Source organism: Euleptes europaea, chromosome 2 (genome assembly GCF_029931775.1).
Source record: "Euleptes europaea isolate rEulEur1 chromosome 2, rEulEur1.hap1, whole genome shotgun sequence".
Classification (NCBI taxonomy): domain Eukaryota; kingdom Metazoa; phylum Chordata; class Lepidosauria; order Squamata; family Sphaerodactylidae; genus Euleptes; species Euleptes europaea.
The window spans coordinates 82,631,989-82,689,368 of record NC_079313.1 but is presented as its reverse complement, the minus strand read 5'-3'; the positions used below and the strand labels follow the sequence as shown (position 1 = coordinate 82,689,368).

General features: G+C 45.7%; 2 protein-coding genes across 2 annotated transcripts; one reads left to right on the top strand and one right to left on the bottom strand.

Moving 5' to 3' along the window:
* Positions 1 to 661: 661 nt before the first annotated feature.
* On the top strand, positions 662 to 12,274 carry SMPD2 (sphingomyelin phosphodiesterase 2). Its single transcript, XM_056844608.1, has 10 exons — positions 662 to 753; positions 2,817 to 2,913; positions 3,408 to 3,484; positions 6,623 to 6,716; positions 6,840 to 6,929; positions 7,670 to 7,752; positions 8,329 to 8,461; positions 9,123 to 9,227; positions 11,370 to 11,526; positions 11,842 to 12,274. The coding sequence occupies exons 1-10, from the start codon at positions 704 to 706 to the stop codon at positions 12,180 to 12,182; spliced, it is 1,227 nt and encodes a 408-aa protein (XP_056700586.1). The 5' UTR covers positions 662 to 703; the 3' UTR covers positions 12,183 to 12,274.
* A 3,797-nt stretch (positions 12,275 to 16,071) lies between these two features.
* MICAL1 (microtubule associated monooxygenase, calponin and LIM domain containing 1) lies at positions 16,072 to 44,408 on the bottom strand. The gene is made up of 23 exons (XM_056844147.1): positions 44,133 to 44,408; positions 43,164 to 43,371; positions 41,377 to 41,493; positions 40,431 to 40,532; positions 37,527 to 37,682; positions 37,117 to 37,217; positions 35,819 to 36,076; positions 34,535 to 34,650; positions 32,941 to 33,067; positions 32,483 to 32,567; positions 30,396 to 30,543; positions 29,303 to 29,490; positions 28,017 to 28,126; positions 27,755 to 27,805; positions 26,215 to 26,389; positions 25,844 to 25,929; positions 24,980 to 25,596; positions 23,955 to 24,024; positions 22,715 to 22,816; positions 20,804 to 20,897; positions 20,571 to 20,670; positions 19,500 to 19,573; positions 16,072 to 16,217 (listed from the first exon to the last, which is right to left on the bottom strand). Exons 1-23 carry the CDS (start codon positions 44,394 to 44,396, stop codon positions 16,072 to 16,074), a joined length of 3,495 nt encoding a protein of 1,164 aa, XP_056700125.1. The 5' UTR covers positions 44,397 to 44,408.
* Between the last annotated feature and the right edge of the window lie 12,972 nt (positions 44,409 to 57,380).

The window sequence follows — 57,380 nt, the reverse complement described above, 5'->3', positions numbered from 1 at the left end:
GTTCGGGCAAAGAGGCTGCAGGGTGCTGAGCCAAAGCCTATAATTTTATGTCCGGTGTAGTTTGGAATAGCAGTGTAAAAATTGCCTTAGCACCTGGCCGGGAGATGTACGAAGTGTGCTTAAAACTGAATGAGTAGGTCTGGGGAACCCCTTTTGTGTGTACGTGTGTTAAAAAAGGACACTGTTACAACAACAACAAATTAGGTCTTAACCAATTGTCTTTCCTTAATTGTACATGCACTTACTCTGTTCATCAATTGGTATACATTGGGGTGACCATGGTGGCAGTCAGCACTAAAAAATCTTAGCTTGTATGAGGGTGGGCCTACTGTGACCTGAGGATGTCCCTTTAATGCTATATAACCCTGCTAAGCTCTGGGTCTTAGCCTGGCACCTATCCCCGCGCTGTTGCCTGAGAGGTTTAGTGGAGTGAGGCACCTATGGGCCTTGGACATGCACGAGAGCACGTGATGCTGGCTGAACTCGAGACGCTGACAGGGTCCACCTCCCTCCCTCCTTCCTTGCTTATGGCTGCCCGCACACAGGGTCTTAGTTACAGTATCGCAGTCATAATCTCTTTATCTTGGCAGAGGGGAGAAGGCAAAGTCTGACTCCACCTTACTCGTCGGAGAGCTAGAGGGAAAACTTCAGCATTTGAAACCAGCAGCCCCCACCTCCCCAACACTGTCCGATTCCCAAAGTGATGGATAAGGATCCTTTGCTCCAGCTCCGAGTCTTTGACCTCAATTGTTGGTGAGTTTCCTATCTATGCTTTTAGCTGAGGTAGCTGCAAGGGTTAGATTTGTTCTGGGTGAAAGCACGGTGTGTGTGTGTTTCCATACTCTCTCCTGGATTCTACTTCTTATTTGGAGATATGGGCAGAAATAGTTCCTTTCTTTTCCAGGTTCCCGTTACAGAATGGAAATAATGAAGTTGTTTCTGGGCAGGGCCCTGGGGGCTGCCGTTCCTCGGTACTTCGGGGTTCTGCCACAGAGTGTGGCCTGTCTTCTCTGAAGTGATCTCAATAATTTTGCTTCTCTTAATCCTAAATGTGATAGCTTCGTTTGGCTCTCAGATAAGACTACCCTGTGCTGTGTTCTCAGAGTACCTCCATCCATCTGGCAGTGTGTTTAGATATGCAAAGAATGAAGGGTGGGGCCACAAGAGCTTATCTTGCATGGAAGCTACACCTTCATTATATTTCCATTAGCTGTTTCTTGTCCCTGTTTAGAGCCCCCAAGATGTCTCCCAACACAGGAGGGAGAAGTGTGAGGAGCTCACAAGGAGGGGAAATCCTTGTCTCTGCTACCATTTTGCAAAGTTTATTGGGAATGCTAGACACACGCATACCACGGCAGCCAAGATCTGGCAGCATAGCATCAAGATATCATGATTCTCCCCCCACACACCCACACCCACACACACAAGTTGTGAAGTCTGTTCAGCTGTGGGGGGGGCTAAAATCCACCTCACCTTTCCCCCCTCTGATTTCCCTGCAAAAATATCCCCCCACCCCAGTTATTGGTAGGCTCCTTCTTTGTGGACTCTTTTTGATCCACACATGTTCAGAATTCCATATACAGGTTTAGTATCCCGTATCCAGACTGCTTGGGACCATAAGTGTTCCATATGTCAGATCTTTTGTATTTTGGAATAGGCATGCTAGTGGTAGTTTACTCCTCCCCGGAAGGAACGCTGGCTTCCCTTTTTTATCTTCCCTGGCTCCCTCCCATCCTTATAGCCCCACCCTTTCCCATCCTCCCTCCTGTCTCCTCTTTTCCTAGAGTTCCGTGGCAGGAGGGGGGGGCACTTTCTCCCTCCAGCTGGCCGTCTCTCTTCGCATCTCCAGGAGGCAGGTAGGTTCCCATGGCCAAAGTCAGGAGAGGGTGGGAGGCACAGATCTGCCTGCATGTTGGCTCAAAATGTCTGATTTGGGAGTCAATCCGGTTTTTGGATGTCCGGTTAAGGGATACTCAACCTGTATAGATAAGCAGTGAAAAGGAATATGAAACCATTCAAAGGATGTGACAAAATAAGTCATGGCGCTGTCAGACAGTCATCAGTTAGCTTTATTTATTTATTTATTTATTTATTTATTTGATTTTTAGCCTGCCCTTTCCCAACCAATGTCGGGCTCAGGGTTTCTGAAACAGAGATGGCTTCAGCTTTCTCCAGAGGGCCAGTAGAAATAGTGCCAGCCTCAGCTCCTCCATAACTTGGAGGCTGCTGCTAAAAAAGTCCTCTCATCAGTCCTTGACTAGTCTTGCCTCAGATAAGGCTGATTCCTAGAGGAAGGCCTCACTCATTGGCCTTGGGGCCTGGGCAGGTTGATATGAGAGGAAGGAGTTCTTATTCTGTGGGCCCAAACCCTTTAGGGCTCAAAACCAGTCCCCTTGCATTGAGCTTGGAAGCAAACTGGAAGCCAGTGCTGCTGTAACAGGAAAGGTTTGTCTTCTGTGTGTTGTGTCCCAGTAAGAGTCCTAGGTGCTGTGTTTTGTCCTAGATTGATGCTTCTGAATCATCTTCATTCAGAGCCTCATGTAGAACACATTGCAATAGTTTGCTCTGGATATCCTCAACGCACGTGTGACTAAGATCAGGACAATTTTATATAGTACCAGTTGCAGCTAGTCTGGCAGCTAGGAAGCCAGCCTAAGCTGGAAAAGAGCATCCCTGGCCATTTTGGCCCCTCCAAAGACAGTGAAGCATCCAGGCTGCCCCTAGACTGTGCTCTTAGTGCTTCAAGGGGAGTGTAAACCCAATTCAGAAGAGGCTTTATTTCCAACCAGCAGCATTTCCATTCCTTTCCCTTCTAGGGCACTTCGGTACTTGAGCAAATTACGGCAAGAGCGCATTGCACTGATCGGAGATGTCCTCAACCAGGAGGGATTTGACCTAGCACTCTTGCAGGAGGTGAGGACTTAGTAGCAACAAATCTGCTCTGGTGGATATTGTTAGGCTTGGATCTGGGAGTTCATATCTCAGCTCAGCCATGAAACTTGTGGGGCAAAGCGACAGCCAACCTGTTGTAAAGCAAAGTGGTAGTCGCTTGTGTTTCAGAACTACTGTAACATTTTAAAGCACAGTGAATGGTTTACAGTGCTGTGTGCATATAGTTAATAAACACATGAATCAGGCCATATCAAGGCCAGTATTGTGTACTACGACTGGCAGTAGCGCCCCAGGGTCTCAGGTCTTTTACAGCATTCCTACCTGATCCTTTGCTGGGGCTTGACCCTGTGCATGAAAAGCAGATGCTCTACCACTGAGCCACAGCCCTACTCCAAGGGACAGTTACTGGGGGGACCGGGGGGGGGAGTTGAAAGTAGTCCTGGTCTCCAGGTTCACTCACCACTTTTGTTCCTTGATTCAAGATCACTGAGATCTCAGCCTTTCTGCTTTTCCAGGTGTGGAGTGAAAGAGACTATTGGGAGCTGAAAAAAAAACTTTCTGCCCGCTACCCGTCTTCCCACTATTTCAAAAGGTAAAATGAGCTAAGATAGTCCCTTGACTACAAGTTAGCTGAATGGCTGTCATTTGACCACTCATAGCAGTGGATGAGAACAGTTCTAATAAAAAAAAATTATTTACTTCATTTATAGTCTGTCAAGACAGACATGATTGGTCATAGAATCATAGAGCTGGAAGGGACCACCAGGGTGATCTAGTCAAACCCCCTACACAATGCAGGAAATTCACAACTGCCTCCCCCTCCCTCACCCCCAGTGCCCCCTACTCCATGCCCAGAAGATGGCAAAAAAAAAAAACCCTCCAGGATCCCTGACTTAGAGGAATATTGCTTCCTGACCCCAAAGTGGCAATCAGCATTACCCTGGGCATGTAAGAAGGGGCCATGAGAGCCAAGCACTGACACAACCCTTCCTGCCCTTCCTCTCATGATCTGCCTAAGTTGAACACATGAACACATGAAGCTGCCTTATCAGACCCTTGGTCCATCGAAGTCAGTATTGTCTACTCAGACTGGCAGCAGCTCTCCAGGGTCTCTGGCAGAGGTCTTTCACATCACCTACTTGCCTTGTCCCTTTAACTGGAGTTGCTGAGGATTGAACCTGGGACCTTCTGCATGCCAAGCAGATGCTCTACCTCTGAGCCACAGCCCCACCAAGTTCACAGAATCAGCATTGCTGTCAGATGGCCATCTAGTCAGGGGCCTGGAGTGTCCCCTCATGCACCTTCTTTTTCTGTTTTTCTTTTTCTGAGAGCCTGTTAACAGTTGCATTAAAGGGCACCTTGGCTTTGGAAAATGTTCAGGTGTTTCCTAATTAGGAGATGTTTCCCTAAAAGCGTCTTTTATCAACTGTGCTTACAACTTGCATATGGTGCTTGTGCAGAGGCCTTGCCTGCGTGGCAGACTGACCGTTTTTTTGCTCTTCGTCTTTGGCCGTTTATGAAGCCATGCTTCCCAGGGTGGTTTTGAATGGCTTCAAAGGGCGGGTCACTGTCCCTGCATAGATCAGAACTTTTTGTGATCACTGCCTCTGAGAATGGAGGGGGAGTGAATTTTGGTACAACTGCAGTGCAGCTGGAGTTACGCCCTTCTGAACCCATTGACTTCGATGCACTTCGAAGGGTGTAACTCTGTTTAGGACTGCAGTGCTAATTACTGAGAGCTGAGGTGCCTCACAAGCCGAGGTAAAGACGTGCTCACACCAGACCAAGAAAGGACAGCTCAGTTGCTGCTTTCACTTCTAACCCTGTTCTTCCCTCTCTAATTGGATCTCCCAGCTCTGACCCAGCAGGCAATGGTCAAGGTATACCTCGTATCTCATAAAGAAGAAAGGGTCAGGCATGCCACACCTCACTGGCAGCTCTGCCCTTGACACCATGCATGTTTGGGGACATTGGGCACAGAAGTGAGCCTTCTGGTTGATGAAACAGAGCTCACATTTTGGTTGGACGTTGGGACACAACATGTACAACTGACCTGCATCATGGTGCTGGACGCATATATGCACACTCCAGATCTACTTCTGTGAGGCAGAGCTTACAGCACATGCATTTGCAAGAACATTTCTTGAGTGGCTAGTAACTGATTGAGCCTTCTGGTTCCATAACAACATCAGCTGACCACCAATTTTATGATCACTGACAAGTATTGTCAAATTTTCTACGAAGCCGAGAATGCCATTTATTTATTTACTTGTCCTTCAAGTCCTAGTCAACCTATGTTGACCCTGTAAGCTTTTCAAGACAAGAGATGTTCAGAGGTGGTTTGCCATTGCCTTTTTCTGCATAGCAACCCTGGACTTCCTTGGTGGTCTCCCATCTGATTATTAACCAGGGCCAACCCTGCTTAGTTTCTGAGATCTGATAAGATTGGGCTAACCTGGGCCATCCAAGTCAGGGCTACTTATAAAGCTACTTCTATAGCTGGTTTTTATTTCACAACAGCATCCTTTGTTAGCAAAGTCAGGGCTGAGGGCTGCTTACCTCTAGCCCTGCAGCAGGCAAGCGAAGGCTTAACCGTATGGTAAAGCTTCTCCTGCTGGCTACCTGCTGGGTCTGTAGGCAACTCCAAACATGTTAATTTAAAAAAAATTGTAGCCACCCCTTGATCCTGGTGTTCCAGGTCAAAAGCTACAGTATTCAGTCAATTGTTCACATTTATAGACATGTTGCCTAACACACTTCTTGTTGACATTGTAAAAGTTCATTCCAATTAATGAACTCTGACCGTGAAAGCCTTCGACAATATTCATTCCAATTGTTCCACGATGAATTGTTTTTGTAACTGGCATTAAGAATTAAAGCCATTGATGATCAACACTGTTGTTTTCGTTTTAATAATGTAAGTACTTCCAAAGTACCTGACCAATATTTGACTATTTGGTGTTAACCCAATGTTTTTGGACTTGTCCAATTAAACCCAATTTCATTCTGCACATTAATTTGAAATTCCATATGCAGGCCACTGTCAAACAGAATGCAGGTTACCAAGCATCACTGCCCACATCTTTGACGCACTCACAGCATCTCTTTATAAATTATTCCTGCCCATGCCTTTTGGTGGATGTCAAGTCATTGGCTGTTTCCCCAATGCAGCAGGTCATTATAATGTTGGGTGGTATCATTAGATCTCAATGCCTCCTTAGAATAAGAAATAAATTCCAAAGGGCCCAGAATGCCAGTTGTGGTCCATAAGCTCTTGCCCACAACACTTCCTTGCTGGGATATACCTGGGTGGCACCATCCTTCACATGGTTGGATATTGTGCTATCATTGTGCTATGGTAATAATTCACTACATGAATGATGGTATAATTGCAGATAATTCAGGGGTGTCGAACTCAATTGTTACGAGGGCTGTATATGACATAGATGTCACTTGGTCGGGCCAGGCCATGCCTCGCCAGCCCAGATCGGTGGTGGGGGAGGGGCGACCTCTGCTGGCTCGCGGGCCGGATAAGAGCTCTCAAGGGGCTGGATCCAGCCGGCAGGCCTTATGTTGGACACCCCCTGAGATAATTGCTATAGCACAGCAGTAGTGCAATGTGTGGTTGTAGCCTTGGAAGGCCCAGGTGATCACTTGAAGTAGCCAGTATGCATTGGCTGGTGGCATAGCAAGAGCTCATGGTGCTGACTGTGGGGTCTGTCTGTCTTAGCGGGGTGATTGGCAGTGGGCTCTGCATCTTCTCCAAACACCAGATCTTGGACACCTTCCTGTACCAGTACTCCGTGAATGGCTACCCGTACATGGTGAGTGGATCATTCTTTGGTTCGGGGAGGGAGCAAGGAGCATTCTTTGCAGTGACGTGCTCTTGGGGACCAGTCTGTCTGGTGTGTGTGTCTCATTCTGTCTCCTGCTTCACCCCTCTGCAGCTTCAGCATGGGGACTGGTTTTGTGGGAAGTCTGTGGGGCTTGTGGAGCTAAAGATCCAGGGTATAGTCTTCAACATCTATGTGACACATGTGAGTAATTTTATTTTAATTTGTTAAGTGTAACTGACCTTTCCAGCCCCAGAATTGGGTGCGCAACATGAGGTACAAAGATTGGAGGGAGGGGAGAAGGCTTCATTTGAGGAGGTGTGAAAACGCTTTCCATCATCTTAGACTGCTGTATTACCAAATGTTGGCATTTTCCTAGTAGACTGCACAGAACCCCTTACAAGTTGTGCCATCTTGGTTCAAAATTGGCAATCTGTTTTACAACAAACTTGCCAACAGGGGGTATGCATGAATAATCCTAGACTCTTGCAACTTCCTTAAGGATGTCTTTTCAAGAGGGAAAAAAACAATTCTAGCTTGATCTAGTTAAATTGTGGAACTTCCTGCCCCAGGATGTGGTGTTGGCTGCCAGCTTGGAAGGCTTTAAGAGGGGAGTGGACATGTTCATGGAGGAGAGGGGTATCCATGGCTACTAGTAAAAATGGATATTAGTCATGATACATACCTGTTCCTTCCAGGATCAGAGGAGCATGCCAAATATATTAGGTGCTGTGGAACACAGGCAGGACAATGCTGCTGCAATCATCTTGTTTGTGGGCTTCCTAGAGGCAACAGGTTGGCCACTGTGTGAACAGACTGCTGGACTTGATGGGCCTTGGTCTGATCCAGCACAGCCTTTCTTATGTTCTTATGATCTCCTAGCTTTGTTCTCGGAGAGTACCTAATGTGTTGTGCCATTGTAACATTCACTTTTTCTTCCTAAGCTTCATGCTGAGTATTGTCGGGAGAAAGATGCTTACCTGCCTCATCGAGTAGTCCAGGCCTGGGAACTTGGCCAGTTTATACAGTGAGTGTATAAAGAGGAAGAATTGGGGGTCTCCCACCCCCCTCAAAATATTGTTATGGGATCTGTACTCTGTGGAATGCAGTTATCCTTGTGGACCATGTCCAATCTTGGTCTTTTCCTTGGGTAGATCCCTCCTTGGCCGTGGTTCAGAGTTTTTTTTTTTTTAATTTTTCTTTACTCCATTTATACCCTGTCTTCCCCCCACCCCCGGGGACCCAAAGCAGCTTACATAATTCTCTTCCCCTCCATTGTATCTTCACAACAACCCTGTGAGGTAGGTTAGGCCGAGAGTGTATGAGTGGCCCAAGCTTACCCTGCAAGCGCCCAGGGCCGAGTGGGGATTCGAACCTGGGTTTCCTAGATCCTAGTCTAACACTCTAACCACTATGCCATGCTGACTCTCCAGTTCTAGCTTGTAAGAGGCTCAGCTTATCTAATGGCAGCCCTTTCCAGTGAGGGAGGGATGGGTAGAGGAATTTGCGTCTAATGCAGTCTGCATCCCGGCCAATGGAAAGCGTGCTTGGAAGGGCTGGGGGCTTCCTTTCCTCCCATCCTGAGACTGCTCCCTCTTCCCAGGCATACTTCCAAAGGGGCTGACATTGTGCTGCTTGGTGGAGACCTGAATATGCATCCAGAGGATGTTGGCATTAGGCTGTTGCGAGGCTGGGCAGGCCTGCAGGACTCCTTCACTGCTGCAGAGAAGTTTGAGGTGAGTGTTTGTGTATGGGCCATGAAATATTCAGGAAGGAAGGAAGTAAAGTAAAGGTCCCCTGTGCAAGCACCAGGTCATTCCTGACCCATGGGGTGACATCACATCCGGAGGTTTACTAGGCAGACTTTGTTTATGGGGTGGTTTGCCAGTGTCTTCCCCAGTCATCTTCCCTTTACCCCCAGCAAGCTGGGTACTCATTTGACCGACCTCGGAAGGATGGAAGGCTGAGTCAACCTTGAGCCGGCTGCCTGAAACCAACTTCCGTCAGGATTGAACTCAGGTCGTGAGCAGAGCTTGGACTGCAGTACTGCAGCTTACCACTCTGCACCACGGGGCTCCTTCAGGAAGGAAGGGTGGTTTTTATTCCTCTTGACTCATCATAAGAAATTTCACAGCTTCTTCATTGTAGAGAAGGTAGTGCTTGGGGCCTAGAAACAACAGCACAGCCCTTTATTTAGGTAAGAAATCCCATGTAGGCATCCTTGCCTTGGTTAGCATGCCCTGCTTCATCCACACTGTGGAATCCCTTTTCCTTCCTAAAACTTCCAAGCCCTGCAGCGTCCATCTGTCCCTCCTTGCTTACTTCTGCTGCAAGCCAGGCTGCCACAGGTGCCCCGATTAAAACAGAAGAGACTTCAGACTCTGGTCTTCCTCGCAGGGCTGTGAGGATGGCTCTACTCTGGTTCCAGCCAACTGTTTCACAAACCAGAAGGAATTGCGGTTTTATCCTCAGGGGATTCGAATCGACTACGTTCTTTATAAGGTACGTGCAAGATTTGGAGGCACAGAAAGGGGAGACTTGGCCAAGGCAGCACACAGAGCTGAGGACGTGGCCTGGGCAGCCGTCTTTGCTATCCAAGTCTGTATCCACTAGGATACTGAGACAGAACGGCTTGCATTGCTTTTGGCTGCTTTTTGTACATGAGTATCCAAAACGATGTCTTATCTGGTTGAGCATAACTTAAGCAAGCAACCCATTCTTTGGCAAGAGGTTGAACTCAGTTGCTTGATTCGGACATGTTTTCTCTGACAGCTTGCTTTCAGGTGAACAGCTTTTCAAGCTGGATGGGGTTTGTGGCTTTAGAGCTGAAATGTACGAAGCAGTAAGCAATTCCTGGAAAAGAACTTGCTGCGTTGCATTTTGAGTTAGATCAGCTCTGGACACTGAGATGCTTCCTGTATTTTGAATTTCTGAGAACATGGACAGTTCTTTCAGCAAGAACTGAGGTCAGACAAAATGGCTTGTAAAATGGGGAGGGGGGGACGGACTGCCTGACTAATCCAGTCCTTCTTGGAGAAGGTGTGTGAGTTCCTTAATTTGAATGTGGACGTTTGTGGCTTTGTGTGTTCTAGTAGCTTAAGAGCTTGCTTTGCACACCAGGATTGTGATTTGAGAATTAAGTTCGCACAAGAGTTTCTGTTTTAGAACAGAAACACTTTACTATAGCAGAACTCCATATTAAACAGGGAAGGATAGAGGCAGCATCCAAACTACCTGTCTGTGCTCGGTTGAAGAGAGATCATATCATGCCTTCACAGAGGCTAGACAAAGAAAGGGGAAAGAGCAGGTCAGAAGGAAGAGAACAGCATTCTGGGTGTCAAAGGGACAGCAGCAGAGAAAAGGAAGGATACAGAGAGTGCTGACTTGTCTGTCTTTCTAGCTCTCTTGCCCCCGAGGAAGTCTTGGGCCATTGCACAGTCCATTCCTTTGAACATGTTCAAAATGGGGTGGAATTCAGAAGCGGGCAACAAAGTGGCCAAAGGTCATGTCCTGGAAGAAAATGGGGATGAAGGGGGCTTTTTTCCTCAGCCTTGAGAAAATAAGGTTAATGGGGAGCATGGCAATAACCTTTAAATGTATAATACCATGCTGCAAAGATGATGCAGGCCAAGAGCAGTGGGTTTTACAGTTTAGATTTCTATGAAACCTGGTGAAAAAGGCTGCAAAGAATCACAGAGGGAAAAATGGGAAACGACCCTTCTAGTCAGATCTCCCTCTTCAGTAAACAATTAAAGGCTGGTTAAGGTCCATTTCTTTCTTCCTCTCCCACCCTGCCCTCTCCTTTAATTGATTCTCAACAATGTTCTGTATTCCATGCCACCTAGAAGCAATGGGCATGCAGGCCATTTGTGTGTGTTGAGTGGGGGGGGGGTACGTTCTTTTTAAAAAATGTATAATCTGTTTTTTCGGCCTATTTGGTTGGTTTCCTCCAAATATAAAGGGAAGTCCTGTCTTGCCTGTTTCACTACATTGCCGGAAGCGTAGGACTATCTAGTTTTTGTTACAGGGAATAATATTGGAGAAATGTCTATTTGATAAAATAACTTGGTAGGTGTTGAAGGAGGTGGTAAGAAAATAGGTGGCCGGATAAGCAAAAAACAAACAAAAAACAAAGTCATCCTTAGTACAGGGCAGCTAGTCCTTGAAGACCCTTCCAACTGCTGCTATTCTTCAGAGGGGCCCTTTGTGGAAGGCAGCCCTGCTCCTCCCTCCCTTCTTCCCTTCACCTGTAGATCACAATCTAGCTATAGAATTTTACAGACAAGAGATAACATGCAACGCCCGGCTGTTCTCGACCAGGGCCCTGAGATGTTCCACCAGGCCTACGGTTGACAGGTACAGTATCCATCTTAGCTGGCTTCCCTTCCCCCTCCCCCTCTATAAGTTCAATCTATATGTTACAGTTAGGGATCCAGATTTCCCGGGCTTGCCATCGACTCCTGTGATGAATGATAGTGCTATCGGATTTAATCATGTATTGTTATCTAACCTAGCATTTTAATTTATATGTATTATGTTTTAAATGTGTGAGTTATTTTTTATGATTGGCTGGGATGTAGAGGGGATATAAGACCAATAATAAATAAATAAACTCTCCAATCTGCTGGACTTCCCTTCCTGTAGGGTACATCTCAGTATGAAATAAGATGTGACAGTCATGCAACTACCACTGGAACAGTTCCTGGCAAGGGCATCCCTTACTCCGACCATGAAGCTGTCCTCGCCACACTGACCGTGCAGAAAATAGGATCAGACAAAGTCCACAATCATCCCACAGTTGGTAAGGGTCCAAGTGGAGGAACCTGGACTCTGTGCTTGCTTGCATGCCTTTGGGAGGCTGTTTCTTGGTCGTGTCTTTGACCAAATACCTCCTTCAAGACTTATTCTTCACTCTGTTAGCCTCCTCAGAGAGGAGGCCAGATACATGGCTCCTTCCTGTCATAGTCCAAGGAAGCCTAGATTGCCCTGGGTCTGACAGAAGCTACGGCCTGCCTCCCTAGCCCCTGAGAACATGGGTGGAACTGGACATGTGTTATCAGTGTCGTTTGACTAACACTAGTGCCCATTGTGATTGAGCTCCTTCTTCTTTTTCTAGAACCTGTGCTGGTAGACAACTTGAATGAAGCCCGTTTGGAGGTGAGGGTAGGACTGCTTTCAGCAGAGCGTCAGCGGTACTCCTGTGGGCGCATGGCTGTCCTGGCCCTGCTTCTGCTGCTCATGCAGGGCGCTATGGGCCTGAGTTCCATGTTTGGTGGAACCATCCAGCCCTTCCCCAAACTCTCCTTCTCTCTGCTTGGCCTTCTGGCAGTGGTCGTGTTGCTGGTCTCGGGCGTGCTCTACCTCTTCCACACCATTGAGGTGAAGATCCTCCAAGGGACAGAGGAGCAAATGCGGGTGGGGCTGCAGTCTCTTCAGGATAAGTTAAGCTCTGGTTGATGCTCTTCTTGCTGGAGCCTCCATAGGGACCAAGAGACCCTTGCTGAAGGTGAACGCCAGTCAGCCCCTCTCTGCTGCCTAGGTTCTCATGCCTAGAGATGTGTGTGTGTGTGGCAATAATTTAGCATTTGATGCTGTACAGGTTTTATAGCTGCATTTTAGATAAATAAACTTTGTATGAATGGTTGGTTCTATCCATCTGCTGGAGAAACTGTGGGACGGGGACTGTTGTGCCATTGGCTATTACTAGGGTTGCCAGGACCCTCTTCACCACCGGCAGGAGGATTTGGGGGCAGAGCCTGAGGAGGGCAGGGGGTCTGGGAGGGACTTCAATGCCATAGAGTCCAATTGCCAAAGTTGCCAAAGTGGCCATTTTCTCCAGGTGAACTGATCTCTATTGGCTGGAGATCAGTTGTAATAGCAGGAGAGCGCCAGCTAATACCTGGAGGTTGGCAACCGTACCTATTACACTCTCCAGCAGGGAATTCTGAAAGGCAAGCATGTCTAGACCTGACTCAGTTGTAGCAGTTTAAGAAACCAGTGTTTTCTCATAATCCAGCTATGCGATGTGAAGCATAAGACTGATTAATACAACTGCATCAGCAGTGCAGAAGGTGGCACAAAAGAGACCTGCTAGAATGTACAATGTTTGTAGTGATTTCCCCCCACACACACACACACACACTACTTTCTGAGTTTAGCCGTCATGTGCTGTGTTGCTGCCAGGAATGGAAGGGCTTGAGCAACTAGCAAGGCTTCAAAGCCGGCCTCTGATCTGCAATTATTTTTTAACAAATCCGATCTTGTTTCCAGTTCTGGGTGTCCTCCTGGCAATAGTCATGTTGCTGTTGACATAGCTAGGGGGTTCCCTGCGAGAGGTGCCTTCTTTTAACAGGAATGTAGAATATTGCAGTGCTTTAAAATATAATGGAGACGTCATTTCAGGAATCACCAATTGCGGGCCCTTGTTTTTGGAATTCCGCTCTGGCACCCCAAGTTGAACAAAGGAGGTAGCTTTTGTCAATCAAGTCCTGTCCTTGACATAAATCATCATTTATGTAGCACTTTAATGTAAAAAGTACTGTATCATCAGCATTAGTCTTACCCTTGCAGCACTTTTATGACGCAGGTCAGTATGGTTCCCTTTCTGTAGAGGGGTGGGCTTGAGGCCAAGAGATGACCAGCTTATCAAAACCAGGTTGCGATTGTATGGCTGTAGCAACATATAAACCCATTTCCAAGTCCAGGCATGACTACCTCTCACTGTTGTATGTATGCTGCAGCACTAATTTCCAGTGGTTATCGGTAGTTGTGAATCTTGTTAATCTGATATGGTGGATACCCTTGGAAGAAAGCCCTACTATGCATTCCAGTGGCCGCTTCTGGAGTAGGAGTTAGCAGCCTAAGAGGTGTGTTTGGCTTTCCTAGTTCCGAAAAATACCTTGGAGCGGGGGGAAAGAGGTGGAAACCTGGATGTGCAAGTGAGAGGAATTTCACATTCTGTTTTTTCCTCCACTTGTTTTCTCTGATGGGGTGGGAGGCAGGGGCAGACCACAACAACATGAGAAAAGGAGAGGTCTTTCCTCTCTCCCCCGCCCATTTTCTTAATTGCGTAATAGCCAAAAGTCCTTGCCAATTGTAGGTCCACTATTTTGAAGCTTAGAAAGTTGTGATAGCTGAGAAATAGCTTGCAACCCTTGCTCTGGAGCAAGCAGCAGTACAAAAATATTGTTCTATTGTCCAGATGCAGATCTTTGAAAGCATTTAGTTAATTGTGTTTCCTTGGAGCCACACGTTTGATGCATGTAGTCATGTATTTCATTTCTGTGCTTATTTCCCACACTTGGTCAGAAGAGCTCAGAGCACCTTACAGGTGGTTTCCAGACCAAACAGGGTCATATTTCGCTACAGAACTGCCTTTAGGCCATTCTCATTTAAGGGGAGACATGATTTTTCCTTTGCTGTTAAATGACCATAGGTAAGAAAACAGAATCTCCCTTACTGTTCACTCCATGCATTTTTATTGTAAAAGAAGAGTGGTTTACACTAAACCCACGCACTGCAGTTCTCTGATTATAACAGAAAGCAGTTAAAAAAAAAACATAGAAAAGCCTAATTCTCATCATGTAACACAGTCACAATAGTTTTCTTAAGGCCTTTCTGCAGGATTTGTCAGTGGGTAGCAAACATACATTTGTTGTGTACAGTCCACATATCTTCTCTTGAGGCTACCCTTCTGTTGCAGGAATATTTCAGAGCACTTACACTGTTCCATGCTGTAGAAAAGAGCAAGAGTCCAGTAGCACCTTAAAGACCAACAAAATTTCTGGCAAGGTGTGAGCTTTCATGAGTAACAGCTCACTTCTTCAGATACCTGAAGAAGTGAGCTGTGACTCATGCAAGCTCACATCTTGCCAGAAATGTTGTTAGTCTTTAAGGTGCTACTGGACACTTGCTGTTTTCTAACGCTACAGACAGACTAACATGGCTACCCATCATGAACTGTTCCATGCTGTACTGCAGAATTACTGCATCCATTGCAATTATATTTTTTAGAAGGCAGAGGCTCAAACCTGGTACTTGATTCGAGCTGGCTATCCATGGGTGCAAGGATCTTGGGTCTTTCCTGTGTTTCTCTCCACAGTTGATCCCTAAGGTTGTAAGATCTATGGAGACTAACAGTTATGGGGGGTACACTGAAGAGGGGAGGGGAAGGGAGTTAATTTTCCATTCCTCCCTCAATGTGAGAGGCAGGGTGGTGGTTTCCCCCTCCTCCTCCTCCTCAATACAGCCTCCTGATCCGCGTAAGTCCCACAGCTCTGGAAATCAACTTACTGGAATGTGGGAACGATCCCGGATGGTCAGCACCTTCCCTTGATAGACCACTGGCTCCAAAGTAGTGGCTGTGGGCATTCTTAACCCCATGCTTCTCCTGTGTATGTGGTTTTTAGTTTGGTTTGGTTTTTAAAATTTTAGGTGAGGAATGTGAACATGGATCATTTCTCCATTTTCCTACTGACCCCTGGAAAGCCACATAGGCCAGGGGCCTGTTTTAACTACATAATCTAATGCTGCCCTAGCTAACCCCTCTCTTTCTATTTTGTAAGGCGCTTGCTATTTTGTTTTCTTTAATTTGTTAAGCTGCAACTTAAAAATTAAGTTGAAAAATTTCAAGGTATAAACTGTAAACTCCATCCCCCACTCTGCTGGAATACAGAGGAGCAAGCAGCAGTCCTCACACACAGCAAGACTCCTTTCTAAACAGGGGCAGAAGGAATATCACCCCTTGTCTCATTTGGCAGAGGCTTGAACAAAAGACAAGAAGGTGCAGTTGGGAGATGTACTGTGCTCTTGCACATAAAGATCCTCACTACCTTTTCTATTACTGGATATGTTGCATCCTCCAATGCTTCATTACACAGTCTTAACAATAAACTATATTAAATACTCCTTGTTGGCAAAAAAACAACAACACCTGAAACATACTACAGCAGAAACCATCACGGGCATCTGGAGGAGGGTAAAGGTTAGGCTTGTTCCTTTCTTGGAGGAGTTACCAAGCACTCAGCCTTGGCGGCAGCAGGTGAGAAGAATTACCTGCCAAATCTCCAACTCTGGCACGCAGGTCCTCCTCCAGACAGGACCCTCCTGAGGTGATCTGGGCTGTGGTTATTGAATGTAATGGCTGCACTGGCAGAAAGTGCTGCTGTTCTATACACAGCACATGGTTGTCACCTCCACTTTGAGTAGCATACCCCTGGGGAAGATGTTGCTGGCTATCCTCGGGTGACCTTGCCCAAGCGCAGCTCACTTCACCATGCTAACGTGGACGAAGGCCCGCAGGGTCGGCAGGCTTCGGTCTCAGTAGCCCTCAAACCTTCCCAACGTGCTACAACTTTGGAGTTCCCTCACAGAGCTCGCTGAGGCGTTTATTCTCCTGCATCTCGATCAGAGCACTCCGCTGATCCACAACCTTCAGCAACTGGGACAGGATCTCTTTTTCTGCCAGCTGGTCCTCTGCGGTTTTCAGTGGCTCTGGATGAGAAATTAAACCAGGCAGCTCTGAGTTGAATTACCATCATGAAGTACAGGAAGACAGGCTGTCTAAAGTTAGTGTCTGAATAACTTCTACAGTAGGGGCCAAGTGAGGGAAAGATGGATCGCTTGTCTCCTTCGGCGACATCCACACAGTTCATCTCAACTACGGATCACAGCAAGTGTTCTTGTTTATGTGTAAGCTGCCTTCAGCAGGGCAGGGTAGAAATGTTTCAAATAAATAAGTGTAGTTCCCATCACCTTCTTAATCAGTATGCATTTAGAGATAGACTTTCTCATTCACCCACTTGGATTTGATGTTCTAATGTGTCAAAAATACTGATCATGAGAACAGATAGCTAGGGTAATTCATCTGTACTGATCATGAGAACAGAAAGCTAGGGTTATTCATCTGTATTATCTTGGGGGATGTAGGATGTGCTGCTCAGGGCTGACCCAAGGATTTTTGATGCCCTAGATGAATGAATTTACCCCGTGTGTGTGTGTTAAGTGCTGTCAAGTCGCTTCCGACTCATGGCGACCCTATGAATGAAAGTCCTCCAAAATGTCCTATCTTTAACAGCCTTGCTCAGATCTTGCAAACTGAAGGCTGTGGCTTCCTTTATTGAGTCAATCCATCTCTTGTTTACCCCCTACACTGCAGGAAAGCTGCCCTCACTGGGGTGGGCTGCAGCTTGCTGCTGGGTCCCCCACCAGCAGGCCTGGCAATAGGAAAGTCCCACCTGCTGCTGCCCAGGCATTGTGTGGTGCAGCTGTTCCAGAGGCCGCTGCGACCATGTTGCTACCACTCCTAGACCCACAACGGGGGAAGGCCCCAGCCACCTGGGTGTGGTGAAATGGCACCTTGGGCTGCCACTAGCCATGTGCCAAGCCACCTCCACTCCCACACCGAGAGATGAGGGAAGGCTCCAGATGCCTGTCACCCAGGTGCATCAGTGCACACGCAGAAGCGCTCGGGGCTGCCACAGGCCAGAAGTGATCCTGCAATACCATGGGAGAGCTGGCTTGGCATCTCTCCACACCAGGCACAGACTGGCACCCTAAGTGATTGGGGCTGGCCATCCCTGATACTACCTTCTTCACTAATTACCTGCAATAGAACTTTACAGGTTTTCTATTTGAAACAGGTATGTATATGTATGTGCAGGTCCTTGGGGGCCCTGACTGGGCAGAGGGATATAATTTTTTAAAATAAATAAATGTGATATACCAATGCTTGTTTGTGTTTGTTCATCAACTTAGGAACCATATCCTCCAACTGAATGTAACTGGGCACTTGCAAATTCTGATTTTTACTGTACCTACGCTCTGGCATATGGCAGTGACTTTGGTTTTCATAGTCTGGGGCCCTTCCTTATTACTAAAGGAGAAATCAGGGTTAGGAATTGAAATAGTAGGCAGCTATTCATTACTTATTTACTTAAATGATATTGCTTTAATGGCCAACTAGCCACAAGCAGCATCACACTGAAACAACCTTTTATTATCCACTAGGTAGTTATTTATTTAAAACATTTATTAGCTGCCTTTCCACCTTATGGAAATCAAGGCAGCTTATAATATGAATAAAATAACAATAATAAAAACCAGAATTTAAAACCACAATTTAAGACTGACGCCAAATTAATGAGGTTGCATTCCTAAAATAGGTAACGTTGCTTCTCCTCCTTGTACATTTGCCCATGCAGAGGACACCAGATTGCAAATGACCCTCATAGCCAGTTTGCCACAACTGCCCCAGAAGCTGGTGAAGAAGAAGAAGAGTTGGTTTTTATATGCTGACTTTCTCTACTATTTAAGGAAGAATCAAACCGCCTTACAATCACCTTCCCTTCCCCTCCCCACAACAGATACCCTGTGAGGTAGGTGGGGCTGAGAGAGCTCTAAGAGAGCTGTGACTAGCTCAAGGTCACCCAGTTGGCTTCATGTGGAGGAGTGGGGAAACCAACCCAGTTCACCAGATTAGTGTACGCCACTCATGTGGAGGAGTAGGGAATCAAACCCGGTTCTCCAGATTAGAGTCCACTGCTCCAAACCACCGCTCTTAACCACTACACCACGCTGGTGTAGCATGGGGTCAGACAATGAGCTCTGCTTTTAGAAGCTGTGGGTTCAAATCTCAGGCACAAATCACTAGACAGCCATTGGTAAGCCATTTTCCCCTATGACATTTGAGAAGAACTTAGTATACTGAAAATACAATGCAAATGCTAAAGTGACAAGAGAAATGAAAGATAGGCTAATGTTTTGCCTACCTGAGCCTATCTTTATATGGCCTATTTGCAGTTGTTCTTTCTAATTTTTGAATGCCGGTGACTGATATTTAGAACGTCCTTTTTATTTTTTATTTTAAAAATGCCCCCTTTTCCCCCTGCAGCAGCCGTGAAACCACCTTGGAGGTGTGGCGGCTGTGCTGTGGCCACACCGTCCCTGGCCGCTGCAGGGCTCAGGAATGAGCTGCTTGTCTTTCACAGACTTTCCAGGGCCTTTTAGGTGTATGACAGCTAGTGTTGCAATGGTTAATTAGCTGGTTTGATAAACTGATTGAGATCTTCTTCACTGACTAAAAAGATGCCTCAGATTAACTGAGCAGCATATTTTTAAAAATGTACAGCATTTTTAATACAAACCCTTAGGAAGACAGTGGATGGAAGTATTGTTCATATTTATGCACAGAAACATTAATAGATACCCCATCCCCCACTTTGGCAGATCTAGCCAGGAAGGAGTTCGGAGCCCACAGTAGGCTGCTGAGCACAACTGGTGGGCAACGAGTTAAGCAGGTTTCCTTTAGGTTCTCCTGCCCCTAATATCATTGACCTCCAGCCACTTTTAATTTTTTGTACTCCTGTTTTCCTTCCTCAAATGTACAAGTAGACATAGCAAAGGTTGGATCCTAATTACAGCCAGGAGTAGGATACACAATTCTCTGTTGTCTTTCTCTCCCCTCAGGGCAGAGGTCAAACAATTGTTCTCCCCTCCCCATTCTGGCATTGGTGCTGCGCTCACAGGAAGAGGCAAGAAAGATGATTTTGCCCCCTTCCCACTGCAGCCCTCTGACCTACGTGACTATTAATCTACACAGGTCAGAAAGGACTACTGGGCTGACAGAAACACTGCAACGATGTGCCTTCCTCTCCCTGTCAATATATAGGATCCAACTTCAAGAGAATCTTCGTGTCTCCTGATCATCTTTACATGTGCGAGTTTTTATATAGCTGCAGGACTATGAATCTTGGGACCCACCAGGCTCCCTCCTACCTTCCATGTTGTAATACTGCCGCAGTTTTTGATCCAGCTGACTCTGCTCTTCCTCTAGCTTCAGTTCTTTTACCCTATGGGTTAAAGAAGAAGAAAGACGGTTTGTCGTCCAGAACTGAAAAGCTCAGGGTAGTGATGATCTGTTCAGTGTGTGCACGTGCGATATACAGTTTCCTTGTAGTGCCGCCTTCGTCTCTGTACTTAATCTGCACCCAAACCCATAAAAGTTAGGGCTACATGAGATGGGGGTGAGAGAGATGAATGACATAGTAATGAATCAGATGTGTCCCTCTGTGGCTCCCCAGGGAGACTGCCTGTGCATAGTGTGACGCATACTGTTGTGCAATTAACTGAAGCTTTGCTATCTAATTTGCACAACATGACCTGTGGAATATCTCTAGCTATGTTTTAGATCTTGACTGTATGGCGTATCCACTGTGAATGATGTATGCATTGACTGTCTTGGACTCTCCATTTTTACTACCAATATTCTAAGGCATGAACTGGGAGACAAAGACCTAGACCAATAGAAAGTGGTTTTTTAAAAAAGCCATGCTAAAAAAAGGATGGGGATGAAAATAACTTGTTAAAAATGGGTAAGGAGCTAAGAAAGTCACAGAAATATGAACTGCTGTGATCCTTAGGGTTCCCCCCCCCCCCCTTTGATTAATAGACTGCCGTTGTTCATGCTCAGAGTCTGACAGGTCACCCTGTCTGGGACTGGGAAGAAAACTGTCATCACTATGGATCTATGGCCTGGACAGTACCTAGGCTTTCTCATGTTACACTGATGGTGCAGGAGCTCCAGCAGTGCTGCTACTTCTAACACCACTAGGGTAACAGAGGAGGTCATGCTGCAACTCCTACCGTGGATAGCAAAGACCAATTTTTCATGAGGGCTGATACTGGTGTGGAGAGGAGCCACAGTATGGCCTCTTCCATTGTAGTCTACAGCTTTTTCAGGTTACCCCTGTGATGTGGGGTACATGACAATGCTCCACAACAATTCCAGTGGCTCTGGACCAACAGGCAGAAACTGCCAGGGCATGTGCCAACAGCAGAGCATCTTACTCAATCATGAGGTCGGATTCCTCGGACATCAAGCTGTTCTTCTTTTGGACAAGGAAAAGCAACTGGTTCATCCATAGCTTCTTCAGTTCAGATTCTGTTCCTGGAGGATAAAGAGGGCAAGAAGATGTGTCATCTGGGCTCACAGGCTAAGATCCAAGTACTAGTGGCGGTACAGACTTTCCATACGCTGCAGTGTTTATTCCATCCCTGTTGGAAGAGCCTGAGGTACTTACCGCCTTCTTCCCGGAGGGATTGCTCCAGTTTTATTCCCTGTTTTTCCAGCTCTCGGAAAGTCACCTCAATCTCTTCTAGCCGCCTCTGGATTGACTGCCGTGCCCAAGAGACAAAAGTGGTCAAACAGGAAAGGATTGTGAATTGTAACGAAGAGGGACAAACACCCAAGTGTCAGCTTGTTCCCTTGCATGAACTGGGACAAAAGAGATTTATGGGATGTTTACAGGATAGGGATGGCAGGCAACCTATGACAAAAAGTGACTGTGGTTCAATAGTCCAGGCAGCCAAGAATGCCCTTGTGAAGACGTCATTTAAAAATGCAGGGTGTGAGTCACTCAGTCCTGTGAACTTTGTACAGACTACTCTTAATAGCATTTTAAAGTGGGCAACCAAAGTTCAAATAAAAACCAGGAAGAACGGTTTTATCTCTTGAATATTCTTGCAATATGTTTTATGGTTGCAAGATACTGTTATTTATAAATAACTATTTATAATAGTCGAGTTTAATTTCACTGGTCACAACAGCAGAAACGTCAGTGTAAGAGAAACATATCACAAATGCAAGGATCTTACACTTGACTTTTTAGCTGTGTGCATAGGGTAATTAATCAATCAGTTGGAACTATATACAAAGTTGAGTAGTAGTATTAATAGTGGCCAGAGTCTGGAAACAACCACACTATTTAAAAAAAAGGAAAGGCTAAGTAGGAGGAAGTGAGGGTGATAAAATTCAAGCAGTGAAGCCTGCAGTACAAACTTCCCCAATCTGAAAAGCCTCATCTCAGTTCAAGGGAGACCCAGCTAGAGGTCTATGAATCCTGGGTTTGGCCCAGAATGGAGTTTCCCCCATCAACAGCCTGACCTCCCTGCCTGCTACCCCTTTCTGAGCTACCCCTCTTTACCTTTCAGAAGGGGGATGGGGTAACAGGTGGTGTAGAGGGCTCATTAAATCTCAAGCTGCAAGGACTCTGGAGATAACCTTCACAGGTATTGTGGGATTTGTAGTTTTTCTCCAGCAGCAGCACTGAGTTGGGATATAGAGAAAGCTACCATCTCATCTTCCTCTGCTGAACAGTACAATCCCATCCTCCCCAGCCATAATTTTTCAATCTAATCCACAAGCTACAGAAAGCTACAGATTTCATGATCCCTTGAAGGGTAGAAATGTTAGATAACAAGAAGAATTTCCAGAATTCTGAAGCGAGAAGGAACAGAGAGCATCAGGAGGATACTAAAACTAGGTGCAGATGGGTTCAGAGGGAATTGCACATATTTTATGGCATTAAAAGTGAAGGTCCTTGTGTGTGTGTGTGTTTTAAGCTACCTTTTTATTAGCAAGGCTGCAGTACCCACAACTCAATGTCACACGTGTGACACTTAGTAGGATACAGGGCACATACTTGCTTCACACAGCAAGCATGTAAAGTGTGGATGGCATGCATGCACATCTTTAAACATTAATATATAAGCATGAGAGAATTCTGCTTGGGCCAGAATCAATATATGTGGTGTACGCTTTAGGTATCTAAACTGACTCACTATCCAGTCAGCACTTGTGCTGTAAAGAGGAGCCCTGTCAGCATCCACAACAAAGTAGGTTGTCTATAGGGCTTTGTGAGTCTTGTTAATCATGTGACAGTACACAGATGTCCCTTGATATTCATCTGGACGCATAAGCTACTTGCAGAAAGCTCTGGTGTAAAACCAGCTAATACACAGCAAGCAATTTTACCACATAAAGTGTGGCACTGCCTCTACAGCCATGGAAATCTCTGGATATACTTGATAGCTTTCAAGCCTAAGACACAAAATAGGAAACTACCTGATGTCTGAGCATCCTTTTCTAGTCCTTGCTGGGATAATTCTGTTGTGGTAGCAGCACTTTTCTAACTGTAGCGAACATGTATTACCTGGGCTTTGCAAAATCTTTTCATTTCAGCCTCTTTGGCTCGTCGCATCAATGTCTTTTTCCAGGTTGGGTATTTTTCTTCTTCAGTCACGCTCAAGGAATACTAGAAGAACAACACATGAACAGGAATCAGACAGGAGGGGGAAATGCCCACAATCCCCCATGTGGGAGAAAAGACTAAACGGCAGGTAGCTTTAAAGCAGCTGCTTTAAAGGATGGTTTTTCTGCAGCGATCCAGAACGTTACTGATTCACTAGCTATTATCAATTGGGGCCTAGTCAATTTACCTCAGCTAACCACAAGCCCCCTCCAAAAAAACCCATGGTACCTAAGACAATCCAAAGCCTTAAGAAAAGAAGGGGGAAAGAAACAAGAGTAACGGAGGGTAGAGACCTAAGTCTGGCCTGCTTTTCTGCTATAAAATAGTCCAGAGGAACTGACTCACTATCCAGCCAGAATTTGTGGTGTAAAGAGGAACCCTGTCAGCATCCATACCAAAGTAGGTTGTCTATAGGGCTTTGTGAAAGTCTTGTTAATCATGTGACAGTACACAGATGTCCATTGATATTCATCTGGTTGCATGAGCTACTTGCAGCTTGCTTCCTGCTGATTTTCAGCCTAGGGAAATTCCAGAGACCCATTATTTGTGGCCCTTTCCCATGCACTTGTGGGGGACGTCTTAAGGCCCATCAAAGCCTAATAAAAGGAGGTTTGGAAAGAGAGAATTTCCTGCATTTCTTTGTCCATTCACACTGCCTCTTCTGTCTGAGGATTCAGAGGTACACAACTGTATTTGCTGCCAGTTTTGCTGAGGGATGCAGAGGTCTTTGAGATTAGGAAAGCAGGGGTAATGAGGGCGCAGAGAAACTTGTAAGAGGCAGTGTGCATGTTATGGGGTCCAGAGAGAGAACAGATAACGTGAGTCTGCCAAGAGATTTGTGGGCAGGAAAAAAGACACGGAAGTGAGTTAAGGACTAGGGTGCAGAAAGAGGTGAGCAAAATAGCGTGTTATTGAGTGGAGTTCAGAGACACATACAGCAGTGAGAGACAGCATGCTGTGGAATACAGAGAGAAAAGGAAGGTTAGCAAAGGATGAAACCACTGGACAAAGAGGGAAAGGAAATATTTTTCTGTGCTTTATGTAGTGATACAATCTACTTGTTTGTCAAAGGGGCCCACCAAATAGTTTGGGTCGTGCGCCCCTGCACTGGTGGAACAGAACTTTAGGCCTCTAGACTCACCATCTTTGCACAAAGATCTTGGCTATCCTCTTCTTCATCTGCCACTTGTTCCTCTTCACTGTCACTTTCCGTCTCCAGAGCATCTGTTCAAAGAAGAGAAGTTGCTGTAACTGAAGAGATTTGTATGCAGAGGATTCCAAAGAGTTTACAGGCAGTGAAGGCAGAGTTGCTTCTGTGCCGCTGAGCATCTGGGCCTGGTCCGGCCTTCACCAGAGACCCTGAACATAGTTTGAGCATCTCAGTGCTGATGTGAGACCAAACAAATTACTTTGTTGTGGTCATGTTGGCACTAACAGAATGCTAGTTGTACAGATGGTGGGCCCTGTTTAGAGGACTTGCAGTATAAGGAAAATGGAAGAAATATTTAGGGAGAGGACAGAGCTTAATGTGGAAGGCAACAATGGAACACGAGACAGTTAACTACTATCAGCTAATACAGAATTGGGGTCTAGGAAAAAGGCTTCAGTAAGCAACCTAAACTATTTTGACTAGGCAAGCTGGAAATGCACGTACAACCACCCCAAATTCCTGACTACTGCTTGATCCTACTACAGAAGGGAGCAGCTTCTCTTTCTGGACCAGAGTGGAGTATGTCAAAACACAAGCGCTTCTCTTTAGCCAGCAGCAGACAAAAACAAAAGTTCAGCACCAGAATCTAGGATGACCTTATGGAAAAATCCTAGCAGAGCAGAGTTAAGTGGAAAAGGAAGCAGCAGGCGATGCCTCACACTTCCCAACTGCAACAGTCACCCCAACCACCACCTACATGCCACATGCAAGTAGTGCCTGGGGAGAGGCTGTCAAGCCAGGAGCTGAAGAAGTAGCTGGACAAACTAAGGCAACAATTAGGAGCTACGAGAAAGAGTATTATCAATGAATCGGGTCCCACTTCATTCGGTTTTCCTGGTTTCCATTCATGCGTCCACCCTTGTTTTTCATGATCTGCCATGAGCCCTTGGAATAGAGCTGACTACACTTTAAAATAACCACCTGAGTCCTTGCTGAAGCTGGAGTCTGCTGTGAAAATCTGGTTCATATCTGGAAAATTAAACGAGGCTGAAACTGGACTCAGCCTGGATAATTCAAGCTTTTCCTGGGTAGACAGGTAAATCCTCCTCTTCCTCTGGGAATCTTCACTTTCTTCCGTTTCTAGTTTGGGGTCAGAGGCAGTTGGCACTTCTCTGAGACCTGGAGGCTCTACTCGAGCTCCTTGTGTTCCTGTATTTAGGCTCCCAAGTGCCTCTTCCTGGGACAGGTTGTAAGTCCAGTTTCGTAGGGCATATCCACGTTTCTTAGGAGGGGCCCTGCCCTCCTCTGTCTCTTTCTCCACAAGCTGTGAACTTAAGTGGGCCTCACAGACAGGACTTCCCCACTCCTCATCCCTCTCAGCAGAATGTTGGTGAGGTAGAAACTGTGATGAGTTTGCAGTACTGGCGCCTCCATTTTCTCTTGACGGAGACACGTTGGCATCTTCCTGGGGTAATATTGGTAGTTCTGCAGGTTGCTCTGCGGGCAGATGGTCTGTGAAGGAAGATAAGTTCTCATCTGGGCTTTGATGAAATGTGTCCATCTCTGTTCTGGTCTCTTCAGCAGCCATGTCCATATTGCCTTTGTGTGAAGGAATGTAGAGCTGGGTGGAATCCTAGGGGAGCCAAACACAACACGGTTTGTTCTGCAAGCGAGCATGTTGCAGGCACACCCCCTCCATTCGTGTGACTGGGTGGCTGGGAAGTATTGCGGCCTTTGAGACTGAGATACCAGGTTAATTACTAGCTGAACGGGAGTGGCCTTTTTTTAAAAAAAGATATTTTATTAGCATTTTCATGGGAGTGGCCTTTTTAAGAAGCACTGATTGCTGCTAATTTCAAAAAGGCAACAATCTCACTTACCTTACATGCTGCTTTCAGGGTGTCTCTCTTGCCAGGTACAGCCATAGTTGTGTGGGCAGCACAGTGCAACATGCAGTAGAAATTGCCTAAGGATAAAACAAGATAGTTACAATCAGGTATTGGGAGGCTGCTATTACCAGTCTGGTCAGCAATTATGGCAACACCAGAACAGATTCCACAACCCCTTTCCTCTTTCTACTCAGAATTGGGGCTGGGGGGGGGGGCAACAGAACTCTGCTTGCAGCAATTTGAATGCACAGTTCAAGGAAAAGTCACCAGTCAAATACAAGAGAACCTGTCTGCATCGACGGCTAAGCTGTTCAGTCTTATCTGGTGGATATTCTCAGTTCCAACCATCTCTCTCCACTCACCATCGTCCTCGTTGAAGACATAGTCCCCCAACCGCAGCGTCGTCTTACAGCGGTGGCACTTGAAACAACCACGATGGAAGAAATGCCCCTCAGCACTGACTCGCTCTAGGATATAAACGTGTTCGCCGCAGAAATAGCAGGCATCACTGCTTCTCCCCAGAGAGAGGGGGGGACTCTGTCAAAAGACCAGGTTAGAAACTTAAGGCGTCGAGGGAATGGTCCTTAGGTCTCCCTATCTCTGACACACACGAACTCACTCCACCTTAAGCCACACAAGTATATAAGGCATCACCACAGGTTAAATTCCAGTAACCACTCCCAGTAAAAGCAGCAAAGCAGTTAGCCAGTGGCTCAAGGATCCAGCAAGTTCTTTTCTATCAGATGAGAAAAGGAATGTTTGAGCTTTTGGAGAAAGGGAAGCTCCAGGCTCCCCGCCAGCATGTAATTGCACCAGATACATACAATCAAATTGTCATTCATTATCCCATTCCATCTGGCTTCTTCCACACAGATCTGCCTAACAGCTGTTGCAGCTGGGCTTGGTATAAGCTGGAGAGTCAATACCCTACATCCTGTGCTCAAGAGGAATTATTCTGGTCCCCATGCATACATGCAAGTGGTCAGACTTCACAAGTAGCATCCAACTTCTTTACACAATTGTTCGATGCAAATGTGTAAACATGTTTGTCTGTTTTAGTCACATCGGGAACCCTCCCCCCCCCCCAGCTCCCTGATGAAAAAAGTTTTCTGGAGGGAAGGAAATCAGTGGGTCTGAATTGATAATTTGCTGTTAAATTTACATCCGCTGTGAACGAGTTCAAAGTCACCTATTCAAATTCAAATGCTGAAGAGAGGGGAGTGATTTCCTGGCTGAGATCCAAATACTGATTCCATAGATGTAATTTGACTCTTGGGATCAGCATCTGAACTGCCATCTTAAAGCTGTGAGTCATGTGGCAGCTGTGGTCAATAAACTCTATGCACCGGATCTTCAGTCATGGGATAAAGATCAGACAGTTTATGTAGTCAACTACTGGAAATGTTTGTTCTAACCCTGAACTTTTTGTTTATTGTTCTGATTTGCAGCAGCAGCAAACTCCAGCAGATTGCAATAAAAAAAATCACTGGTTTGCTTGCTTGAACGTCTCCTTCGCCAATTACCAGATTATGGAAGTCACATGCAGGCAAGCTCTAGCTACATATATTGTCTGACCTCTGCATGCGAAACTTCTCTCTGTGCATGCACAAACCAAAGTTGCAATTGGCTGTAGCTTCCCAGTGTATGGAGAGAAATTACATGTAGAAAATTCTTGCTCATGAATCCCTATAAGGCTGATGCCTTCCATGAGGGAATTTAGTCATATACGAAGCAACCTGTATCACCCCAAATGGCTGCTGATGAACACCAGGGGTTTTTCTCCCTCAGCTCCATTTCATGATCCATCCCTACATATCTAGAACTTCAATATCTAACTTAAAGAAGGGATTGATCGTGTCCAAAATCTCTCTTAAGAAGACTATCTGAGATAGGAGAACTCACCCCAGCTTCTTGCTTCGTCCTCTTGGTTTGTGACTCCAGAGTGTTGCTATCCTACAATTAAATGTTGGGTCTTTGGATCAGTAATAAGACAAAATACGAGTATGCCGTTCACAGAATCAGACACACACACCCCCACCCAGACTATTCGCTAGTTGGGGCCGGACGCCATTACAGAAGGCACATTACAGAAGGCACAACTGACGAAAACACTGGGCCTGGCTTTTTCGTGGACTGGCAATGGTCCATAAGCAGAAGGACTCACCTGGGCTCGTTTACGTGAAAGAGAGAGGCTTTTCTGGAGCTTGCTGAGGAAGAGGATCGCTCCCTTGGTGCCATGTGGTGACAGAGGCTTTGCAGCTTTCTCCTCCAGTACTGCAAGAGAACAACTTTTTCTGGGACAGAGGCTAACTTGAGAGAGATATTCAACCTCCCCCACCCCCCACCTCCTTATAGAATGGAAACATGACAGTGGCAATTCCTCCATTACCACAGGGTAACTGATAACATTTCCACAGGAACGGAGATTCAAGGGATCCGTGTCTCCACTGCCATTTGGGTCTCCCATACTCCATAGCAATGTACCACTAAACCACCCCTGACCTTTCCTCTGCTTCCATATTATTTCTTTTGGGCAAACAACACTAATTCCTGCACAGATTCTTCCATAATGTTAATAGCTAAAGGGAAGGTGGAGTTAAGATTTTGGTTTGGTGTGTATTTGGAGAATGAGGTAACTATGGATTACAGATTTGTTTCCTATTTGGACCTGAGGGGCAACGCACGTGTTATATTCACAATGAGAAGGCAGCCTAAGGACAGCCTTCCTAAGGCAAGAGATGCATACCATGGCGTTATTGCAGAGAGGAGCACAATCTTCATCAGAAGCAAAGCATGATGAAGAGACAAACTGGTGTTCACTTACATTGTTTAGATCAGGGGTGTTGAACTCAATTGTTGCGAGGGCTGGATATAACATACATGTCACCTGGTAGGGCCGGGCCATGCCTTGCCAGCCCAGATTGAGATTGGGGGGCGGCTGCCTCCGTTGGCTTGCGGACCAGATAAAAGCTCTCAAGGGGCCAGATCTGGCCCTTGGGCCTTATGTTTGACACCCCTTGTTTAGATGTTTACCTGGCAAAGGTTCAAGCTGAAAAAAGTCTGCCACCTTTGGCTTTGACCCGTGGCTTTGTGCAGCATCATGCAGCTTAACTTTTCTAGCTAGCTCACCGAAAGTCAAAAAACAGCCTATTTTTCTCCTTGTGTACATGGGATAGTAGCTTAAAGCAGCCTCCTACAGAGTTCCCAAGAAGGAACTACCCAAATTTGCCCTGGTATGGATGATACCCCTCATTTCCTAACACTCAGTTCAAGCTAGCATGATTTCCCCAAAGATAAGATTCAGGACGTGGCCTCTAACCGATCCCTTCCAGCACTGATCCTTTCCCATATCACCAACCCCAACTGCAATATGGTAAAATGGAAGCCAAGGCTCAATATCGATTCCAAGATCCGGCAGCACACACAACTGGATCTCTTGGGAGTCTCTACCTGAAGAGGTCTTGAAAGCATCATAAAACTGGCTCAGGTAAGTAATCAAGCCAAGTCGGTCAGGCTCAGACATTGAAGCCATTTCAGTGCTGGAAAGGACCGGAGGGATCCCGAGCTCCTGCTCTGCCACATCAAGGGCTATCTGGTTGTTCCCGATGGGATCATTCTGGTCCAGAGAGTTGAAGTCTCTAGAGATGGAAATTATAAGTCAGAGAAACTGGCAGGAATGACACCTACTTTTTAAAAAAAAAATCAGGAGCCACTGTAAATATACTCCATAGTGAAATCACCCTGAAGACGCCCACCATGGGACATGGCAATGGTCAACAGTAAAACAATTAAACAAATAGACCACTTCCGAGTACAAGAGCACCAGCAGCTATTAGCTCATGACATACAACCTTGTGCCCAAGGTGACTCAGCCACAACTCTTATCATTTTTTTCTGTTCTCATACTATTGTTCTCCGTCCTGATTAAGGGTTCTGGGAACTTGAAAGCTTGCACACCATTGTGTGTTATTTTAGTTCGTCCTAATAAAAGGTATTATACAGCATGTGTTTATGGACTTCGCTTTGGACCACCAATGCAGCTACCTGCAAGTTCTACCTGAATTCCAAGATCTCACAGAACAAAATATTAAAGATTAAATATTAAAGCTAACATCGACACCTTTTCCACCAGGCCTACAGTTGAGGCCTACAGTTGAGGACAGCGGGTATCATCTTTACTGGCCTCCCTCCCATATGCTAAATTTTGTATGGACTTGAAGGGGTGGCTGCTTGTCTGTCTCATCCAGCAGAATGGGCATTGTGCGCCATCTCTGACTGAAATTATTTTAAGTTATTTAAATTTACTGTTGATTGTTTATTGTTGTCAGTTCATTGTAGTATGGTTTTTAAGTGTTGTTACCCGCCCTGAGCTGGCTGCAGCTGGGGAGGGCAGGCTAAAAATGTGAAAAAATAAATAAAAATAAATAAATAAAATATTTTTAAAGAATCCCATTCCCTGTCCACCATTCTCCATGAGCAGGCCGTCAAACCTCTCTGCCATCCTGCCCATCTCCTCCCCAATTTCCCCACAATGGACACTCACAGAAGATCAGGTCGAAAGTGATGAATGAGGGCACAGAGGGCCATGCCGCTCTTCCAGGAGTGTGCGAAGTCCGCTACTTTGATGCCAGGGTAACTTGCTGTGTTAGCTTGACACCAGCTAAGGAGTTCCTCATAGGCTCTGTTGGAGTCTGGGGTGGGGAGGGTTGGATTATGGAGGAGAGAGAGAAGGAACACACACCTCAGAATAAAGAACGTGGTGGGAACTGAAGAACTGCCCAAAGAGCCACTCCACCCAATTCTCAGGATGTCTCCTGTTACAGGATTTCTGTAGTATACAGCAAGTAGTACTTCTGCAGATCTGATTTGCTTCTTTGTTGCTCCACTGGAACAAAACAGGAGGCAACAACTCCTGTTACACTCCAGATCTAGCTCACTCAGGATTCCAACCAGCTTCCATGCCGAGGAAATGTTCACACTTCCAAAAGCTCTAAAATTAAACCTGCATGGCCCAGAACCACCTCTCCAGTGCAGCTGGAGCAACAAATGAAGTACACCCCTTGCACTTCTTAAAATCAAGACCCATGCAACAAAGGATGAGCCTAGCACTGATTCCACCCCGACATTATACAGGAGCCAGCGCAGCAATTGCAACAATATGCGGCACAGATCTCATGGCTCAGTTACACGTTCGAATGAACCCACCTTTATATTTGCACCCTTGAAGACAGAGTTGAGAGCTGAGAGCTTAGTGAAAGTGAAATTTGTATCATTCCTTCAGCTAAGGATTCCCAGGGGGGAGAGATCCCCTGATTTCCTTTCTAAGCAAAATTAGCAGCAGTATAAATTATCTCAAAGTGCATTCATTTCCTCTCTTATTATCTCTCTCTTTTTCTTCCTCTTATACCTCCTTCCTAACCACAACAAGGCTTGCACAACATACCATTAGAAAGACAAGACAGCCAATGGGAACAGACTGGGAAGTGGGAAACAGTGACAGTCTAGTAGGGTGACATATGAGAAAACACAAAGAAGAGAGAACTGTACTTGAAAGAGGCTGCAGGGATGGAGACTGAAATACTCATACAAACATCCATGCATACTTGCGTGCATGCATAAATACTTATTCAGAAGGTGGCAAAACAGTTCAAGAAATCTGTTGCCGTGTTAATTTATTGCACTGAACACTGGATAGCAAAATGCTACAGCACAAGCAAAATGACACTGTCATATAAACTGATGCCATGCAACAGGGAAATTTGCTCACAGAGGTAATTATTTTGGGCTACAAGATTCTGTGATAAATCTGAACAACTATAACAAATCAAACCACAGAACAGATTTGGGGGAAGGAGGGAGAAACAGCTTAAACAAATTGCTGAGATCTTCCAAGAATTTAAGTGGTTTTAGATGTGAAATTGCTGTTCTACCATGTTCTATCATGCCAGAGAATCTGGAAGCAACTAATGGTAAAACGGAATCTTTTTGTTTAAAGGCTGCAAAGACAAACCTGCATGCATCAGTCTGGGATGTTGGTGGGGGCTGTATTCTGCTCCAGGGCACATGCTGGAACTGACACCCCCACTGAGTTTCTTCCAAATCTGTTTAGTCTATCAGTATGGCTGTGTGAATTCCAGCTGGGGTATTCAACGTCTAGAGATTCTCAGCATTTGTTGTTTTACAAAGTACATTTTTAGCTCCTTGATTAGCAAAAGCAGAATCAGCAAATACACACACATGCACATGCAAATGAACTCTGTTTGCCTACACATATAGGTTATGTGATTCAGCTTTCCTTGTCTGGGTATTTGTAAAAATTCCATGCAGAGTCCTATCTGCAGGGAAGCAGTCATACTATATAAGAGCAACATATTGGGATAACCAAGTGCTGCTCAGGCGCACAGCACTGCCTTACAGAAATAGTAGGAAAGATGGCAAAAGAGCAGGAAGGTCTGAAAGCAGCAAACATTCTGTGTGAGTGTGGAGGAACGAAGGCATCATTAAGTCCTGCTTAATAATAAGCAGAGTTGATAAGCAGTCTAACAGAGATAGACTGGCAAGCAAGAGCAAGTGGCAGAGTTGTGTTCAGGTGAATCTATGCAGGCAGGGGAGGGAGCCATCTAGACTTGCCTGTGCAGACTGCCTCTGGGCTAGCCCAACTGCTCCTCTTCTTCTGGCCCTCTTCAATTGCTCCTTTCACATACAGGTGGCGAATCTGAAAGCAGGCACAGCAAGTTACAGCTCTCACTGACCACAGCTTGGATCCAGAAGCTGAATCCCCCAGTCTGAGGTCCTTGTCTTCTCAGATTAGACAATGGACCACCCCCCACACCATAGCTGAGAACAGCCTTCATGCCAGAAGAATGGTGAGCAGGCAGGGCACGCCATGCTGCAGATCCCACCCCCAATGAGCCAGTCTCTTTGCAAAATCCTTTTAACTTTTTGGAACAAGGCTCAGAGGAGTATAAAACAGGCACGATGCCAATTTTAAAAGGGTGGGAAGGCCAAGAAGAAGGACGAGAAGAATGGGAAGAAACTCCCAAGGAACATAAGGTGCTCCCTCCCTCCCTAGCTCCCAGGCAAGTTACCTGAGAAGCTTTGATGGCTTGAAGGTTGATGTTTAGGTATCGCGTGGTGGGATCAATGCTGTACTGACTGATGTTCTTGTTGGTGTTGTCTGGGGAAGTTTGTGACAGACGCTGGTACACGCTTTCTCTGAGTGAAAATTAAGCAGGAATGTTCCATTTTAGCTCATCCACGGCAAGGCATGTTGGGACTCCCAGTGTCTCAACATTTAGGCAAAATAGCAACCACCATGCCATCCTCTTCACAGAGGTCCTCCCTTACCTCTTTGGGCTGCCTCTCTGACTGTAGGAGAATTGTTAAGTTCTCCTGCACTCTCTTTCTCAGTGCCTCCAGGCCTCAGGGTTACTGTTACACATGACTCTGGAGATCTCCTGTCTTGCTAAGGAATTGCTAGGAAGATTTATGTAGATTCTGGTGATGGAATCTGCTGTTACATTGCAGGTGACTTATAGCAACCCTGTAGGGTTTTTAAGGCAAGAGACGTACAGAGGTGGTTTGCCATTGCCTGTCTCTGTATAGCGACCTTGGACTTCCTTGGTGGTCTCCCATCCAAGTTCTAACCAGGCCAATACTGCTTAGCTTCCGAACTCTAACGAGATAAGGCTAGCCTGGGCCATCTAGGTCAGGGCAAGATTCTAGGTAGCAGGAAGCTGGAGCTGGCTTGAGATCCAAATGCAGTGCACAATTGTGGTGGTCCAACAGGGACAACATCTGACCCCAAAGGGACTGCTGGAAACGCTCCGCTTTATTTATTCTGGTCCCTCATGCAGCAACAGGATTCCTGCAGTATTTCAAAGCTGAAGCCTCAGAGTGGGGACCCTTTGGCTAAGTAAGACAGTAGAAGTCTAGGAGGAGCGGTCTTCTTTTAAGAGCCAGCATAATGAAATGGATGGAATGCTGGACTTAGAACAGGGAGACCTGGGCCTTGTTATGCATGGGTTGTTTCCGTGGAGATCAATCCCCCCCACCGGATGCCTTGGGGGCTTCGGTTTCATTATGCACATCTTTTTTGACCACTGGAGATCACTTTGCTCTCTCCCCACGTTTTCCCCATGTTTTCTGGATGCTGCCAGAAACAGCCTTGAAGTGGGCAAGGGGTGATCACGATGGTAACAACCCATGCGTAAAAGGCCTTGGATCCAAATTCCCATTCAGCTAGGTAGACTTGGGTAGGTTGCTGTCTCTCAGTGGAAACTACCTTACAGGGCTGTTGTAATGATAAAAAGGGATCACCAGGCATTGCAACACTCTGAACTCGCCTGAGGAATAAATAAGCAGGAAGAATGGCTGTAGGCTATCTAGGCAAGATGTGGAGCAGAGCCTCGCTATTTGGACAGCAATACTTCAGTGGCAGAGCACATGCTTTGCATTTCAAAGGACTAAACTTCTGGCTTTGCATTTCAAAGAACTAAACTGCTGGCCCCTCTAGGAGGCTGGTGAACCAGTAACCAGCTTGGTAGAAAGCAGCTCCTGATATTTATATCCCTTTCCCAACACTGAACCAGTAACATAGAACTTCTACAAAAAGGGGGGGGGAATGCCCTCCCTTCCCAATCATCCCTGTAGCCAGAGGTCATCCCATTGCAGAGTGCTCACCTCTCAGCCAGCACATCCAGAGGGGGTGTCCCTGAAGCCCATCTCTTTACCATCCAGGCAGCATCAAAGGCTGCCAGGAATCCTCTGCCCACACCAGTACCCAGCGGCCAGAATGGCTGGAGAACACACGCACACACAAAGAAAGAAAGAGGGAAACTTTGTGAGCCTTCAACAAAGTGAGTGTATACAGACACTAGTCCGCAGCTGAGCTACACTGAAATTGGACAGACATTGCAGGAAATTGCAGTTCTAGGATGAATCTGGCTGTCGTGGTTATTTCACAGCCAACTTGTGTGTCTGGAAAAATCTGGCTTTTAAAGAGGTCCCCTTACTCGCCCTCCACCCATTCCCAGTGTCAGCTGGCAAACTGAGCTCTACCAGGTGAGCTAACGGCATGCCAGGGGTGCGTGAGTACAAAGGATTAAATGCCAGATCAGACACAACAGGATTCCCAGCTGCTGGAAGAGCCTCCAGGCTACACAAACAAAAGTACTGTCCCCCAGCCTCACAAAAAGCAGGAATACTGTCTGCCCAGGCAAGTGGTACGACTCCCTGCTAAGCCCAGGAGAAAGGAGGCCTGTTGAAGAAAGATGCATCTCATGGAAATTACCTGCAGAAAACAGAAGGCTCATTCATCTGACCTACAGTCATCCTGGACTTAATCATGCCAGACACTGAGACTGCCTGGACTGAAGCATTATAGTACTCAGCACGTTTGTTGGAGCTGGGTTCCCTCCATCCTTTAGAGCTTTCACCTTGCAGTGTCTTTTACAACAGTTCCCCTGACCACATGTTTATCACCCGGTGGTAAGAGGGAAGTGAACGTTCCAGCTGGAACAGCACTATCTACAAGGCCTGCAATCTTCATGCAGTTACCTGTGCACATCTCATACAAGTCCATGGGAACGAGTGCCAAACTACACTTTCAAAAAAATCCCATGGTGCTGGCTTCCTGGGATTGTATCACTGCAGACTGAAGGCTGGAGTTCACACATAGCAATGCTCTTCCACATAAAACACAAACACACAAAAAACTATTTGTTGGAAGCTAGCACAGGGAGAAACAGGGCAGCCAACTGCCAAGAACTTTTCATTCCTTACTTTTCAGTAAGGAACCACCCATTCTCAAAGTAATGCAGTCCCAGGAGAGCTGCACCATGTGGTTTTTCTGAACTCGTAAACCAGCCCTTCTGGAAAGAGAAGTGAATGTAAATTCCAAGCAACGACAGTAGAGATGCGCCCCTACCACGATGAATGTTCTGGTCTCGTTAAAGGGTCACTTACCTCCACCAGGCAGTCCCCCACCAGCCCAATGAGCAGGTTGGTGCCATTGCAGTCACGCACTAGTGCCGCATTGTCTGAGCGGCTCATGCAGGTGAAGTCAAACATGTCAACATCTGGCTGGCTGTGATGGTTCAGTGCAAACTGCAAGTTGGGCATCTGGTAATTGGTAGAAAAGTTGGCAGCTTCCTTGGCATATGCTAGAAGAGCTTCCTGGTTCACATTCTCTGGAGACAGCAGGCTCTCTATGTCCAGCTTGTCCTAAAGATAGCAACATCCCTTCCATTATATTGTAATCTTCTTGAGCTACATTTTTTACATTTGCTGGGTTTAAATAGGAGAAATAAAAGGGCCGCACTAATCACCATCAGCCTTGGCCTCATTTTTAATCTCCTGCAGAGTTTAACTATAACCCTCCTTGTCATCGTAACGTTTTTGTGGGTGGAAACATTAGAAACCCCCATTAACAAGAATAGTTTTGCATGTCAAGTTATCCTAAAGCTCCCTTGGAAGCACATCCTGCTGCTCCGTGCCACCATTAATGCTTTCTCTTCAAAGTTTCCTATTCCAAGTATTGTCCACAGACTGACTCTATTTAGTGACTATTTAGGGAGCAAGCCTCACGACCATGTGTAACCTTGCCCACTAACTAATGAACTTTGTTTTCCATCACAACCAGGACCATAGGAATTATAGCTATTATCCAAATTGACAGCCCAAGAGCATTTGTTAGGACCTATTTATACAATCAGCAGAATCAAGCGGTAAAGCTCTTCCTGGATTGTACCACCTCAGGCTGTAGGGAAAGATGTTCTATTATTTGACCCCTCCACCATGACAAACTACTCTCTGTATATGTCAAAGAGAAGTTCAGACTAGCCTCCTTCTTGACATTCTGGGATTTGGGGATGTGTGCTGAAGGGCAGTTCTCTTCACTGGAGTGGATTGAAATCTGATCCTCCACTCCAGCTCCACCTCTTGAGCTAGTACTATTCTGTTCCTCGACACTACAGCTTTTTGTGTAGATTTTGAATTCATGTGGATTCTTTGCATGTGTGAAGTGAAATGCACACTGCATATCATGTCTACCAGTGAGATGCAAGCACAAATCACCAACAAGCCTGCAGTGGGCTACGTGGATTTCCTTAGATAGCTAGAAGGATCAAATAAAATCCACAAAGTGGTTGCATCAATTGACTCTACTTGTCTTTCACTTCAAAAGCATGAGAATTCAGATGATGGTTTTTAATCTCTTTTTCTTCCCATACAGTCCTTGTTAGGGTCTGTAGTTCCTTACGTACGTTTAAGATGACTCCTTTCTTCAGCAGGCTCTGCTTCTTAGCTGTCATGACGAAGTAGTGAGTGTCATCTTTATAATAGACAATGTTTTCCAAATCAATACCTAGTATTGTTCAAAGACAAAAATAAAGCCATGGTTATGTATGCAGGCACTTAAAAACACCCATATCCAGAAGATAACTGAAATTTTATGCCAAGAAAACCTGAGCTGTATATAATACCCTGAATAAACCAGTTTGCACAACTGGCCCTACTTTTCTTAAAAGTCATCAAAGTGATAAGGGATCCCCAGAGATAGGACCAACCACCCTCTCCCTCTGACTGGGCCTCCCTGCTTTTTTACATTCCACGGCGTGGAATGACAGACAAGGCAGGGCACTGCTAATTGCAGAGGGGGACATCAGGCCCTGACCTGTTTTGTTATAGAGGTTTTGGAAGAACTGCTGGTTGTAGATGCGAGCCACTCCACTGATCTCAGCCACCTCCACCTCAGCCCTGCTGTGATGATTAACGAAGTTGGTAGTGATGCCAATGGCCAGTTTCCCACGGGTCTCCTTCCGCTTAAAACCTTGGGATAAACACAGAGAGACCTTCCCCATTAGCTCAGCAACTCAGTGGAGGGATGGAGGGTAGGGATGAGAGCAGACAGACAAGAACCATATGGAGGATATATCCCCAATGGGGGGCAGTTCCCTCATCTACAATGTGGGTCCTCTGGGAAGTGACCAAACCTGATTGTCGCTGTAACTTCAGAGACTCATCTCCATGCCCCCCCCCCCAGTTCAGATACCTACTGAATCTTCCAAGGGGTAGATGTCAGTTACCACATCTCAAAGGAAGATGGAATGTTGAATATGAAATTTTGGAAGGGATAGGGAGAGAGAAAGCTAAGGAAATAATCATCCTTTCTTCTTATGGTATAACTCCAACAAACTGCAGGGGGCTAGCAGTAGCATCAAAGGATCACAACATGAATTATATCTCATGTTTGGGGAACAGTAAAATTGGGGGCAGGATTGGAAAAATCGAAGGTGAGGGACAGGGAACTGCTGCAGTCACAGAGGGGTCTTCTTCACGGTGGATTTTGCTTCGGTTTCGAATCGGAGCAAACAATAAACTGATTTAAATAGCTTTTTCATGGCAGCGCAGATTCTCCCCCCATCCCGAGGCATTTTCAATTTTTCACGGGAGAAACAGCACACTTCTCTGTGCTGCTTACGTCTGCTGCCGCTCATGACTCACCGCTCCAAATCTGCCTAATCCCGCCCACTCTTCCCATGATCCTGTGTGTGTGTGTGTGTTGGGGGGGGCATCCTGAGAGCGGCAGATCCAAACCAAAACCCCCATCACCCTTCTGAAGAGGGGCAGCCAGTCTGCTTTGGGTCTCCCTCCAGCCAGTGCGATCCTATGTGTGTGTGTGTTGGGGGCGTATCCTGAGAGCGGCAGATCCAAGCCAAAAACCCCATCACCCTTCTGAAGAGGGGCAGCCAGTCTGCTTTGGGTCTCCCTCCAGCCAGTGCGATCCTATGTGTGTGTGTGTTGGGGGCGTATCCTGAGAGCGGCAGATCCAAGCCAAAAACCCCATCACCCTTCTGAAGAGGGGCAGCCAGTCTGCTTTGGGTCTCCCTCCAGCCAGTGCGATCCTATGTGTGTGTGTGTTGGGGGCGTATCCTGAGAGCGGCAGATCCAAGCCAAAAACCCGATCACCCTTCTGAAGAGGGGCAGCCAGTCTGCTTTGGGTCTCCCTCCTGCCGGTGCGATCCTGTGTGTGTGTGTGTTTGGGGGGGGCATCCTGAGAGCAGGAAATCCAAGCCAAAACTCCCATCACCCTTCTGAAGAGGGGCAGCCAGTCTGCTCTGGGTCTCCCTCCAGCCAGTGCGATCCTGTGTGTGTGTGTGTGTGTGTTGGGGGGGGGCATCCTGAGAGCGGCAGATCCAAGCCAAAACCCCCATCACCCTTCTGAAGAGGGGCAGACAGTCTGCTTTGGGTCTCCCTCCTGCCGGTGCGATGCCCCAGCCAATCACCGTTCTTGGGGGAGGAGAAAGGAGACGTCCCGGGGAGCGAAGCAAACATTTTTTCATGGGCATCCGAGAAAGAAAACGCTCTTCTACTGGAAAGTACGGCTCAGAAGTGGTTTGGATTGCCTCTCTTTTAGCCCGGCTTATTTTGCTCAGTGGGGGAAAACACGGATCTGCAGTGAATAACCAAAATTTGCCTCCGACGCAAGTCAGCATCGAAACAGCAGCAAATCTCCGTGAAGAATACCCCAGAGAGTCCAGCTCTGGGGGCAGGCCCTGGAAAATGATGTAATAGCTGCCAGCTTCCTGGTTGCAAACGGTCTGCAAAGCTTTCCCCTTGTTTTTCATCTCCTCTCCTGCCCCAAGGCTAGATGCCTTTCAGATGTTTTATGACCCAAGTTACTAAGATCCATGGCTGGGCTCATATACATAGTTGGCGTTGCTGTAGACTGTAAGTGAGAGGGTTAGCTAAAGTCAGGCCAGGAAGCTGCTCTTGTCCACGTACACCCCTCGGAATTAATTGGACCACCTTAATTCAATTAACTGGGAGAGCCAGAGGAAAGACACTGACAAGCAAATCTCCAGTCCTCTGCGTCAACATAATGGTCTATCTCCAGTCCCTCAATCATGAAATAATAATTGTTTAATTTATGCATTGATTTTCTATTTGCAAAACTCAAAGGGATGTGTAATTTTTAAAATGTTTATTCATTAAAAAACAGGCATTTTCAGTTTTTCTCTTCATTCATTCATCTATTAGATTCCAAATAATGCTGCAATTTCCCCAAACCAGAAGTAACAGGAAGCTTTGTTTCTCTGAAATCTGAAAGACACTCATGACTGCAAAAGCTGAGGTTTCAGAAGGATGTCTCCAATCGCGTGAATCTGCATTAACGCAAGACCATTTCCTCTGGTGAATAGTTCTGGTTAGGTTCCAAAAACCCCAGACTGTTACATCTACATGGAGCTGTCCTGGCTAGCTAGTAGCTTCCCATCTGCTTTGGCTGCCAGAAGTACTCTGTCCAGGAGGAGGGGACCATCTGCCCCACATAACAGAGCCAGAACCACAGCTTCCTTCTCTCAGCAGGAGCACTCACGTCTTCAAGGCCAAGATTAAGAACAAGAGTGACTGTAGCTCTGACAAGATGCTGGTAAGAAACTTGGAGCATTCTTATGTTGCGCTGAAAAAGAACATTCTCCAAACTCTGCCTCATCGCCCTGCTAAGAAAGCTCTCCCACAGACTCTGAGCACCACAGAAGGAGCACACCTTTTCTGTGGGCCTTAAATGACTGCTCACCTTCTGGCACAAACCTGCCTCCGCCTGCGGAGATTAGGACATCAAATTCATACTGGCTCAGGGGAGAGGAGCAGGGATGCAGCAGAGCCCTCCAGCCACCAACTACAAGAATAAAGAGTGAGGGAGAGTAATCAGTTTCCTTGCTAACTGCCAATCCTATCCTACCTCCCTTGGGACATGCCTGTTTAGGCAGCAAGGGCAACTCTGAGTTGCTAGAGTTTCTTCGCTGGAAAGCATGCAGCAGCCCCTCAGTGCCCTGATGTGAAATCCAAAACTGACATTCAGCTGTGCATTTTCCTTGCAATGAGGGAGGCATCAGTCATGAATGAAAACAGGAAATGAATGAAAAGATAGCGTGACAAACCCACATTACATGAGTAATTATGTGAGAACAGCAACTTTGGTGGTGGTGTGGTATGTGTGTGTGGAGGGGTGAAGCCCTCTTTTCTTTCTAGTTATGCTTTGATGGCAATGTAAACAAAAACTGAAGATTTGGGGGGAAATGGATATGAAACTCTTCCAAGAAATGTTGGTTTTACAATCCCCCTGAATTACCTACTCAAAGGGAGTTTTACAAACAGCTTTTGAGTTTATTTTGCATCAACATATTAACTTCAGGGCAGGTCTAATTTTAGGGATTGCTTCTGAGTCCAAAAGATAGTCTTTTTAGCTATAAGTGTTACAAGGCATATTAATTCTCTGCACTTTAGACTCAACAGCAGTAAAATACGCTACCTCCCAAGGCACCAGGTTACTCTTTTAGTTAGGGAAATAACTCCACTCCTAGCAAGGAGAAAAGAATCCCTGAAGATCAGTGGCTGTCTGTGCTTTTTGAAGAAAAACTTAATCACACCTCACAGGTGGACACACAGGTAGGGAATGAGGGACCTGGATACAATACATAGTATTTGAAGATTCAGGGGACCTGGTCTCTTGACCTCCTCACCCTGTCCATCTGACTTCGCTGCCGGTGGAATGAGCCCCTTAAACTGCACATTGTTATGGATCTGCACACCCAAGATTAAGGCTATTTTCAGCAAGATCAGCTGCAGTTGGCGGATACCTGCAGAAAGAAAGAGAGGAAAACAGAGCTGGTCTACTCGATATCATCAGTGACCATCTTAAAGTTTTCTTCAGAGTCCAACACCACCCCACCAGCTAACTGAGCCAGCCCTTTTGCATTTTGGAAAGAAGTCTGAGTTCTGATCTCCTTGCCAAATTCCTGGTGTTGGAAGCACAGAATTCTTACTTATTTATTAGCTGCCTTTCTTCCTTGTGGAACGCAAGACAGCTTACAGCATAGATAAAACACATAAAATAAAATACATTAAAGCATAAAAAACAAGATTCAAAATCACAATTTAGGACTGAATTTGATTAAGTTTATTAGCAGTCCTGAATTGTCATTTGAAAGGGTACCTGTGGTGGAGATGAGATGGAGAGGGAGCGGGAGGGAGAGGGAGAGAGAGAGAAAGAAGACTCTGAGGCAACTGCCCACTGGACTGAAGAATGTCCAGTCCCTCACTCTGGCCTATGGATTATTTAAAATCCAGCCCTCCACAATCATGTAAAAGTGGGGACACAATATTTGATTAAAGCTATGTGTTCCCTAAAGGTCTCTTATTTGGGAACCAGCTAGACCAAGGCTGTAATTATTAATGGTGCAAGCAGAAGTCACTTTTTCCGAGACATTTGGCTAGACAGACAAGACTGGAGCACATTACTTTTGCAGGACAGTACTCAGCTAAAACCCAACCCCTTTCTGACTATATATTACTCTTCCTACACACTTGACACTCAGAGACACTGTCCTTCAGTGTTAATCCTCTGAAGATGCCTGCCACAGTTGCTGGCGAAACGTCAGAAAAGAAAATTCCAAGACCACGGTTACACAGCCTGGATAACCTACAAGAACCAAAAGACTGGAGCCTTTTCCACATACTCTTTTTCTCGTCTGGAAGTTCCTGTTTCTTCTGTGTTTTTTAAAGTTCCACACATGTTTTACTCCCTCTAGTGGTTGATTCGATATAGCAGAAGATTAAATAGAGTTTATTTCCCTGCTGATTGCAGCAGCAACTTTTTTACTCTTGATAAAATCGGGTGTGATATCTAATGGCCCACTAGAGGGAGCAAAACACGCATGGAACTTTTAAAAAACACAGAGGAAACAGAAACTGGGAGGCGAAGAAAAAGAGAATGCAGAAAAGCCCTCAGATGGAGATGAGCGACTAAGGTTTATTTAACAGAAAATAACATATTTAACAGAGTAAGGCTCATACGTGGAAATGTTTCAGTATATAAAGTGAGCTGCTTCTCAACTTCACCTCCATGGGTTACAAGTTTTCCCCAATGACAGTAACTACTTTACAGCAGAGCCTCAAGTAAAGTAGATAAAGCCTGATAGAAATTTGATTCCCCTTTCTTCAGACAAGTTACCTCAGCTGACTCAAGGTGTTCTTTTACCACACTGAGCTCCTGTCCACAGAACCTATACAAGTAAATTAGGAGTGCAGTTAAATGTTCTGTTGAAGAGCAGCTGGCCCTTGAAACATACTGATAGTTTTTGCTGACCTCTTAACAAACCTTTTTTGCATTTGGTCAAATACTCCTCTACCAACCTGTCTCCGTCACCACCATCACCGTTACTTGATTCCCTAACAGTAGCATTTCCATGGTGCTGCAAACAAATTCAGGTCTGCCCCCATGTTAACCAGCCTTTCCTGTTGTACTCACTGATGTGATCCAAGGAGCCTGTGCAGAAGTGGCCATAGAATTTCTTGGCCCCCAGCGCCCGCAAGTCATGGATGGTGAAAGGCCAGAGGTGCAGCACATTGTTCCGGGAAAAGGCGTCTCTCTTCTCTATGACCACCACATGGGCTCCAAGGAAGGCCAACTCGATGGCTGAGCGGAGACCACAGGGGCCTGCCCCAATTATCAGGCACTGAAAGAAGTTGGCACAGAGTGATCAGTTTTTCCCCCCAGCAGTGCCACAAAGCAGACATTGGTGCTGGCAGACAATGAACAAATAACACTGGAACTAGCTTGTCAGGTTTTAGTAGGTCTGAGTGGTATTAATCCAAACAGCAGCCATAGTATGGCTTTCCAGGGACAAGGGGAGGCCCAGGAGCCTCACTACAGTTGAATAATATTCCCCTTTGTGGGAACAGGGAAGTTTTAAGAAATGAGTTTTGCATAACAATGGGCTTTGCGGGACCACATTTGTGTGCGCCAAACTTGCTCGGTTAGCACTCAGTTGTTGTATTTATTCATCTACTTCATTTATACCCCATCTTTCTCCCCAATGGTGACCCAAAGGGGCTTACATAACTCTCTCCTCCATTTTATCTTCACAACAACCCTGAGAGGTATGTTTGTCAGAGATTTTGTGACTGCCCCGCCGTCACTCACCTAGTTTCCATGGCAGAATGAGGACTCAGACCTAGGTCTCCTACATCATAGTCCAGCATTATAGTCCAACATAGTTACATCTGCTCCACAAGCTGAGCATTTTTCCCAGCAACAATGAATCGTGTGGTGTGATGTTCTAGGAGCATGCAATATCCCTGAACCAGACGTTTGCCCTTAGGAGAGGGCATCTGATTCCCATGCAGCAACTGCTCATGAGGTGCCACAATTCCCAGCGCTTTATGCGGTGACCCATCCCAAGGGCTGTAGCCCAGCAGCCATTGTCTGCCTCCTTACCTTGGTGTTGGCACACGCCTTTCCCTGATCATAGTCTCTGTGACCGGCTTTTTTGTCCAGCTTGACCCACAGGGCTTTGGCATTCCAATAGTTGAGGCAAGACTTGAGCTTGTGGTAGAACTGGAGCCGGCCTGTATGCTTCAGGCCCAGATGTTTGCACAGAGCCTCAAAGCTGCTCATCACCTCTCTGCTCTGCTTGGCACGGAGAAAAGTTTCGAACAGGGAATGAGCCAGATTGCTCTGCTCTCCATCCTGCTGATTCATCCTCCTGGTAACTCAGGGTCAAGAAAGGAGCCTGGGAAAGAAAGGAGGGAGTCATGGATGAGCCCTCAACACCTCCTGCATCTCAGGGCGATCAGGAGCTTGGAGCTGCCAGACAGCAAGATGGAGCCCTTCGCCTCCAGTTGTGGCTGGCCAGCCCCTGGAGACAGAAAGAAATGTGAGAGCAGTCACTGTTTTGTTCGCCATTATACACAGGCCCCTTCAGGATAACAGCTGCACTCAAGATTTGCACAGCCCTAGGTATAAGAGTGACTCTTAAAGTAGGAGATAGCCCTTCACAGAGATACAGACAGTTTTGCCAAGGGTGGTCTAAACTGCTCCCCAACTCCTCTGAGATGATCTACATGATCAAAGAAAAAAACACACAGAAAGACCATGTGATACAGACTATACCATTTCAGAATAAAATAGGGATTGTATGTTGACTCACTCCTCCCATCTTAAAAAACCCTCCCTGCATGCTAAAAAAAAAAAATAATCAGTGGAAACCTCTTCCTGTGACTCCCCCCCCCAAAAAAAATCTAATGGGAGGTTTTTTTATTTACAAGGTGGAGTATTTAAATATGCAATTTTTGCATCACTTTGAATAACAGAAGAACCTTTAACATGCACTTACTGAATGTGAAGCACAGGATGGACTGTCTTGATTAAGCCATGAGGCAGAATGCCAAACTACACTTTCCCAATAATGCAAGATATTGTGCATGTTGACCTGAGTGTTAGCACTCAAGTGAGTTATTATTTTTTTTCCTTCAAGATATTTGCATAAGTGTACTCGCTTGCAAGGAACCTTTAAAATGGGTTGTCTGCTTTAGGGACCATACTGCTTCCTTTTTCATTTGTGTGTAAGTGTATTACCCTGGCAAAATGCCAACCTTGTTCATGTGGCTCAAAAAGGACTATCTTTGACTTAGCAAAGGGTACTAAGATAATGTTTCAGAAACTCTGGGATGAAGCTGTTGACCAGTCAAACATTAGCTTCAAATAATCATTTTATTCAGGTCAGCCACCAGGGGGAAATATCAGCCCACCATCTTATCATTGCAGAGAAGCTCTGGAAAGCTTCAATGCTCCTTTGCACAGATCAGCACCTGAGATTTCAGTTCTTCTGGACTGGCGTGGGTGTATGCGCAATTAGCGCTGTCAAGCTGCAGCCAACATCTGGCAACCCCAGCGAGAGGTTTTCAAGGCAAGTGAGAAGCAGAGGTGGTTTGTCATTGCCTTCATCTACAGGGGTAGAGGATTTCCTTGGAAATCTCCCTTCCAAGTACCGACCCTGCTTAGCTTCCGAGATCTGACAAGATCTGGCTATACCATGCTACCTTCCCTCCCCAGGGAGCTGGTTACCTGCTTCCTTTTGCCAGGGCTCCTATAATGGTTGGAAACAAATGAAATGGGATTTCTGATATTCTATGCTTGTCTATTCCTGCCACTAAGCTTACAGAGCCAGTGTGGTATAATGGTGGGTGTAAAAAAGAGGAAGAGTCCAGTAGCACCTTAAAGACTAACAAAATTTCTGGCAGGGTATGAGCTTTCGTGAGCCATAGCTCACTTCTTCAGAAAGCTCATACCCTGCCCGAAATGTTGTTAGTCCTTAAGGTGCTACTGGACTCTTGCTCTTTTCTACTGCCATTGACTGACTAACATGGCTACCCATTGTGATCTATCTCAATGGTTGGTGTGTCAGACTAAGATCTGAGACACTCAAGTTCAAATCCTCCCTTTGCTGTGCTGGGTCACCTTGGGACAATCACACACTCTCAACCTAACCTACCTCACAGGGTTGTTGTGAGGATAAAATGGAGGAGAGGAGAGCGATGTAAGTCGCTTTCGTTCCCCAGTGGGGGAAAGGCAGAGTATAAATGAAGTAAATAAGGACTGATTCTATTCAGATGCAGTCAGGCACTGATGCACTGATAAGAGAAGCAACTTCTCTACCAATAAAAACTGAAGAGCAGAACGTTCAGATCCAAAACAATAAAACAAAAGCTTCAAAAGGTACAACTTTGGTCCACAGCTAATAATGTCTGTAACATTTTTATGTGGATCTTGTGAGTGTTCAAAGTACTTCTTACACTCACAGTGGTCCTTAAAACAGCCCAGCAAGGCAGCTCTACAGTTATTTCCATATTGCAGATGGAGGGGAGAAACTGAGACAGTGCCTTTTCTAAGATCATCTAGTGTGTTTGTGACAGAAATCCTGTTCAGATGTTCAAAAGCATGTTGAGGGAAGAGACTGTACCCATTAACCCCACTCCATGTATGCAGGCAAACATCCGCAGAAAGCCCTATAAATATACAGGCGTCATATGGCTGATCGGTTCAAAGCCTACATTTATACATTTGTATGTACACATGATGTCCAGGGCCAGCAGGCACAATCTTGATCTCTGCCATATGTAGAATATGTGTTTTTGAAGCATGAATTGACCTAGTGGCAATATCTGAACAGGTTACTTCCTGGTTTACAGCTCAGCAACTTGATTTACCCTGTGCTTTTGAGCACAAACAAAACCAGCAGAGTTATTAGAAGCCCCAGAAGGTCAAGCGCTTGGGGGGGGGGGGGAATCAGGTAGCAAAAGGAACAAATACCTATCTTGATTAAGTAATTAGTCTCAGTGCTGAACCAAATGTCACCACAGGAAATCAGGCAGTGATCTCCCCACTATATTTTTAATAGATACATTCTCAAATGGCAGGTAATTGGATTGAGGAAGAAGTACAAGGGATGATGGTGTGTAACTTTTTCCTCCCCAAACTAATTCACTTCCCCCAGCCCAGACAAAAGCCAGGCATGATAATGTTAGCATTCTGGGCAAGAAAGCCAGCTAGAGTCAGTGATGAACAATTTCCTCTATGCGGTGGATGCCTGAAGCCATGTAAAGCACATCAAAGAAACATCATTACCAGAAACTGCAACATGAGCCAGCTCATCCTTCCTGTATGTGAAAGGTAGGAAAGTCTCTCTGCCGCTAAACAACTTCTTTACCACATGCCTGCAGAGTTTCAGCTAGAAATAGCTATGGCCCCAGAGGGTATCATAAGGGGGATATTTATGTCCTGAGGTGCATATCAGCTTTGCAAAGATATTCTAGCAAACAGAAGGAGTATAACCTCTAGGTGCAAAAAGAAAATCCTGGCACCGTTAGACTCTTTTAGAGATCAAGTGGGGAAGAAGCATGAAACTGACGCGGGGTGGGGGTGGGGTGGGGTTAGTACAGAGAGTTGCAGAAGTCACTATGTTACTCAGGAAACAAAGGAAGCAGCTTTAAAATGTTGGATGTCAACATGTCTCTTTTCCACTCATTTGAGCTGTTCAGTCCAGATGTATCACCTGAAGCTAAGTACATTAACTCTCCTCTGAATTTAAACAAGTTGCATTATAACAGAATATGTAAACTGAGGGTAGTTACAAATCTACAGACTATCCTGTTGAAATTCAAGCTTTTGTTGCACATTTAATGCTTAAGCTTCTTTCCTGTTTGCTGAAGTCATTCACATTCCTGCCTCCTTTTGTTAAAGTCTAATGGAAGGCTGCTGACTAGGACTATTGAATTTCATAATTAATATTGATTAGTAAAGTGAACGGACACCTCAATCTTGTGTAATCTCAAACCTTCTGTAGATCAGCCGTCTAGCATGAAGTGGACAAAGATGGAGTTTGACAGCTTATCTGGACTCCAGACTTCTCTGGGTATATAAATGGCCTTTGGGAAAGTCTTATTTCCACTTTTGAAACTTGGCAGCTATGTTTCTAGCCCTTGCAATGATAGAAAACAGTGTGTGAGGTTGCTGGTCTCCTTTGGAGGAAGAAACAAGGCTGGTAACTTTTTCTAATGCCATTTAACACTGATCTCATACTAATCCAATGACCAAAGACGGCATTATATAAATTATTTGTTTTATTGCCTTTCCAGTGTTACTATGCTAACATCCATTCTGCTTCCTTTCAGAAAAATAAACATTACTACAATCGCATCAAAACAGCCATGCTGGATCAGACTACTGGACTATCTAGCTCAGCGTCCTGTTTCACACCGTGTCTAAAAAGATGTCCATCCCCCGTTTTAGAACCAAGTAAACTAGGGGCCATAAGCCATGCATTGTTATATAAACTTCTGCCATGTCCCCTCTTAGTTGTCTTTTCTCTAAACTGGAAAGCCATGAGCTTCTTAGCCCTTCCTTGAAGAGAAGATGCTCCGACCTCTTGATTATTATGAAGTGGGTTGTGGCTTGGTGGTAGAGCACCTGCTTTGTCTGCAAACCCCCCCCCCCTCCCAGCATCTCAAAAGGAACTGCTGCTAGGTGATCTCTGCCTGAGATCTGGAAAGCGACTGCCAATCACAGCAGTACCAGGGAGAATGCCAGGAAAACCTAAAGTGAGCCCTGAGTCAATGTTTTCATAGATCTATACACCACAGCTCCAAGATCATTTTTCTGGTCAGTTTCATGAGACTTGGGAATTCAAGAGACTGCATCTTCCTCTCCCAGGGTGGAATGATTTGTCCTAAGAGAATAAATTACATTCTTCAGACAGCTTTTTCCTTATGGTGCCCTCTCTGGGGATTTCTGTATGAAAACAGTTAGGGCACTGGCTTTTTTCATTTGCTGCACAGGAAGCTGTGTAAAAAAGTTTTATCTTAGAGGGCATTTGATGTAGGGCAAATCAATTTGGCAGGTTTGGCTACATTTTTAATTTGTGCATGACTTTTGTTTTTCTAATGAACTGTTTCTAATGAACTGTCCTTGCAACTTTTTGTTGTTTGACATTTGCTTTGCCTAAGCCTAAGGCAATAAGTTGGGATACATATAGATATAGATATAGATATAGATATATAAATTTTTATGACAATACAATTCCATATAACCTTTTTTATCTGTGATAAAATATCTAGTCTTTTCTTTTGTAAAAAAAAGTATTTGATTGGCTCATTTTTAAGCTTTATTTTTATTGAATTAGATTTTTGCATAAAGAACCAAAGAAGATTAAGACAATATACATATGGGCTCAATATCTATAGGTTAAAAACATAAATATAAACAAATATAGGAAAAATATATATGACAATATTTCTTTTTTAAAAAACATGCCTTGGCCCAAATAGTAGCATCGCAAGTGTACATAAATAAAAAGGACTATTATTGACCGTGACCAGATGCGTTTCAGCCTGTTGGCCTTCCTCAGTGGTCAAATAATAGTAATCATACAAAAAAGCCCCAGACATTAAAATAGTACATTAATAATCTCAAAACTAGACAAAGATGAAATGTAATAATAATAATTCTCTGTGACCAAAGGAAGAAATATAAGTCAAAGGCCTCTAACTTAGTGTTGTGCTGCCATGGTCTGGTACCCGTATCTTTGATGGTAATTCAATTAGGTGCCTTTCTCTCCTGGTCAAAAGATGTAAGTGATGTCTCGAGCCAAAGAAAAATCAAGTGTACACTACTTTTAGAGGATAGCTGTGTTGGTCTAGAGCAGCTACATTGGAATCAGTAGCTGAGCTGTACACGGATTCTGGGCTGGAAAATATTGCTGAGGTATGCATCACTCACTGCAGAGTTAGGTAGGTCTCTGGAGTTGCCTTGATCTAGAACAGTGATGGCGAACCTTTTAGAGACCGAGTGCCCAAACTGCAACCCAAAACCCACTTATTTATTGCAAAGTGTCAACACGGAAATTTAACCTGAATACTGAGGTTTCCTCCCAGCTCGGCGGCGGGGAGTCCAGGGAAGGGGGGGGGCTTTGAAGGGCTCCATGCTGCCAGCTGGGAGGCGGGGAGTCCAGGGAAGGGGGGGGCTTTGAAGGAGCACTTCAAAGCCGGGCGGTGGGGAGTCCAGGGAAGGGGGGGGCTTTGAAGGGCTCTGCGCTGCCAGCTGGGCAGCGGGGAGTCCAGGGAAGGGGGGGGCTTTGAAGGGCTCCGCACTGCCTGCAGGCAGCGCAGAGCCCTTCAAAGCCGGCGGGGAGTCCAGGGAAGGGGGGGTGCTTTGAATGGCTCCGCGCTGCCAGCTGGGCGGCGAGGAGTTCAGGGAGGGGGGGGCTTTGAACGGCTCCGAGCCCTTCAAAGCCCGGCGGGGAGTCCAGGGAGGGGGGGGGGCTTTGAACGGCTCCGCGCTGCCTTCAAAGCTCCCGCCGCCCCCGCGCACGGCCACAGAGAGGGCTTGGCGTGCCAAGTCCGGCACATATGCCATAGGTTCGCCAACACGGATCTAGAAAGTGGCCCCCGTACCAGCTCAGTTAGGACCTCAAGCTGAGAGTGGTGTCTCAGATCATAACAATACCCAACAGAGCCATGTTGCCTCTTTTTTTTGCATTTCTGGAGTAAACATATGAAGAGGGAACTCCTTAGTCTCTTCCAAAGTGAGGAGCACGAGCTGACTACCTGTCAGAAGCACATGCATCTCGCCAGAGATGTGTGAGGTGCCTCTAACCACATTATGTCAGAAACACACACACGCACAAAGTGCATTTCACTCACATTTCCTCTTTCAGTATTACCAGCTACTATGCAAACCTTGTGGTGGCTTACACTGTGCAACTGGCTACTTATCACAGAAACTGCTCTTACAAGTTCCACACATTTCACACAGCTATTCCCTCTAGTAAAAAGGAAGGACTGTTACCTCACACCTGCCTTCCCGCCCACTTCCTCTTGTGAGATAATCGGAGATAAACAAATATAAAACATGAAGAATGCGTACCATTTGGGGAACTGGCAACCATATAGCCCCTCCATGTCCTTGTGGGAAAATCTGTGTTTTGGTTATTTGTGCTTGTACAGGGAAAACATTTGAAAATACAACACTAGAAATTGCTTCAGAGTCTAAACATACTAGAGGAGTAGCTGCAGAAATCTGTTAGCCAAAGCCCTATCAGCAGACAAACAAGATCTATAAGATTTTTTTTAAAGAAAAAAAAGAAAGAAAGCTGAGCTAAGCATGAAGGTCCAAATGTTTGAGATTGGCTTCCTGCTCTGGTTGATGCTGGCACAAGCAAGCCTGTCTTCATGAAGTGAATACATGATAGGCAATGGCAGGAGATACGTGTATGGTTAAGACTCATTCTGATGACCTGTATTGTAGGATTACACTTCCATGCTGCTTAGACCTGTTGGTTACTCACACAAGCACCCATCTCTGCATTGGAACACTGCAGCTGTCAACAAAGGATTGAGCCTTTTGACAGAACAGGCTGCTTCGGTATGGCATCCAAACTGGAGTGCTGCTTTTTTTTTGTTTTTTAGGAACAGCCACTCAATGTCATCCGCTGGTTATCTACTGTTCATGTTTCCCCTGCTTTGCTGCAGTTTTACCCAAGCTTGTTTGGTGCAATCTTTTTGAACGATTACAGTTAATAACTTGCATCCAGTCCCACGCAGAAGGCACTGCAGTCATCTTATCTAGATATAACCAGGGCATGTACCACAATGGCCAGATGTTAAAAAAAGGCTGCCACTTATTTATCCAGCAATAGGCCTGGGTCCAAGAGCACCCCCAAATTACAGACCTGTCCCTTCAAGGTAAATTCAACCCCATCCAGAACTGGTGATATGCTAAGTGCCCGATCAGACCTTCCCACACCAGTTGCACCTGTTTAGTCAGAATTAAGTTTCCATTTATTACCCCGCATCTGCTCCCAAACTACCTCCAGTCACCGGTTCAAGGTTTCTACGTAGGGTTGCCAGGTCCCTCTTTGCCACCGGTGGGAGGTGTTTTTTTTTGGGGGGGGGGAGCCTGAGGAGGGTGGGGAGGGACTTCAATGCCATACAATCCCATTGGCAAAGCAGCCATTTTCTCCAGGGGAACTGATCTCTATCGGCTGGAGAACTGATCTCTATCAGTTGTAATAGCATGAGATCTCCAGCTAGTACCTGGAGGCTGGCAACCCTGTTTCTACGGCCTCCCTGGGACCAGCCAGAAGCACAATACAGGTGCGCGTGTCGTACACTTACTGGTGACAATCCAGTCCCAATCTCCAAATGACCTCACCCAGCTGTTTCATGTATATGGAGCCTTATAGGACACTGCAGGCCAAAGGACAAGGGGCTCACATCAGTCCCCCAGAACCACCTTCTGAAAATTACCCTTCAGGTAGGTCTGGACCCACTGCAAAATGGTACTTCCCAGTCCCAACCTGGAAAGGTGGTCTGGAAGGATATCATGATTTATGCTATTGAAAGCTGCTGAGAAGTCCAGGAGAATCAACAGAGTCACATTCCCTCTGTCCATCTCCCAACATAGGTCATCCGTCAGGGTGACCAATGCTGGTTCAGTCCCATAACCAGGCTAAAAACCAGACTGCAAAGGATCCAAACAATATGCTGATCTTTTGGAGTTTGATTCCTCCTGAGTCCTTTAGATGAAAACTAAAAACTGACTACTGCAGAAAGCAGTGACTCACTATGCTGCACAACTGCTGAAAAGCTGCCAAAAAGCAAACTGCAGAAAAATAATGTAAAACACAACTCTTTGAAAGCAAAAAAACATGCAATATATGCCAGGATGTAATAAATGTATTATTTGATTCTATGAGGAAACTTCAAACTTAGAAAATAGCAGTTATTTAAACAATTTTTACCCTACTCTATACAAAGGCACCTGAGGAAGCTTACAGACAATTTAAAACCAATATATAATACACGGTAAACAAAATGCCTGAGCAAACAACCACATCTGTCGCTGTCAACAGAAACTTAGCACTCTCAAAGCCAGCCTAATACCTGTGGGGAGGGTGTTCTATAGCGGAGGTGCTATCGCATAAAAAAGTCCTGCCTTGCATCATGGCTGCTCACCTTATTTCAGATAATGGAGGCACACAGAATAGGGCTTCAGGTGACAACCGCTGGAATCAGACTATGTAGGGCTTTTAAGGTTACAACTAACACTATGAATTAAACCCAGAAGTGGACTGGAATGCAGTGTGATGAAGTCTAACTGAGTCAGGCCCAAATTATACTGCAGTGTACAAATGTCTGCTGCTCATCTCCTTGGCAGCTTTTAGCTACAGAAGACATTTGCCCATCTCCCACCTCAGATGGCAGTAGGGTTGCCAGGTCCCCCCCTCTCCTCCAGCGGGAGGCTATTCGGCTGCTATCGGGAATGTGAGTGCGTTTAGAACCAGAAGTGCCACCTTGCAAGGGGCCTTATACCTCTTAGTTTGAGTGGCAAAGTGGCCCTTTACGAGGGCCCTCGCCAGGCAGCACTTCCAGTTCTAAACCAGACGTGACGTGCGTGCGGTATGTACGCGCGCGTGCACGTTTGCCCGCTGACCCTCAGGTGGTCAGCGGGCAGAGGGGTAAATTGCGGGGGGTCTGCCCGCCACCAGTGGGCACCTGGCAACCCTAGGTGGCAGCCAGTTAAGCATAGCAAAGGGCAGGGAAAATTTCGCATATCTTGACATCAGTCAAATATATTTTCTTCTTCTACTCTTTCCTTTCCCTTGCGTGAGTTTTAAAACTTCTACTCAGAATTTTATGGCTTCCTACTCTGTTTCATATTTATGCCACCGTGGGCATTTTAGGTGCTTAAGAATTAATATTACTACATGATTAGATGTTACTGCAGAGACTGGGGAGGGGCAGCCACGCATTCATTGTAACATGTAGCTTAAGTAGGCCTGAGGCAAAGCCCTCTGAAAATGCCAAGGACATCTAAAAATCCATTTTTCCCAGCAGTGACACAAGAAACTCTGTTTCCAGAAAGAAAGCAGAGATCAGCAGAAAAAAGAATGTTAATCAATTCCTCTCTGGAAGCAACCAGCCAGTTACTCAATCAGTGAAAGAAAACGCTTGTGCTATTTGACAGACAGATCTGGCAAAGTGTGTTAAGTCTCTACAACCCCACACCAAGAAAAGATAAAGAGGAGGGAGTGGAGATCCCATTTTCCCCCTATTCACCATATTCAGTAGAGCAGGGCTCCTCAATGTGGTGTCTGCGGGCAGCACGGTGACTGCCAATACCTTTCCTGTGCCCGCCAAGTGTGTTTAGAAAGCTGGCAGGGTCAGGTTGGGCTTTTCCTAGCAAGGCTCCTTAGTGGCCACTGGAAAAAACCAGATTTTCCAGATTAGAGTCTGCCACTCTTAACCACTACACCACACTGGCTCTAAGAGTAGTACATTCTCTGGTGGGTGCAGTCTTCGTGCTAACTGTTTTACGGTGTTTCTAGGATAACATGCATTTTGGTCTGTGCTGGAAAGCACAGTTCCAGCTGTCAACCTCTAAACTGCTTTCCACAGTTGCCATTTTAAAAACGTTGACACTATCACACCACTGTTACACTACTGTGAATTGCTGTAAGTTCTATTCCTGCCATCAGGCAACATTGATGGTGTTGTGAAGTTATATTACTAATCAGTTCAAAAGGGGGGGTGGGGGACAAAAGAAATATACTTCCAACAATGTCAGTAAACAGAGGGCGGGCATTGGATTCGTGGTCGTAACAGAACAGAATCCCCTATGTAGATGAGAAAAATCTGGAACTAAATTATTTCAGAAGCCAACATGTGGATCCACCATTGTAATTCTGCCTGCTGCTAATGCCAGAGCAGCAGTGAAGAGTAGCCCCAGCAAGGAATCACCCTAAGTTTTACCTTGTTTGCCTCTATCCAGTTCACCACTGATCTCTAACACTGGTTCAGAATTTCCACTTCCTTCCCAGGATTAGACAGACATCAGAAGCAAAGCTGGGTGTCATCTGCATACTGATGTCAACAAAAGCCCAAGTCTCTGTACTACCACACCCAGGAGTTTCATACAGAGCTTCTTTCAATAACCTGGGGACTTTGGCAGACAGCTGTTTGGCTTTTGAGTCATGGAAAAATCACACACGTATTATTTAGTCCTTCCAAATATTTAGAGACTTCGCAACCTTCCTACACCACATGTACAAGATTGCACTCTGAAAGAATTGCTAGTCCCATACGGCATATTCACAAATGCAGATTAGACTTCTCTTTTCACATAGGAACGTGCATTGAAAAGCAGAGGAAACCACTCCATTACACTCCTCAAACCCCCTAACTGTGAGGACAAAGAGAATGAAGTGTACAAAGGTTAAGTTAATTAAGGTTATGTGATCTTGAATAAGTGCCCCTTGACAGAGCAAAACAGAAGACTGAACTGATGTTCCCCTAAGTGCCAGTCCAGTGTCTTAAATACCAAATATGACTTTAACGACATCATTATACACAGAGGGACAAATACAGGCAGACAATACTGACTTTGATGGACGAAGGGTCTGGCTCAGTAGAAGGCAGCTTCATGTGTTCGTGTGTGTACATCTTTCAGTTTCCTTAAAAGAATTTGCATATCACATAGCCAGCATGCACACGTAGTTATTATGACTCACCTTTCCTACAATAAGACCTTTGGCTCATCTCATACTTAGTGTACAGTAGACAATGTGTCATGCAGATGTGAATCAGGCTGTCTTCCATTCAGGCTTCCTTACAGATATAATCAACTTCAGTCCAAACTCACTTCAAGCCTTCAACCAAATCCCTCCTGCCTGCCTTATGTGCAAATAGTTCCGGCCAAGACATATGTTGTTGGAAAGGCAGAAACGGGCAAGGGCTGAGGTAATATACACTCTCAGCTATCAGTTCACTTCAACCAGCACTCAGTTCTAGGAAGCTGTTCATCTTGTGCTGCTTATATATGTGAGCAGGACTATGGGAAATGGTACAATGTTATCAGGAGTTATCTGCACATAAATTTTGACTTTCCTGTAGATCACTGGTTCCCAGCCGAGGGTCCGTTGACCCCCAGGGGTCCGTGAGAACTAAATTAAGGTCCGCGAAACAAAGTTATAAACCCATAATAAATTAATATTTTCAATTAAAAGTTCTCTATTATAAAATATATATATTCAAATATTATTCTAAGTTTAATGTTTAACTAACAGTTATGATTAAAGTTTATTTTCAAATTCTCAGAGTTTTTATTTTGAACCTTGGGGGTCTCTGCACCGAACAAAAAAGTCCTAGTGGTCCCAGGTCAAAAAAAGGTTGGGAACCACTGCGGATAGTCAAGAAAATGGACCAAACAACGTCAAAAATGTTTCAAAAGCATAGCTCACTCTAAGATTGCTAATTCACATTTGTATACAGTTAATAAATACAACATCCTGCTATACAGTTGGCAGGATGAGTCCACTTGTCAGGGTTCTTTCACAAATTCTCAAAGGTTCTGCAGCTGTAAGCCAAGCCAGTGGTTTTTAACATTTCCAGACCCGGGGACCCACATTTAAGACTCATGGGACACAGCACTGGACCCCCTGAGCTGCTAGTATGTGATGGGAAATCTCATGATAACAGAGACACATGCCAAAAAAGTAGTTACAAGCACATACAAAGAGATAACGTGACATCAGAGTTAAGTGACAGGAAGAGTAGGATCCAAAGTTATGACCTCACCAGTATCAAGGCCAGGACTGTGGGCAACAGAACAATAGAGCCAAGGGCAGAAAACAAAACATGAGGACCAAGAATTACTGGGAACCCACCAAGATTTCCAGGAGGCATCTCATTTCCCCCTCCCTCACTATTTCCTCTTCCCCTTTCCTGAAAGCCCCCATAGGCTTTTTTCTGCTTCCTTCTCTTTTTCTAGGATTGCCAACTTTCAGGTAGGGCCTGGAGATCTCCGGAAATCACAACAGATCTCCCAACTACATAGATCAGTTCCCTAGGCTTGCCAGCTCCAGACTGGGAAATTCCTGGAGATTTAGGGGTGGAGCCTTGGGAGGGAAGCGACCTCAGCAGGGTATAATGCCATAGAGTCCACCAAAGCAGCCATTTTCTCCAGCAGAACTGATCTGTTTCATCTGGATGATCTCCAGCCCTCACCTGGAGGTTGGCAGCCCTATTTCCCAAGGAGAAAATGGCTGATTTGGAAGGTGGAGTCAATGGCATTATACTAGGGTTGCCAGATCCTTCTTTCAAGAGACATTTCTAAATACAATGGCCAATT

Excerpts from the sequence above, each read along its gene's own strand:
- SMPD2 (XM_056844608.1), top strand. The coding sequence starts at position 704 with ATGGATAAGGATCCTTTGCTCCAGCTCCGAGTCTTTGACCTCAATTGT. Across the intron at positions 6,930-7,669 it reads TCAACATCTATGTGACACAT|CTTCATGCTGAGTATTGTCG; the intron begins GTGAGTAATTTT and ends TTTCTTCCTAAG. Across the intron at positions 7,753-8,328 it reads GAACTTGGCCAGTTTATACA|GCATACTTCCAAAGGGGCTG; the intron begins GTGAGTGTATAA and ends CCCTCTTCCCAG.
- MICAL1 (XM_056844147.1), bottom strand. The coding sequence starts at position 44,396 with ATGAATCAGCAGGATGGAGAGCAGAGCAATCTGGCTCATTCCCTGTTC. Across the intron at positions 29,491-30,395 it reads CACTTTCGACCTGATCTTCT|AGACTTCAACTCTCTGGACC; the intron begins GTGAGTGTCCAT and ends TTCCATCTCTAG. Across the intron at positions 26,390-27,754 it reads GGACGAAGCAAGAAGCTGGG|AGTCCCCCCCTCTCTCTGGG; the intron begins GTGAGTTCTCCT and ends GTCTTTTGACAG.